The sequence below is a fragment of the Anguilla rostrata genome, chromosome 12, assembly GCF_018555375.3.
Source record: "Anguilla rostrata isolate EN2019 chromosome 12, ASM1855537v3, whole genome shotgun sequence".
NCBI lineage: Eukaryota > Metazoa > Chordata > Actinopteri > Anguilliformes > Anguillidae > Anguilla > Anguilla rostrata.
Window position 1 is genome coordinate 30,666,020 of NC_057944.1, and position 68,818 is coordinate 30,734,837.

The 68,818-nt window shown below is 44.8% G+C and overlaps 3 protein-coding genes and 1 long non-coding RNA gene across 5 annotated transcripts; 2 read left to right on the forward strand and 2 right to left on the reverse strand.

Moving 5' to 3' along the window:
• The first annotated feature begins 1,872 nt into the window (after positions 1-1,872).
• On the forward strand, positions 1,873-35,543 carry ptgir (prostaglandin I2 receptor). Its single transcript, XM_064301315.1, has 2 exons — positions 1,873-3,649; positions 31,937-35,543. Exons 1-2 carry the CDS (start codon positions 2,825-2,827, stop codon positions 32,207-32,209), a joined length of 1,098 nt encoding a protein of 365 aa, XP_064157385.1. The 5' UTR covers positions 1,873-2,824; the 3' UTR covers positions 32,210-35,543.
• A 5,658-nt stretch (positions 35,544-41,201) lies between these two features.
• On the forward strand, positions 41,202-45,502 carry LOC135235633 (uncharacterized). Of its 2 annotated transcripts, none has more exons than XR_010324420.1 (2): positions 41,202-41,846; positions 44,637-45,502. It is a non-coding gene; the product is annotated as an uncharacterized LOC135235633 (long non-coding RNA). The 2 variants fall into 2 exon arrangements; XR_010324421.1 differs by lacking the exon at positions 41,202-41,846 and adding an exon at positions 41,855-42,043.
• calm3a (calmodulin 3a (phosphorylase kinase, delta)) lies at positions 44,893-56,440 on the reverse strand. Its single transcript, XM_064301316.1, has 6 exons — positions 56,069-56,440; positions 53,411-53,441; positions 51,525-51,668; positions 50,260-50,366; positions 49,224-49,359; positions 44,893-46,680 (listed from the first exon to the last, which is right to left on the reverse strand). Exons 1-6 carry the CDS (start codon positions 56,069-56,071, stop codon positions 46,652-46,654), a joined length of 450 nt encoding a protein of 149 aa, XP_064157386.1. The 5' UTR covers positions 56,072-56,440; the 3' UTR covers positions 44,893-46,651.
• A 3,714-nt stretch (positions 56,441-60,154) lies between these two features.
• On the reverse strand, positions 60,155-68,618 carry LOC135235713 (potassium channel subfamily K member 13-like). The gene is made up of 3 exons (XM_064301499.1): positions 68,261-68,618; positions 63,069-63,921; positions 60,155-61,604 (listed from the first exon to the last, which is right to left on the reverse strand). The coding sequence occupies exons 1-3, from the start codon at positions 68,616-68,618 to the stop codon at positions 61,547-61,549; spliced, it is 1,269 nt and encodes a 422-aa protein (XP_064157569.1). The 3' UTR covers positions 60,155-61,546.
• Positions 68,619-68,818: the final 200 nt, after the last annotated feature.

A 68,818-nucleotide genomic window follows, 5' to 3' on the forward strand; every position in this document is an offset into this window, starting at 1 on the left:
CAAAAGCATGACCTTTTTGGAATGTCAACCATTTGAAGGATGATGAAAAAATTATTTGAAACATTAACCTGCATGAAGAGGTGACAGTAAATTAGCACAGGGCTTGTGAAGCTTTGTGACTGTGTACCAGCTTTATAAATGAATTGACCAATATCCAGCTTTATAAATGGATTGTATGAGGAAAAAATAAAGCTGTGTTATTCACTCTGGAAAAAATGTAAAATGAGTGTATCGGGTTTCAAGAATATTTTGACGAATGGTTGACTAAAGACTAACTAACCAGCGCAAATTGTCTCTGGGGCAATATCTCAGTCTCCAAGCTTTTCACAGTAAAACGTTTCCAGTTCTATTAAATACAACGAATAGTTGCAATACAAAGAATTAATTGTTCTACATAAATAAAGAGTAAAAAAGAGTTAAATACCGTTTGAGTAAACTGCTGTTCTTATCATCTGTTACAGTGTAGATAACATGCGTGTGCCATTCACAGCAAACACACATAGTTTGATGGGAGTGACCGTTTCAACGTTCTTCTTTTCAACGCCCATCACAACTGTCAGGGAGTTGCCTTTTAGCGCAGACAGTTTCCTCGCATTGCGGATGGACCTGGCGCAGCATTATTACGTGGATGAAACAAGTGAAGTGACTGCTTGTATTATGAATGTATGGACTCTTTAAATTGAATAAACAATTATTTGAAGTTGACATCAGCGGTAAAATATGGTTTAGAAATCTAACGTGTTCATATACACAACAAATATGGACGTTATGACGAAGTTGCTCCATTGGATTAAACGTTATTCGGGCCATCATATTTGTAACAGGCACGGTACCAAATATACGTGCAAGCAAATACACACCAAACCCCCCAAAGACTGAGATCGAATTTTAGTACGGTTGGAAGCTACTGAAAATATTAACATCATTCAGTGACAGTTTACTTCTATAAATTCATATAACAACGTTCTCAGAAAGTAAATCCCAACCCCGGTCCCCCAAAGACACTAGATTATTCTTACGTATACATTTGAATGTTATATATTACACGGAACCAATATTCTTACATAAATTTGAATGTTATATATTACATGGAACCAATTAACTGTTTGACTATAACAAATTGCTACCCTACTGCATTCTCGATCAAAAAGAATCTTAAAGAAATTCCCACAATCGCTATAATAAATAATCTCTTAACTACAGATAGGCCTGTTGTAGAAGATGAAATCAGTGAACAGGCTAACAGAACCCAGATAGCATAACATATCTTACAGAATGAATATAAATCCATAAAATGTTTATCTATTTTTAAGATAAGATTTTTCATTAATTCTGTTTTGTATACGAGCAATAATAGGTTGGATATATTTACATGCAACTCGGACTGTCTGTTTTAATGCACTATTGTGGTCGTAAAAGTAGGCTACATTCGAATAAAAAGAACAATTCTACGACTATAATAAATATACGTATATATACTGCAGGGACAAGACTTTTCAACGAAAATATAGCCAACAACAATTCCGAATTGTTACAACAACGTCATAATTCAAAATTAAATCACAAAAATCATCAAGCTGATGTAAATCATAAATAATAGCTTAATTTATATTCTTCTGACGGACAGCTGGGCAGCGTCAAACGAATAATTAAAGTACACTGACAATTAAATGGAAATTCAATTACAAATAGAGGTGTCAAAATTTATATTATAATGAAAAGAATGGAATTCGTGTCTTAATTATTTGTCTACATAACCAAATACAACTTAATTAATCGGTTAACAGAGAGACAAGTGAACAGCATGTTTACACTGCTACAAAGCAACTTTCAGTTCTTGAAATAAGGATATTACTTGTGACGACTGAAACTGTCCTTTAAACGCTCTCTCACGTTCCGCAAATGCACGCCCACGGACGTAACCAGAACTAACTTAAACGAGGCGCATGCCTTATCGTGAACAGACGTTGTATAGCCGGGCAAGAACCAGGTAGGCTGACTGAACAAGCTTTCTAAGCGACAGTGAGGCAGACAGAAAGAGAGTGAGAGAAAGAGAGACACACGAAGAGAGGCAGAGACAACGGAAACGATAAAAGAGGGAGAAAGAGTGATAACCGTCATTACGCGCCGCGGACTTTGTTAGTTTGTCCTGACTTGAGGACAGTTGAATGCAAGGAGGACGGCACATGCTTGTATTACAGAATTCGAGAATTTACAAGACTAAAAAGTTTCTTACCTTTATTTGAAGAACTGTCAGGACCCATAAATATCGTTGTATGTTTCGACTGAGGAGAAAGAAAACCGAGAGCAAGCAATCAGTTATGTTTTTCCAGCTGAAGAGGGGAATGGCAGTGATAAGCTTATTTGAGCATTACAGGCTTTTTGGCTCGAATGATATCGTGTTAAGAGCTGCTTAAATTGTTGTTTTTTCCTGACCTGGAGGAAGGTAAGGAGTCCGTTAAGTGCATGTGCGCAATATTTAAACAATAAAGCCAAGAGGATGCGAGAGAAAATGTTATTTTAACTTTTGACGTCAGAGAAGAAAAATAGAGACAAAACCAATTATACCAATTGTCAAACATTTCGTGCTGTTATGGCTTCGAATTACCTCTTCGCTCCCTGGACGTAAAGTAGTCTCAGACTCCGTTGAGGACCGCAGAACCGCTGGTTCACGGGCTCTGTGGGTTGTTGCCCACAGAGTTGCAGAGAGGGGGAGGGTGTTGCGGCAATTAAATGGAATAGACCGACGGTTTTCTGTTCCTGCTCCTTGCAAGCCTTCTTACACTCTCGCCGGCACGCGCAATAAGCGCCGTACTGTCGCGCCATGCTGCCCAACGAGACGTGCGAGAACACCACCGTGGTCCATGCGGATGGGAACCCCGTGGTGAGCACGCTGATGTTCCTGGCCGGGGTGTTGGGCAACCTAACGGCGCTGGCCATCCTGGGGGTGCACCAGAAGGAGCGGCGGGCCAAGTCGTCGGTCTTCTGCATCCTGGTGACGGGGCTGGCCGTGACGGACCTGCTGGGAACCTGCTTCCTCAGCCCGCTGGTGTTCGTGTGCTACGCCCGCCGCGCCTCCCTCCTGGGCCTGACGGGCGACCAGCGGCTCTGCAGCCTTTTCGCCTTCGCCATGACCTTCTTCGGCCTGGCGTCCATGCTCATCCTGTGCGCCATGGCGGTGGAGCGCTGCCTGGCGATCAGCCATCCCTATTTCTACGCCAAGTACGTGCGCCGCAGCTTCGCCAAGGCTGCCCTCCTGCTCATCTACCTGTTCACCTGCGCCTTCTGCTCCATGCCCTTCCTGGGGCTCGGCCGGCACAAGCAGTACTGCCCGGGCACCTGGTGCTTCATCAAGATGGTGGCCAGTGACGAGGAGCCGGAGGAGGAGCGGCGCGTGCTGGCCTTCTCGCTGGCGTACGCCTCCCTCATGGCCCTGCTGATCGCCGCCGTCTTCCTCTGCAACGGCTCGGTCATCGTCAGCCTGTGCCGGATGCACCGGAGCCAGATCTCCCGCCGCAATTCGATGCTCTCCACCGGCCGCAAGCGCAAGATGAGCCTCTGGATCGGCCAGGGGGAGGAAGAGGTGGACCACCTGGTGCTGCTGGCCTCCATGACCATCATCTTCGTCATCTGCTCGCTGCCCCTGACCGTAAGTACCCGATCTGCCCCCTCACCCCTCTCCCGCTGTTCAGGAGGGGTATCTGGCTACAGCGCGGAGCCAGAGCTCTCAGAATAGACCTAAAATCACAGGTTGCTCCCCTGTGGGGGTGGGGGGATGTGGCAATCAGATTTTGTGAAAAGATGTCACTGCGTTGCAACCGCATTAGAGATACCCGACCTTTAGTCTAAGCCGACTTGCTTGTGATGTTTATGATCGATGTGACATTTAAGCAAACGGTGTGCACGACAGCCTGTGGGCTTGAGATGTCTACAACTACCCTCGACCCTGTCTGTGCTTCACCTCTGACCATCTTCCATTAATCTCGTTAATCTTTTTGCTCTCATTATCTGCCCACAACCGCCCATCAGTCTAAGCTCTCAACGGTTGAATGTGGACGACTATCAACATGGATGAGGTGCATGAGTAGTGCTTTACTTTTAGACCAAGGGTGTTCGATCTTATCTGATTAGGGTGGTATGGGCACACATTTGTCTTTTAGCCCAGCTTATCAAGGTCTCGATTGAAGACGATGATTGGTTAGTTGAATCAGGTGCTGCAGTGCTGGGCTAAAACAGTGACCTGTGCCCACACCCGCCCTTGTCGGATAAGATTGAAATCCCCTGTTTTAAATAAAATGCCTGTTGAAAAAGTGGCATCTCTTCTGATATAACTCTTTAGTTCAGTGTTATCTCTCAACTACATTTTACTCTGGACAGAGTACATGTGATCTCGTTTGGACTTAACTGTTTGCGTTTAGTTGACCCAGAATATCTGTCTGTGTGGTGACTTAGTTTAGCAAAGTGTTATCTTGTGATCGCCAGCGCTTTATGTGCGAATGTGAATGGTCCGTTTGAAGAGGCAGTGATTCCCATGTGAAAAATGCTTTAGTATGAATACAACCAGCTCGCCCGGGTCCAGTCAACCCTTTGGGATACGAGTGTTCATTGGTGGCAGCACCGGCTACGTGTTTTCACACAGCGAACGCTGCACTTTTCCCAGAATTCCCTCCGCTTCGTATTCCCCGAAGTGTGGGTGGCAACTCCCAGTCTGTCTTCCCTGCTCGTGTAACTCAAGATGAGACCTGAACGTACAAAGATTGGGGCCTTTTCAGCGGGTGTTTATTTGGGTTTCGCTCGCATTGTCAGCACAATCGCGTGCTCTGACGTTTTTTTTACGTGCGTGCGTGATAGAGTTACTATGGAAACGAAATGGGTCTTTAAACTCGGAGCCGGTTTAAGAACAGGTATGTGTCGTTCTTTTCCTGGAGAGCCCCAGGGTTGGTTCTGATTTTTGGCTCTGATTTTCAGGGCTTCTTAGAGAGTTGCATAACCTGAGCCATAATTTTAATTAGATATCAAATCGTCTGTTGCGTTCTTGTATCTGTTTTTGAGGGCCTGCTGAAAGGTATGTCTCTTAAAAAAAAAAAAAAAAAAAACCTGCCCACCCTGGTGAACTGGAATAGGCTCCGCCCAAGGAGGCTGCTGATTGGTTGACAGTCGGGGATCGGGAGTTGCAGTCGGCCTGTCTGTCATTACCACAAAGCATTCTGCTTTTTGTGAAGAAAAACAAACAAGATGTTTTATGCAGTTTCAAAGTACAGTACAATGTGCCAAAGTTGTTGGCTGATGTAAATTATACTCTTACACAACCACTGTGCATAAATCACAAATTCGAATAAGATTTATGATTATTGTCACTGTTCTTTACAGCGCTTCACACCTATGATTTTTTAACTACTAGGGTGACGGAGAACATTGGTCCTGACCTTGGCATTATCTGGGGCTGAGAGAAAGCCACTAAATGTTTTATGCAGAGAAACTAGCAGTATCCAAACAGGTGAAGTTTTGATTCCCATATAGCTGTTAATCTCATTTATAATCTGGCCTGTAATTATAGCTTTACCGTCTCCCTGGTTTCCTCCGCCAAGCTGAGTCACGCACGTGGAACAGTGGCCTAGGGGCAGTGTGCGAACATCCACCCGTGCAGCTGCTTTTCCATTCAGAAGGGCTTACTGACCTCCAGGCAAATGGCTAGGAAATTAGGAAAAATGTTTAATTTTCCATGAAGGTGTTTCGTGACACGTGCGCAGGTGGTCTCGAACAAAGGCTCAGGGCACACAATCGTGGTCCCGCACAATGATGTGGCCTTTACGGGGCTGTCATAGGCACCCCCGCACAGACCCGGGGGGGGGGAGCGAGGGGCCGCGCGTTCGCGAGTGCTCCCCCGTCTCGGGCCCCGTAAACAAAGGTAGACGAAGCGGCTTCTGTTACCTGTCCCGTGGCCGTGCCGGGCCCTCTAGCCGCGGAGCGCGAGGGCCCCCGGACCCGGCGACGGAACGTCACTCCGCGCGCCGCGGGAGAACAAAAGCCACCTTTTGTCCAACGTTTCCTGTCTTGGCGGCGGCCGTTTCCTGTTTACTGTGTGTTTTACAAATTAAATCTGCTGTCACAGAGCATTGATGTGCAGAGAGAGGGGGAGAGAGAGAGAGAGAGAGAGAGAGAGAGAGAGATGAAAGGATAATGAGCACGATGCTGTGGCGGGCAGCGCGGTCGCTGTCGTGCGTCTGCGTGAGGTACTTTTGTTCCACTCCTCCCACCATGCGGGTTAGGTTCAGTGGAGAGTCTAAATTGTGAGCAAATGGTGTTTGTGCCCTGCAATGGATTGGTGATCAGTGAAGGGAGTGTTCCTACCTTTCACCCACTGTATTCAGGGATAGGCTGTTCAGGGTCCCCCGCCCTCCAATCCTGACCAGGAGTAAACTGTTTCAAAAATGGATGGATGGATGGAGGATGATGTGGAGCTCTCCAGGAAATGAACCTAAATTGTGGTTGATGGAGAGTATGAAGGGTAGAGGGATGAGGGAGAGGTGACTTAGGCAGTGGGCCCAGAGTGATTGGTAAAGACTGAAGGGGCCACTCGCTTATTTTTACCTCCTTGATTCCTTTCCTGGCTGCCTTTCCTTGTTTAATTGCCTAGCTCCTAGCTCCACCCATCAGAGGATACCAGGAAATGGAAGCGAGGAAAGGATGGAGGAGTCAAGGAAACATGTATTAGGCAAATGAAACATCCTTGTTCAGTCAAGTGTCGGTTCGAAGTCCCACGTCACGCGTTGCGAAAAAAAGTACTTGCCCTCGTTTCCTTGCTCAAGCATCCTCCGGAAGCCTTCTGGCTCCTCGCTTCCAGCTCCTTCGAAAGGAGCATTTTGACGGGTTGGAATGTCCTTTGAGTCGGCCGACCTCGATCGATTTCCAAGTCTGGCAAGGGGCCGAGGGGATGAGGATGAATGAAATGAGCGATCGTAATGAGCCCAGGCGGTGTGTTACAGGCTAGTGATATCAGTCACTGAGCATTGACCTCGCCCTCATATGACCTGCAGAGAGAAAGTGACACCAGTTATTTAGTTAATGATAATAATAATAATAATAATAATAATAGGTTAGAAGAAGAAGGAGAAGAAGAATTATTGTATTTATATATTCCAGATTTTTCCAAAATAGAATTACGGTATGTTTAAAGCACGATGCTTTGAATATGACTTGAATAGGACTTGCGGCTGTCCTTTTACATTACTGTATCTTCAGTTTACATTGCAATTATCCTTTCATTATCCTTATGAAATCGGAACTTGAAATTGTGTTGATGTTTTCTGGGAAAAGTCAATACGTTTTTGAAAACGAACCTCCGGCACTGCTTGGACATGCTCTCCCAGGCATGCAGCCAATTAATTGCCCTCACAAGGTTTATTTGTAAATACGAGGCATGTCCAACCAAGTCCTTTACTTGGGTTTTAGTTTTCTCCCAGTGTATTCGCCAAAAAAAAAAACATTCACAGGGTATCACGCAGTGAAGGACTGTATTCGTTTCATGGTTGTTAGTCTGTCATTGCCCAAGCAACATTGTCCATATTAACTCCCTCTCTATTCCCCAGTTGTGTTTTGCGCTTACAGGCACGCAGTTCCAGGCGATGACATTTTCACTCCTTGGGGAAATATTGGTGTGTGGACACCAAAAGCCAAGCAGATGTCTTTGATTGACTAATTGATGGGCTTATTGTTGGTTTATTTTCTAGACAGGCTTTGGGATGCGTGCCGAAGCGTTGGAAAACTCTCACGTACGGACTTTTTCCCCCACAGCACAGGATGAGAGGTCTTGCATCACGGATGCATTTGAAATCACTATTGCGTATCTGTCCCAAGCTTTCAACACTTTTATATATTCAATTGGGTTCAATTCAATTTTATTTGTTTAGCGCTTTTTACAGACTCACAAAGGCGCTTTAAATAGGAAAAGAACAGAAAATTGGGCAAAACCAGGCCGAACCCCCAGAAAGCAAGCACTCGGGGTAAAAAAAAAAAAAAAAAAAAAAACCTAGTGAGGAAAAACGACACTCAAATAGTGCCAAACAAAAAACTCCCCGATGGAAGGAAATTTTGGGAGAAACCCAGCTATAGCAGGGAAGCCTATCCTCCATGGGCCACCCCGATGTAGCAATATCATTAGGAATAATTAACAGGATTCAGTAATTGTTTACAATCCATCTTCTATAACAACTACAACATTCGTTTTTTTCCCACCTCTCATCGGTCAGTTATTCCACAGATGTTAAGGCATTCATGTGAATCACATGTGCAGAAGTGGTTTACCAGTGACTAAGGTGGCCATGCAGTCCGGATGTTTACAAGCGTGCTTCAGAACTGTAGTCTCTGTTCCCTGTGGTCTTTCTGCATTTCTGTGTGCAGCATTTCTCTCACTGTGGTCGAAATAGACGTAGATAGAGATCATCATTTCAGCATCTTCTTTACACAAAAGACTTAACTCTGCTGAGACAGAGCTGCTGATAACATCAAGTGTCTAAATCCTGTGTGTTAAGGATCTTCAGCCTAATGGGGTTTTTCCCTTGGCCAGAAGGCATTGTTAGCTTTGCTTTACAGGCTGTATGGTAAGGTGTCTTAAAAGCAGTGGGAGTAATGGGTTGACCCCCCCCCCCCCCTCCACCAGCAGATTACTAAATATGTTTCCAAAACTGGGGAGGGTAGGGGACGGATATACGGGGGGCCCTTGACCAGGAGGGAAAGGGCAGGGGACCGCTGAGTTCAGCGTGATGCACTGCAGCAGCTGTGTTCAGCTGTCAGGCCACGCACTCATTAACATGGGACGGTGCTGTTGCCACGGCAGCGAACAGGGTCCGCTGTGACCCCGGGGCTCTCTGTCCCAGAGCTCGATGCAGGAGGGGCCCATGGAGCGAGTTCGAAAAGCATGCGTTCTGTCACACCTGCCATCCCTGGAAACGAAGGTTGCAATGATGGGGGTCCCTTCATTACATTATATTTATTACATCACATTTATTTGGCTGATGCCTTCATCCAAAGCGACGTACAAAAGTGCATATCATGGTCATTGGAACAACTACATTATTGAACAAAAAGAGCGCACACCTGGATTGCAGAGGTGCTGGCTGGCGAAACATGTACCGAAAAAAAAGCGGAGACTACCGCTCTCTCAAGGCGTTCCTTCATTGAACAGGAATTGGTCAATGGTTTGCTTGAGGCTGTGTTGAAAATTGCAAAAATTCTCACTAGATGAAGAGCAACTTTAGTCTTTGCAGCCAGTGGCATAAGATGACAATCTAACCACCTTGGATCAGTAATCAATGCATAAATCAATGGAAGAAAAGATTGCAGGCTTAATGCGCTGCACTATGGCCGGAAGCAGGAACTCACTGTGATAAAATGCACTAATAACCTGTGTGCTCCTGTCTACAGCAGTGCTGCTAGCTAGCAGGACGCCCCTGGCTTTAATGACTCCTCTTTGGGGTCACATTAGTGGCCTAATGAACATACTTATGGGACGTTTCTGAGCACAAGGCCAAGGCGGGGGCAAGACTGCAGGGACTTGGTTCTGAAGGGGGGAGAGACTGAGGGATGGGTGGAATTAAGGCTGGAGGGACTTGGTTTGTGGCTCCTCTCTTTGTCTTTTTGAGTGGTAGTGATGATTAGACACCACCCCCCCCTCCCCCCCACATTTTTTTTTGACTCACGTTGCCCTACATGCAGAATTAGGTTTTGGGGACAGTCACCACGTATTTTGCTGTGCTGAAAAAAAAGTAGATGGAGCAAGATTGTGTTTTGTCTAACGGATGCGGAAGTGGTAACATTAGAACCTCTTCCATCCACTCATGGTGTATTCTTTCACTCACAGCACAGATAGCAAGGTAAATTCTGCTGGAAAGATGTCCATTATCGAAGTTGGCATCAGCGGGGGGGGGGGGGGGGGGGGGGGGTGGACCGTGAAACCACAGACCGGGCTGGATCACCGACACTCAAAGGGATGGCATCCTAACTGCATGCCCAGCCAGCCAGCCTCCGATAACAGCCTCCGAGTGGTGCAACCTCTCGCAGTTCTGAGGGCTTTTGGCGCTGGAGGGCACCTTTCCATTTTCAAAATGGAAAGAGGTTCAAGGTCTTGGTTTCCCATGCCACCGGGGGAGCAGGCCGCATTACGGGGGGAACCAGGCTGCGCTGTCAGTGGTGTAATTACGGCCTAATTGCTGCGCGTCTGCAGATGCAAACCAGCTGTTCTGCAGAAACTCCTGCCCTCGCCACCGTCCGGTGTACTCCAGGGCTCAAAAAGATACACAACTGCTACTCGCTTGGGTTCAGTCACAGATTTCGGACAGCGCTGAAATCCACTGCATGGGTGGGCTGGTGAGCGTGCCCCATTTGGGGCTTAGAATTTCAGCGTGAGAAACTCCCGTGGCGACTGGATTCTTTTTTGTTGACTGAGGGGTTGGAAAATGGTTCCGGAAAGTGGGCGGCCCTTCTCTTGGTCTTATCCCGGCGTCTCACTCCTGTTGTGCTCACAAACGCATACGGCGGCATTCTTACTCTGTGGGATCAGCACAGGGTGAGAGGTATGTGTAATCATTCCCGGGGGGCGGGGGGGGTAGGTACATCCAAACACAGACGAACACCAGAACCTCGCTCTTACAGCGGCTCCAGATAAATCATCTGGACCAGACAATAACCTGTCAGAGAGATAATGGGCCATTTTGCAGGAGGGCAGGGTCTGTGGTGGTGATTCTCGCGAGCCATTATCGTCCTCGCGCAGATGGCCCAGATGGAGCATAACCGCGTCGCTGCTCAGACCGGTACAGCGATGAAGCACGAGCGCGGTGCACGCGGTGCAAGAAAGCTTCTCAAACGCTTGCTTTTAATCTGAAGACCTAACCCTAAGCCCCCCCCCCGCCCACCTTTCCACTCCCCACACGGTCCGACCAATCCTTCAGCATCTCTGTATCCCTTGGAATTTAATTAATTGTGTCTGGTTTTTTTGATATCCCCCCGTGCTCTTAAGATAATCGACGAGTCAAATATCTATAGAGTCAGGTTATTGTCGTGGCCTTCAATCCACCATCTTATAGACGTAGCCCCTTGTTTTTTCGTCGTTACTTTGCCCTTCACTCTCTACTTCTCTATCTTGACCTCCCACCCGTGAGACACAGTCCTCCTTTTTCTCAGCCTTTGCTCATATTTATTCCGCTTTTCTCTTTTTTTTTTTTGTTGTTGCTTGAATTTAGTGCTTACAGTTCATGGTCTAACTGTTTTTACATGAGCAGACATTTAAAAAAAAAAAAGAAGCCTCCTCACATTCTGGCCGCCTAGTAATGCATCTTGCAGCTGATTGGCTGCACCGTGGCCAGGCCTGAGGGGATGCTGTTTCCTGGAGGCTTCAACAAAGACATTCTAAAGTAAGTGCTGAGCAAGAAGCCATGTGCTGGGATGGGTCTCCACGACCCCTGACCAGAATACACTTTGAAAGTAGTGATAGTAGGGAGTGAAGGTGGTTGGAGCTCCACATTCCTGGACAGCTCACAGTTAATATATTTTGAAACCTATTGAAGGGTCCGATCTGGGTGCCACTCTAGCAATACAGCTAACACTGACAACCTTCTCAGACACCCCTGGCTACCACTGAAAAAAAAGATAAATTGATGAAAGAGGAGGATCGTTGATCTTCCTGGGCAAATTAAGGCAAAATGAATAAATGAAATCCACACACAATCCCAGTCAAACCACACAATGCGCACACACACACTATATCTCACACACACAGATTCTCACTCATTTCCTACCACAATTTTGTCAAGTCAGAGCAAAATACACACATGTAAACATTCCAAACACAAAATCAAACAAACTGAAATTATAAGCAATAGGTTTTGAAGCAATTGCAGTTTGGTTATGTTCATTTTTTTTTCATTGTTTATGACCGAGTCAGTCTACAAAAACCGTGATTCTCATCACAAGCCACAATTACCTGGAGTGTTATTCTCCAGAGGTCAGCTGAAATGGTGATAGCTTCTTTATGTAATTGTCAGTCACAAACAGATCTTTGCCTGCACCTCACCACCGCAGCAGGGCTTTGGCGCAGTTTGTGTGTTTAATTCAGTGGTGTTCTCCGTCCCGGGCCTTTCGATGCAAACGTGAATGTAGCAGTTTTCCTTTGCATAACTACACATTTCGACCACCACAAAGCCTTTGTCATTGGCCACAATTTGAATGTGTGGAAGACAGACAGCTAAAATATAGGTTCGATAATTTTTGCGTTATGTGGGTGGACGGGGGGGGGGGGGGGGCTAGTGTGACTAGTGTGCCTTCAGTGTCAGGGAGTGACCTGGTTCACATGTACAAAGATAAGGGCCCTTGGGCGGCTTCACTTAGTTGCTGTTTTTCAGTGCTGGGACACGTCCCAAGGTCTAGTATTGCATCTCGATTGTGCCAGTGTTGACAGTGGCCAACAGAATCGGGAACCTCTGGCTCTTTGCAGCAAATGTATTATGTCATCTCCAAATTTATCCATCTTTGATAAAAAGGAGCAAAAAAGGGTGCATTAAAGTTTATGAGCTATATTTTGTGCTAAAAATATGACCACTGTTGTCTTTCACTCTTGTAAAAAAATTTTTTTTTGTTTTAACAAATAGTCCCCCCAAAATATCAGTGTTGAAAATGATTGATTCCCCTGTATTGAGTACTTTGAGAAACATCCCTTTGCAAGGATAACACTGAGTTGTCTTTTACAGTGTTTTAAGAGATGACCATTTAATTCTTGACCATTCCTCCTTACTGAATCTTTCAAGATCATTCAGATCCTATATAGGACTGTTGAAAAGGTTTCAAAGACATATTCACATTATTCTGGGCATGAATAAAACCCAGGGATATCATTCGGTTGGACATAGCTTATGAGACCTTTTTCAAATTCTGCATATCACAAGCAGTATAAAGTATGTCCAAAAGAATGCTTTCCTAGGTTTTTACTGATGCACAAGACACTTTTTTTAATACCCTCCCAGTGGTATTTAACAATGTCATTTAGTTGATTTTCAAATACTTAGAGGTGTTCTCCAGAAGAATTTGCATGACTTTCTGGCTCCGTTTGATAGGTATGTTTATGGATTTTTCTGTTTTTACACTAGCTGCTGTTTCACAATGACACAAGTTCCCTGTTTTCACAGGGAATTTTTTGGGCCGTGTTCAAGATACGAGACATAAAAACTACAACGTCAACGTCTGCGACGTTTCGCAACAGTGTTAAATAGTGCATGTTTGCTCCCTTTTTGTCACCATGATCTATAACCAGAAAGAGTAATGTCAAACTGTACACAATTAGCCATAGTGAAGGCCACTGCCGACCCTAGCCTTTAAGAGGCCCTAAGCAGGATTGGATTTGCCACCCCCCCCCACCCCACCCCCCAACCCAACATTATAAATAATATATGTTCTATAATAATTTGAGGGCACCGTGGTGGTCACAGGGCCCTAAGCCACTGCCTATGTCTCTTATTGGGTTTCTGGCTCTGGTAACAGCTCTCTGTGACAGGGTGTCCAACCCACCACCTTTCAGGTTTAAAAAAAAAAACAAAAAACAGACCGTGTCTTTCCTTTTCTGTCCTTTATCTTTTTCACAACGCAGCCATAATGTCACAGCTTATTAGGACCCTGATCCTTATCCAATTACATTAGCAGCTGAAGACGCAGGGTCTAAATAATGGCAGGTGTCAGGGGAAAAGGCATCATTGCTTGAAGGACCTCTTCGCAGGCAAACTTTACCCGTACGTTCACTATAAACTATTTTTTATCGGCGCGTCTTGCATGTTGTAAATAGCTCTTTATTGCCATTCCTGTCACTGCTTGAATAATCAGTGCAATATTTGCCCGTTTGCATAGGAGACATGAGTTTGACTAATGGGGCTGTTTCGTTCCTTCGTCGATAGATTGGTTGGCTGGGTCATCGAGCAGCTGGGTCACATGGGTTCACAGACGGGGTGGAGTTCTCAGTGACGGGAGCCCCTGTTCGTCAGGAAAGGGGAGGGATGGAGAACAAAGGAGTTGTAGCTATGGCTATAGAGCACAAATTTTGGCTCTCTGTCTAAACAATCGAGACCAAATCAAAGGCAGACATTTTTCAGATATTTTTCCAAATTTTTCCCAGCTAAAATCCTGTCCTTGGATACCGTTAGACCAAAAAAAAAAACGTCTTATATTGTATTTTGTTTCTCACAGAAAAAAAAAAAAATTTAAGCTTCAACAATTTAAAACCATGAAGACCTTGGCTAACCTTGTAGCCATATATCGTTTTTATTTGTTATTGTTCTCAATCTAAAACACTCTGGTCCCATGTTTCTCATTAGTTTTGAACTTGGTTTTTGTTTACTTTCAGATCCAGATATCCAGGGTGTTTTATCATCCAGTTGATTTGTTGTACTCAATGAATAGCTATAAAATTTGTTTTACAGCTATGTCACTATGTCATTTTCATGGTTCCTCTTTCAGAAAAAAGAAAGCAGAAGAAGAATAAATTGCCTAAATTATAGTTGATTATCTGGGTATTTTATCAGCCTATTTATCAACAGTATATAACCATCCTGGCAGCACCTTATTTGACCAACATTCTGGTTAAAATGCCTTTTTAGGAAAGGTAAATATGTTGTTTGTAGTTCAACAAGAACATACTTGGATTGGGGTAATGTTCTTGTTCTGAAATAAATATAGTTTTTATTTTTAAATGTTCTTTTTAACTCTGACAGTGGCACTGTCTGTAATGAAATAGTAGTTTCCTTTTTCAGTAAAATTGAAAATAAAATAATTGTAGACTGGGTGGCTTTCTTTCATTTCGTTTTCAGATGTGCAAATGTGTCAAGCCACAGGCACACTGGACCAAACTTCTCTCTCGTATCTCCGTGGTAGCCAACCGTTTACAGATGAGCCAATGAAGAATAAAGCTGCAGCGTCCTGGCTGAAAACTCTAAACCAGCAGTCAATAAGGAGACGTATCTCTCCTGAACATCTGAGAATGTTTGAGAGGTGTTTGGATTGCGAGCAGCTTGTGGGACGATTCAAGCTAAAGGACTCGGTAGTGTTCAGAATCTACTAAGTGGAAGTTAGATGGCAATCTGAGGGCCCACTTGCAAACTATGCGTCCAGTAGAGGTTGTTGACATAACCGAGGCACACGTGCCTGAGCAGCCACGCATGACCGCGTTCATGTGTACCAAGAGGCCATAACAATCCTGGTAATGCTTCGCATCCTGGTTGACGATTTTGGCATTCAATCGTTTGTAAATTTAATATTGTATGTTCAAATATATTCAAATGACCTTGTTCAAATTAAATTATTTTTCAAAGGAAAGGCTATTCCAAAGGCAGTTTTTGGCAAGGACTGAGTTCCTTAATGCATCCAGAAACTAATGCAGTTTTAAAAGAAGCCTCTGGGTTTGGCCAGACAGTGTTATCCTAGTATTGGAAACAAGGCATAGCAAACTGTAATGAGACATCATTGAAAATTCCCCATCTTCTAGGGATTGCGGGTACACATCGCAGAGGGTAATCCCCACCCCCGATACATAAAAAACATGATGATGGGTGGTATGTCTAAGAATCAGTTTCAAATTGAAATTGCATTGAAAAAGCATCGATGGGGTCAATGGGTCAATACTACTGAAATTTGTGGATGTAATATCTTTAATGAAATGCATGCCTGTGCAGATGATCTTTACCCTCACCCCCCCCCCCCCTCCCTTTCCCAGACGCCCCCAGATATGCGCACTTCTAAAAACAATTAAACATTTGTTGAGATAACTGAAGGTGTGTTCCTTCCCTGCTGTTTGCTTCTGGAACTAGTCTATCTGGGAATTCCCTTTAGTGTGCTTGCAGAGTACACACACACACACACACATACATGTCCAAATAATTACTGTTCCCAAACTGAAAGTACACTTCGTTATTTTCAGCTTGTGACCTTTTATTTTCAGGTCATTAAGGAATCACTTACCTGGAACATATTCAAAAACAACTCACCATTAACAGCACTAATCCAAGATATGATAGTAAGAGCTTACCTCCAACTAAAAAACCAGCTGAAGATAAGGGTGAGTTTATTACAGACAGTAGCCTTCAACCACTGACAGAACAACAAAGATCATGTTCTCCAAATCGTATGAGCTACCGTCAAAAACAGATTCCACTGACTCTCGGCCAACTGCGGAATGGGGAATATACCCAATTATCAGTGCCCATATCAATTTCTAGAAACAAATATGCAGTAATATCTTTGCTCTGACAATGCCAAATAGAAATAATCTAATACAAGATTATCCACCAAGCACACAATGTGCAGAACAGGATTTATCGACATAAGACACATCTATGCACTTCAGTTTCAAAACTGCAGATGACTATTCAGGTTGCCAGGTTCTGCCCACCAATCCAGCTATTCTGGAAAGACGTCATCCAGAATCCACTTCTGTCCACCATTACGGCTCACAGTACTGCACCCTGCACCTGGTATGTTCTCAACTATTGCCAAACAAAAGCACAATTACTCTGCTGGAAAAGCAACAACAATCTCATTATATCTCAATGGCTAATGATAATGGCCACATTTCAGTTGAAAAAAAAAAAAAAATAACAGCATTTTTGAAAAATCTAATAAAATAATTCTATGAAATTTTGACACCCTGCAGTGATTCCCTGCATCTGACGGTGTGCTAACACCACGGCTCCACACTTCAACTGTAGAAAAAATACCTTATGCAAAAAAACTCTCCCAAAATGAGCCTAAATGCACCTAACCATGTATGCATGCCTCCTAAGAGACAATTGCCATCTGACAAATATTAAATAAATAAATAAAGAAAGAAATAAATAAATAGTACAGCAATATTAAGATATGCACTGCCTAAAAGCTTTCTTCTTACACCAACAGCACTATTTAATGGATGCTCGTGTTGGTCTTATCAGATTCTGTCTGTTATTTTTATTCTTGTTTCTTATTTGTCTGATAATTTTAATCTGGTTTTTCTTTTATTTTCTCTCACTGTTTGGGGTGAGAAGCGGGGAAAGATTGACATGTCAGTGGGTGACGGATGGGAAGAGGGGGGGTTGATGTGTTTATGAGTGGCGAGTGGTTATGGGGGTGTCGATTTGACGTATGTTAGCGTACGCTGGTGGCGGTCGGCTGAGAATATTTGAAAATGAAAGCACGCTCCTGTCAGCAAGGCAAGGTCCTCAAACACTGTGCACAGGGCAGCACTGTACTGCAGCGTCGTGGTTAGGAAGCTGGGCTTGCAGCTCCAGGGTCGTAAGCTCGATTCACAAACGAGGTGCTGATGTTGTGCCCTTGAGCGATGCATTTAACCTGAATTACTTAATTACGCGTCCAGCTAAATAAATGCATCGTATATAAACCAGAGTGTAAACTGTATGAGTTGCTCGGGATAAGAGCATCTGCTAAACGCCTGAACTGTAAATGCATGCGGTGCATTTGACCTCTCTGACGCATGTGCGCACCGTATCTTTTGCTGCTTCACAAGCCGTGACGACCTAGCTCATGGACCACAAAGCGCAGCACCCCGCATGACTAACATTTTGTGGATCATCGGCAGTTCAGTGGTTTCTGGGGTCTGTGAGATTTCAGAGAAATGGGCCTGATGCATGAGCTCTGATCAGACCCATGAGCAAACGGTCATAAGGCTTCCAATAAATGAGCGGTTAATTCTTGGTGTATATTTGAATGCCTTTGGGGACCATACAGGAAAAAAAAAACAGTCGTCAGACCTGAAGTCCCACTGTAGGTGTTGAGCAGGTGCTGTGGCTATGGAACGGCAGGTGCCAGGGTGTGCAGAGCATCGCTGCTTCTGAAGTGAAACAGCGCAACTGCAACCGCGCAAGGCGGACATTTCAGACTCAGGAGTGTAGAAGCTGGCAGATATACGGTTGTGTCAACAGCTACAGTTCACAGGAAGACCTATGTGAGGAATCCTAAGGGGGACTTTACGGGGGACGGGACAGCATATCACACGCATATCTCCCCCTCTGTAGCTGGATTCCTCGAGATTTCTTTTCCACCGGGGAGTTTTTGCTCGCCTCCGTTTGAGGGTTTTTCTCCCCACTGGGAGTTTTCTTCCTTGTGTGCTTGCTATTCGGCCATTATTATGCTATAATTAGGCCATTATTATGCCACATTATCATGCTCAGAAGTGGTCCATTTTCTGGAGAGCTGTAGTTTGAGATATCTCTTGGCGTAGAGATTGGCACTATGTCATACGCACAGTGTAGCACTCTGATCAATTCTCCCCTGTGGAAGGTCACAGTCCAGACAGTGTATGTTCCACCTGAATAAGTTAGTGCTTGTGGAAGCACTTGGTTTGACTAATTGCTGCCTGCCTTGGTTACACAAATGTAATGACTTCTCTGGGTTTCAAACCTACTGGCCTTTTAACCCTCAGTCTCCACAGACCAAGCTGCTCTTCTAAGGCCAGTTGTGGTTCACCCAGGTTCTGTAAAAATTCAGTCTTTCTGGTTTTAATTCTGGCTCACGTCCTGGTTCACTCTGCTACAGCTATTTATTAGACAGCAATTAGACTCAACTGTCAGTTAAGGAATATACCTTCCTCCCTGAAAGATATACTCTAGCCAGTCAGATGTAGAGGATGATTAAGTAGCCAGATGTAGAGAGAGTTTTAGTGGAAATTTGGCCAGGATGCCAGGGTTAACACCCGTGTTATTGTGAAAAGTTCCATGGACTCTTTCGTGACCACACAGAGTGAGGACTCTAGCTTAATGTCTCATCTAAAGGATGGCATGTTCTAGAGTAAAGTGTCCCCAACACTGAGCTGGGGCCTGAGATTAATACTAGATCCAGAGGGAAGAGGGCCCCCTACTGGTCCACCACCACCACTTCCAGCAGCAACATAGTTTTCCCAGGAGGTCTCCTATCCAGGTACTAAGCTAGCTCACCCCTACTTATCACCAGCAGTTTGCAAGGAGAATGTTGCAAAGTGGTATAGCTGCTAGCAGAAGGACTATGCCTCTCATATCCTGTCACCTATTCTGGTCACAGCCGCAGGGCTTCAGAGATGCCTTTAAACCAGCAGATGATTGACACCTCAAACAATGGGCGATGGAAACCGCCACCCAACCTATGGCTCCAAATGAGTAATTAAGACCTTGGCTGGGTCAATGAGGCCCGTGTTGCTTTTGTGGTAGTTTCTGAGAAAGGCTAACTAAACTGAAATGGGTTAGCGTAATTCACTGAGCTGTTTGCGTGCTGTTTGTTTTCCTTTTGCCCTTTCCCATTACCCTTCATTTAAGAGAGGCTGAGGAACCCTATTAAGGCCCAGAGGCATTTGGCCTATGAGAGAATTAAAAATCCAACAGATGTGCATTGGTTAGTGTTCTGTCTTCAGTGGCATTCTATGAAAAATCCCACAAGGAAGCACGGTGGGACACTAAAACCCATTTATGGATGGAGAACACAACATATTTGTGAGGAACATGCAGACCATCTCTGTGGTGTTTCTCATGATCCAATCAAATGCAGATGTGCAAATGACATCATTAACTAAAGTTATTGTGGTCAATGTCACTTTTTCCACTTTGCTCATGGTTTTAATCCACAGGAATGAGGTTTGTTGGTTTCTTAAGTGCTAGCGGACCCTGCATAATTGACAGAAAGGAAAGTGAGATTTCTGAGAGGGAGGAAATGTTTGCGGTCGCAGATGAACACAGTTGGAAGGCTGTGGAAGTCTGTTTGGTGTGTGCATGTGAGCGTTTGTGTGCACATGTGTGTGTGCGCATATGTGTGTGAGTGTCGGGGGGGGGGGCACAAACTAATCATAAATTTCATAAATGAACAGCCTCTGTGATGCAGCGGGTTTTCAGTGCCTTTTTTATGATAGTTTGTATGGATGCTGAGGGAAGAAGGATCGATTTTATAAAGTGCCAGCAGATCAAAGCTTGTCTTCACTCCTGTTTTTGTCCTGTGGCTCAGTAGATGCTGAGGTTTCAGCTCCCCCAACCTCTTGGCTCTTACCCCCAAGCCTTTGGTTTACACTTTGCTGCTTGCTGCAGTTCACCACCATCAATACAAAAAAAGTTTATGTCTATTTCGCTCTCTTTTTAAACAATGTTTTATTTTTTTTTATTTTTGGCTTCTTTCTATGCCAGTGCCCCATGAGAGGAAGTTGCTATCAGACCCCCCCCCCCCACCCCTTTGAACCCCGGCCCCCGCACAGAGTCCATTTTAATCAGCCTTATTTCCCTCTCCAGTGTCCAGCACTTAGTGAGTTTCACAACAATTGATTTTGCTCCCTTTAATCTCAGAAGTGGACAAAAGGCTGATGGCGTGGTCTGTGAGATGCGTCTGTCGGCCAGCACCCGCTTTTATACCTCCGTGTCCGGAATGTTCTCGCTAACGCACGGACGGGCGCGCGGAGGTTCGGACGTTAGTCCCGCCCCCGAGCGTCTGGCCGAGCCGCGTGTCGTCTCGCGCTCGCCGTTAGCGCGACTCTTTTGCCGCTTGCGTTTCCCTCCGCCTTTAGCCGTTTTTTTCTTCACGCGCGTTTCTGCAATAGCAGCTAACGGAGCATGTCTTCAGCTCGCTGGCTTATGAGAGAGAGAGAAAGAGAGAGAGAGAGAGAGAGAGGATGAAAAGGAAAGTGCGGGGGAAAGTGGGCAGGATGGAAAGAGCAGTGGACTCTTCCCAGGAAAGTGAATCGGAGAGATTCTAAAAACGGAAAACCTGAGCAAGACAATAGATGGCCCGTTTCTGCCAAAAAATATTTTAAATGTTTACCCGAGAATACACAAATGTGAACTGCTGCAACTGTCGCGTCTGTTTTCCACTTACTCGTCATTTAAAATGAGTATCCTTTTTCCTGACGTTGGACAGCCGAGGCCTAGCAGAGCCACATGAGCCTTCTTTTTCAGCAGGTTGACGGCTGGCGTTGACTTTGATTTCAGGTAGTGGGCTAAAAACTGTTTTTCATTTCCAGTTTGAGAGACTCTGATTCTCTGTAGAATATACAGTAAGAAAACTGTCCCTTGATCAAGAAAACTTATGGTACCTGAAATAACCATTGGGAGCAATAAGATGCGTTCAAGGTAAAAGATAAATGGAAAATGCCATCACAAATTAGAACCCTTGTAACAATGGATTGTTTTGTATCAGATCCCTCACCTAAAATGCCCAGTGCAGGATAGATTTAAAGCTACATGCACTTGGATAAATTCATATCAACAGTACATATCTCACTGTGACAAAAATGAGGAAGTGAATGTGCTATCTGGGTGTCTGTTGTGTTATACTGTTCCGTAAAACTGAGCTATGCTGATCGAGGAAACCACAGTAAAATCTAAAATTGGCACAGACTATGGAGGTTACTTTCTCCTCATTTTGCTGTAAACATTCTCATTTTCTGTTTTTAAAGAGTTAATAGATATTTTTTTATTTTATTTTTATGAATATGCCTCTGCAGTCTGGAACGTGCGAATAAAGTAATAAGTTGTGTCCGTAATGTCCTCTCAAGCCCTGACAGGCTCTCTGTGAAATGCAGAGTTGACCTTGTTAGGGCAATAAGATAATGAGAAGAAGACACAAAATGGAGTCTTACAGCCGCTCCTGTGACCCGTCAGGCTGCAGTCAGTTTAGAGCCTTTAGGAGCAGGCCTTTTAAAGGTCCCACTGCAGCTACTGGCGGCAGCCATGTCTTTGGCAACTTGGGAAAAAAATAAAAATAAAAAAAAGCCACTGAAATCTATACTCTCTGGAAATTGCCTGGTTTAGAATGTTATTTATTTATATACTGTATAACAGTTTAAAAAAAAAAAAACTTGTACACAGTCATTTGACTGTTATTTGTTATTTGATATGTTAAACTGGGTGATGAAATGTGTTTGTAGGCCTGGAAACTGAACCCCGGAGGTGTTGTTTTGATGGATGAGTTAAGAGCAGACCAAGTTAATGGCCTGGATTCGGTCGATATTTCTCCTTCACTTAATTTTATAGATACTTCTGCTTTTTGCCAATGCAAAGTACATCTTTTCTTACACCGAGGACTGATTGGTGACAAAATCTACAGCCTGTATGTCCCAAGAGCGGATTTCCCCTGGCACATTTCCTCATAGCGACGTGCTGGAGAGTCATTACCCCGTCATGTGTGCCTCCGGGCGGGCGAGCCCGTTGTTTGTCACTCTCCTCCAGTGGGTAGGGGGGTGTGAACCTCTGACCCCTAAGTGTGACCTCTGACTTTGTCCTACACACACCTGTGATGGTGCTGGTCCCTGGCACTGGTTTGTGCTAGCGTGCATGGAGCCCAGAGCTCCCGGATGCCTGAGGGTTTTTGGGCCCCTGTGGACCCATATGGCCCATGCCCTAGCCAGAGGCTCCAGGCCTGTGTATTTAGGAAGGGTCATCTGGGACCTTCCTGTCAACCAATCAAGAGCTAGCTCTATAAGTATATCTGTAAGTGACCTGGTCATCTCTCCTCCTAATCATCTCCACAGAACCAGAACATACAGAATGAATGCAAGAATGCTTGGATGGTGAGAGAAAGCCATTTAACCCATCTAGCCTTATCATTTTGCTTAATGCTTAGGGAGTATCCAGCATAAATATAAGGTGTAAAGCTGATGTTTAAAGCTGGACCTCAAGGGAGATCTTTGTTTCTGCAGTGAATTCTTTTTTAATGCAAAAGTCATCTGACCAAAGTGTGGTACAAACAGAACACCCCTGGTAGCCTGGCCTAAAGTTTGCCTGTGGTGCTGGCTGTATCTTGGCACTCACCGATATTTTCCTTGATATGGTAACACCAAGGACCTGTCTACTCCGACAGAGCAGGACCAGTTGCAGCAACTTTATTTTTATTGAATTATTCGTCCCAAAGTTAGCAACAAATATCCTCTCTCAGTCTCTTATTGTCTGTCTCTCTCCCCCTCCCTTTTTCCACTGAGGTTGTTCGTTTACCTTTTTTGAAACCACATTTCCATCAATTAAGTCCAACACCGGCGGTGATGTAAAAACCGCATGAGTGTTTACCCAACAATCAACACTCTTTAAAAGGCCGCGCTTTCATCATTACTTCTGTAGCGCTGCCAAGACAAAGAGCGTCAAGGCACACATTTCGAAAATCAAGACTATCGCAGATGTTGCTCTGGCTGGATTTGCTGGTGAAGTAAAGGGAGGAACTGAATAAAGTTTAAAAATGTATTTAATCTCTGACAGTGTAGTGTATAATTGTCTATATATAAACACTGTGTATACTTTCTGCTCACTTGGTAAGGTCTCTCTCATAAAAAATAGGTTGTATATCTCAATGTGATGACCTTGTAACATGAATGTTAAGTAAAATACATTTAAATGAACACTGGTTGTTTAGACTTTTGAATTATATTTAGTATTTTAAGCTTTTTGTGTGATTGTGTTGTGCGTCTGACACAACACAGGAAGTTACTAAATGGAAAAATACAGTCTAGACTTGCAAGGACCGACTACACTGTTCTTGGTTATAGCAGTGGTCGTGGGATTGTTTATTTGGTGGGTGAAGCTGCATTGTATTTGTCCGGTTCAGCCGTGAATGGAAAGCCCTTCTCTCTACAGTATAATTCAATATCTTTCTTTGTGATGCTGAGCTTTGTACTGTGGTATGGACACGAATATGCTGGGCAAACCCACTTGTCCATGCGATAATGATCTCTGAGTATCGTCACAATAGCTGACGTTCGGAAGCGTGACGGAACACCACGGTGTTTTCTCCGGGAACGTCGGCTTTCCGGGGTTTTGACCCGGTTTGCATTGTTCCCAAAACGGCAGCGTTGTGCTTCTCGTTCTCTGTGAATTGTCCGCATTCCCCTCTTCTCTCTCTCCCGGAGCCCGTTTTCTGCTCTGGCTGTCTCGGCTCCAGATGTGAGACGGAGACGCGGAGGCAGAGGCCCGTCCAGGGCCGCTGCTCTGCGTGCACATAGAGCAAAAACCGTCCTGAACTCACAGGGAAAAAATTCCCTCTGTCCACACCCTGCCTCTGCAACATTAATGCTTCATTACATGACTGCAGCTGCTTAATAATAAATGGCTGCTCTTGAAGATTAATTAGTCACAATTAATATTTTATTTGTGCAAGGCCTGCTCAGAAGCAATGGTGCTGCCCACCGTTCGTCAGCTTTTATTGATATTCTGACCCAAATAGCTTTCTTTTTTTTTTCTGGAGCTCATAAATATTGAACACTGTTGTCAAATGGAATGATGGCTACTGGTTTCCATGCGGCCGATTGTACAATGAGACATTATGTTTAGAATCTATGGAAAAGGCTGCTCAAAAATAAGGATAGGAAGGAACCCACCATGCAGTGCTTCATTTGGGGAAAACACAGTGTGAAATGTTGGGTGGGCCACCATTGCAACACGTACTATGGTTTCAGTTCTGTTTTTTGTGTTTGTCAGCATTTTATAGTTCCTGATAATGGAAAAACTGTCTTATTTCAAGCTATGGGTCAGCCAGTCCTTTTGAGTTCAATGCCGTCTGCCTGCTTTTCTACAAGTGTGAGTGGTAACCACAACCAAGCTTTCCACCTTCCAGTCAAACTTGACTTTAGATTCAGCCGAAGTTATCACTGGAGAAACATTTTTCCAATCGCGTGAAGCATGTAGCCTGGGCTGTGCGTCATCACTCAACATCAACAAAGCAACAAAGCCTCTTAAGGTACGCGGGCTTGCCAAAAATAAACACGCTGTACGCCCGCCTTTCATCAGACTGTGGCCAGCTTTCAAACTTAGGAATAATCCGACTCGTGCATAAACAACAATATGTAACGACAGGACATTTTTGCAGAATGCTTTCGCCCGTGGATCTTGACAGGTCGAAAATTTGCATCTGGTCTGAGTTTATTCACAGTTATTGTGTTTTATATGCATCAGGGCCTGATTTCAAGTCCATCCCATGTTCTGTTAGCATTGATTCTTCCCGTATTGTCTTGCGTTCATTAACCTCCACTAGGAATCCACTCCACTGGGTTGTATTTGTCCTAATATTGTAGCTTGTTCTTCTCCCTAGTTTGGCTTGGCATAAGTTAGGTCAGAATAGTGTTCACTGCGTGAACTGAACTGCGTTCTTGGCTAGAAATAGCTGTACGAACTGAGTATTGTACCTTATTTAACCTGTGTTTAGTAGTTGTCCAATGACCATATGCACTTTTGTACATCACTTTGGATAAAAGCGTCTGCTAAATAAATGTAATGTAATGTAATTTGATGGAATCAGAGAAGGAAACCAACGGCAGCCTTTCTTCGCCAGGATCCATTTTTGGCAGGGGAACAGATTTGGGTGGCAGTGTGTACAGATATTAATGGAGCACTGCTGCTGCATTAGCACTTTGCCCGTGCCCTTACACAGGTTGAGCAACATGCTTTGTGTTTTACACGCTGGCTCATTTACACAGCCAGATATTTCCTGGCACAATGCAGATAAAAAGTATCGTCATTGGGAGGTAAAAATGCAAACAGTCACACCCTGTATTGCACCTGCGTGTTTTATTTCTGCGAAGTGTTTTTTTTTTCTTTCTTTTTTTTTTTCCTGCTGTGCCAGTTCTCCACCGTCTCCATTATTAGGCCTACTCTCCATTGATCCTGCACAAAGGGAGCTCAATTATGCATTAGAGGTAGAATGAGAATTTCAGGGGTGTAATGCACACACAGAGTGTGTAGTAGTGGATATGGGGGAGGTAGAGCCGCCTGACTGATATCTGAGAGGTTGACTTGGAGGCTGTGTTGAACAGTAATGGCTCCGCTCTAATGACTGCGGTTTCCAGAGGATATTGATCGCTGCGTTTGCAGAGTGAGTCCAGCCGCCTGTGGCTCCAGCAGGTTTGGACGACCCCGTGAATTCAATACCACTTTCCTTCTGCCGAAAAAGAAAACTGACTGCAGGGGTGGGAAAGGTCCCACCCCGACAGCCCTTCTTCCTCCACCAATCTCCGCGGTCAAGGCCGGTCTCTGTACCACGGTCGCGGTTGCAGTCGCTGTCGCGGTCGCTCGCACCGCCTTAAAATTTTGGCCTCCGGTCCCACCGTTTTGGAACGATGAGCCCCGGTCTCGCTTCTACAAGGGTCTGTGGTTCCCCAGGTGACAAAGGCGCTCTGCAAGTGTGCATGTTGTACTTGGCATCCACACAGAGGTGCTATTTATACTGCGATAAGGCGGGCACACCCTTCTAACAGACAAGCACCGCGGTCAGAGGAGGAACCTCAGCTAGCGGCAGACCAAGTAATGGATGGAGGGAGGAAAGGGTGGATGTGGGCGGTGAGAGGCAGATATATGGAGAGATTACAGGGGTGGGAAATGGCGTGGGTACGGAACGGCCCACCAAGGAACCGAGTGATGTGAAAGATGGAGGGAGGACGCAGATGGTCAGATGACACAAGATGTGAGATGGTAAAACAGCAGATGGTGCGCGGCCAAGTGTGCACGCACACACCCACGTGCGCACACATACAAGCCCACACACACACACACACACCCATGTGTGCGCACACACACACACGCACACACACTCATCGCTGGAAAAGCACCTTGACCGCAAGGTCAGCCTTCTAGGAAACAAGATTCATGGAAACTCTAAGGTTGTGAAGCCAACCTGGTCAGAATGGTGGGAAATTTGTGTCTTGCCTCATTGGCTATTCTGCCCTACAAAGCCTAACTGCAGTAACTACGCAAAGGGTAAAACTGAGAAAAATGGCTTTAAAGTGTTTTAACTGGCCAGTCAAATGGGTTATAGGTATATAAGTGATATTGCACTAATTATACATGTATTCATGAGGTAATTTTTATGCCCAAAAACCATGACGGCTGGCCAGTTAAAAGACTTTAAAGCCATTGTTCTCAGTTTTACCCTCTGCGTAGTTACTGCAGTTAGGCTTTGTAGGCCAGTATTCACTCACTGCACGACCACAGAAATAACCCGGAGGATAGCCAATAGGATCGCAGGACACGTGGAGGTGATGTAGGGAGACTCACAGCGGATGCTGTTGGGGGACATACTGTATGAGGTGGGCCGGTTGGGTTACGTAGGGCTTGGGGCTTCAGACATGCCGCCATGTGCTGGTGAGCCCCTCACGGGCCACCCCTCTGTCTGTGGAGGCAGCGTGACTCCGCCTGCGGCCCCGACTCCCCAACAGCACGTGGTCTGCTGAGCCTGACCACTCCACTCCACTGTTCAAGTGCTTAAAGTCACTGGCCCTCTGTGAAGTGCAGTGTATATGAGGCAGTGTTTATGATGCAGTATGAGTGCAGTGTATATGAGGCAGTGTTTATGATGCAGTATGAGTGCAGTGTATATGAGGCAGTGTATATGATGCAGTATGAGTGCAGTGTTTATGATGCAGTGTTTATGATGCAGTATGAGTGCAGTGTATATGATGCAGTGTTTATGATGCAGTATGAGTGCAGTGTATATGAGGCAGTGTGATGATGTGTATATGGGTGCAGTGTTTATGATGCAGTATGAGTGCAGTGTATATGAGGCAGTGTTTATGATGCTGTATGAGTGCAGTGTTTATGATGCAGTATGAGTGCAGTGTATATGATGCAGTGTTTATGATGCAGTATGAGTGCAGTGTATATGAGGCAGTGTGATGATGTGTATATGAGTGCAGTGTTTATGATGCAGTATGAGTGCAGTGTATATGAGGCAGTGTTTATGATGCAGTATGAGTGCAGTGTGTATGATGCAGTGTATATGATGCAGTGTGTATGAGTGCAGTGTTTATGATGCAGTATGAGTGCAGTGTATATGAGGCAGTGTGATGATGTGTATATGAGTGCAGTGTTTATGATGCAGTATGAGTGCAGTGTATATGAGGCAGTGTTTATGATGCAGTGTGTATGATGCAGGGTATATGATGCAGTGTTTATGATGCAGTGTGTATGATGCAGGGTATATGACGCAGTGTGAGAGTGTGAGTTCTACGTGGCCACACCTGTGTGGTTTCCTTCTGCACCAGGGACTCCAGTGATTACTCACGCCTCCAGGGCAGAGAGCCACACAAGGTTAAGCTGCAAGATTAAACACCAGGAGATCCATCAATAAGTGATTATTTAAGGAGCGGTGTGGCTTTTTATCAAGCGCGCCCTGAGCTCCTGACTGGGGAGGTGATTTGCACCCTGAGCTCCTGACTGGGGAGGTGATTTGCACCCTGAGATCCTGACTGGGGAGGTGATTTACACCCTGAGCTCCTGACTGGGGCAGTAATTTGCACCCTGAGCTCCTGACTGGGGCAGTGATTTTCACCCAGAGCTCCTGACTGGGGCAGTGATTTTCACCCAGAGCTCCTGACTGGGGAGGTGATTTTCACCCTGAGCTCCTGACTGGGGCGCTGATTTGTAGCCGGCCTCCCGGTGGAAGGCCGTATGTGGCTGGGTGGCGTGAGGCTGGCATGCCGTGCCAGGCCTGCGTGAATGTGTTTACCGCGGCTGTTTTGACAACGCGTCGGGGGAGGTGAACGCCTCTGCTCGACCAGCCCTGGCAGCCTGGCAGACATTAGGGCACCTGCTGACTGGCAGTGGTTCTGGCCGTCAGACAGCGTAATGGCGGACAACTGCAGCCAATGGGAGCGGTGGAGTCTGCCGCAGTAGTTGGTCCTACCAATCAGAGGAGTCCTCGCCAGAGCCCTCGTGACGTCCAACTGTCATTTGACGCGGCTGAGTTGTGAAAGGCAGCCGCCGTAGGATGACGCTTTCATACAAAAGTCATGACGAGGGTTCAGTTGGATGGTGAAAAAAATGCATGTGAGGGTCAGTTATCAGGTACGTCAAATCAAATGCTGTCCCCGAGGTTCACTATTGAGTACTCATTTACTCTATGCAGAAAACATCATAGCAAAACTTTCCAGCTTCAGAAAGTTCCATGTAAAATTATATGTGAAAAAACAGCTGGAAGAATGACAGCTAATCATCTATCCTGAACTGCCTCAGGACAAAAAAAGGATTACCTATGTGTAAAATTCACACTGTGTGAATCATCCGGATAAGAGTGTCTGCTTAATGCTAAATGAAATGCTGCCTCCCTTAAAACGGCTTGGCAGTAAAAGCTGTTCTTTGCTACACACTGCTATGCATCCTTCATTGTGTCCTTGTTTGGTTTTGCATCCAAGACAAAGCCTGGAACAAGGATTTACACCTGCAGAACTCCTCCTTTATATTCCCCTAAACCTTAAACAATGACCAAACCTTTATTCAACAATCCAGAACAGGCAATCCAATGTGGATTTCTGGCAGCCATCCCAACACTACAGACAAGCACAGTAATATATCAACAGCTGCGTATTGGACATGTACAAATAAGCACCACTTACAAAACGTTTTTATTGTTCCCATGTCCAGCTTGCCAACTAAATACATTTTCCAAAGCACGTTTCTTGCATGTGTTGCTTCATTCTGTGGAGCTGACTTGGCTGAATTAGCTTCTGTCAGTCAGAGGAACTGACACTACAGCCAGCCAAAAAAAAACTCTGAATCACTCAGCTTTAACACTCCGAATAACCCGAATCACGATGTTTCAACTTCCTCTCAACTGTCCAAACCCCAAACACTGGAATCTCGGCAGGCTTCATAATTCAGTTGCAGCTTTGAATAAACGGTGGAGGTACATGCCCTATAGATGAAGACTTGATGAACAATACCCAAAAGTGATCCAGTGACGATGGGGCTGCAGTGAGGCGCTTTGACTACAGTGCGCTGGACTGTGCCATGAGAGACCCCTCAATAAACACCCCGAATACCGGCTGCGTCCCTGGTGCTTCACCCGTCCTGCCCGCCTGTTGGCACTGGGCCGTGGTGCCAGGCCCTCTCGCCTGGGAAAACATGTGCAGCTCTTTACCCTTCACACAAACTGAAATCGAAGGGTCAGAGGGACAGCTGCGAAAGCTCCCCCAGAAGGCACTCCCTTTTCGTTCCGTCAGTACGGGATTATGGGCCGATCGTTTGCATCGTTTATTATTTTTCGTTCCGTTGCACTGCGTCCAGGTCACTCTTCTCCTGTGCTGTCACTGCGTGACGAATGTGTGCTGGTGAGTCCCAGCTCCTTAAAAGACCGTGCGAGTTGCGCGATGGTGAAACCCCTTTACATCAAACGAGAGAGCATTTGCCCTCCGGGGGCCTCTCGTTTCCCAGAAAACTTAGCTGTAACAAGGCCACCCCCCCCCCCCGACCCCCCCCCTAAAACAAAAACGGTGCCTCCCTCAATAACCACATGTGGCAACAAGAGCTTTTCTCCCAGTATGCCGTGCTTAAATAAACAATGCATTTCAACATTTCTACGGAGTGTCTTCCCATTTCATCGAGGACACACCTGCCTTTTGACAGTCGTATGGATGAAATGAACCCTGGCCTTTAGCTATAGCCGCGTTTCCACCGCAGGAACTTTACCCCGGAACTAGGAACCTTTTGAGGAAGGTTTTGACGGTTTCGACCGCAGGAACTAGGGTCTAAATTACTTTTGGTGGAAACGCGGCTTATGTTGTCTCCCAACCACAGTCACAACAGACTCAAACAAGGGAACAGGTCCTAATTTTATTAAACTTGATTCTTATTACAATTTGAAATTATCACATTTTTTTTGCTGTGAAATAATAATCTGATGAGTGTTTAAAACGACACGTTAAGAAGTTAATGCAGATTTATTTTAGAGGAAATTAACAGCACAAAGGGGGCTAAAATGAATGTAATTGAAATGAGTGCCTGTAGGTTATATGTGAAAACAAACATTTACAACCAGTTATTTATTACCAGTGAGTTTGCACAGATGCAGGCTTCAGGCAGTTCGGAAGAGCGGTCATACGTCGGGACACAACAAACGATTTTATTTCTGCTCTGCCTGAAGGACGCTGAAAAAATGAAAGTGGATACTGCAGTACTGCTTCAGCGACAGGGACTGTGGCACAGTTCTCACAGTGTGAAGACACAGTCAGACCCGACGCAGTTGTGCCAGCTTTACCACAGAACAGGTCTTGTCCTGTGGTGCGATACGCTCGATGTAGGTTAGAGTGTTGAGACGATGCGGCGGGTCCCGTGAGGAGGAAGTGAAACTGAGCCGCGCGGTAACGTCTCGCGATTTCCAAAAACCAAGCGCGTGGGTTACTTCCCGTTCACAGTCTGCAAATTGCCCTCGTAACTGCATTGAGCGTGCAACGCGAGATACGCTTCCCCGCCTAATTGCTTGGGCTTAATGCTGTTTTGGGTTAATCTGAGTTTTTCCGCTCGGTAATGGAACCCGATGCCGCTTGACAGCAGCAAGACGTAAATAGGGCGCAGGAAGCCCACGCAGTTCGCATGGGGACGCGCTGTTAGAACCTGGCACATCAGCGCCGGGCTACTGGACGCATCTGTCCGGTATTAAGGGTCATTAATTTTACGTTGCAGGGCCGTAGCAACGCGGAAACATTTACACGAGTCGCGCAAACATCCAGCCGGCTCCCATTGTTCATTAAGGGGCCGTCTATTATCATACGCGTCACGGCGGGATTAGGGGTGAGGACGAGCGTGTGCGCAGGCCGCGGCGGAGACGCCGTCCCGCGGCGGCTGCTCGCAGCGCTTCGGAGAGCGCGTCGGGAAAGCGGTTCCTCGCCGGCGGGCGGGCTCTGCTGTTGTAACGGGAACGCAGCCAGACGCAGTCGTGCGAGGACACGACCGAGAGGTGCTCTCAATTTGTCTGTTCTTTCATCGTCTGAAATTTGAGCTTTTGGTTGGAATACAGGTTCTTTACCTGGTCTCTCTTGCTCTCTGTCATTCTCTCTCTTGCTCTGATGACAAGGTCTAAATAAAAAGTCATATGAAGTCAAACTCTGTTCCTCAAATTACTTAAAATTATATCTCACGCTTTTTCTCATTCCAGCTCCTCCCCCCTCTTATATCTGTGCCTGACACCTCTCTCCTTCTCTCTCTCTCTCTCTCAGATCTGTGGGTTTGTCAGCGCAGTGTCCCCGGTGGAGAACGACCAGGAGAACCTGCTGGCCTTCCGCTTCTCCGCCTCCAACCCCATCGTGGACCCCTGGATCTTCATCATCTTCCGCAAGGCGGTCTTCCGCTACCTGCGCTCCCTGTTCTGCTGCCGCTTCCCCCGGGGGGCGCTCAACAAGAGCAGCACCCTCAACTCCCACCCTGGGACCGAGGAGCCCATGGCCTCCATCACCCTCCAGACCAAGACCAACTCCAACCTCCTCCTGTGAGCTGCCCGGCCCTGGCACCTCTGCGGGCCACAAACGGAAGGCATTGCGATCTGGATGGTCTTGGGGATCAGCTGTCTAACACTGCAAAAGATTAAACACTGGACTTCCTGTGTTTCCTGTCCTGGGGGGTTGGGACAGGAAGGAACATGACTGAGAGAGGCTCCACCCACTGTGCCCCAAAGACTGGCATTGGCTATGGTAAACAGGATCATGTTGTGCCCTTGCCATATTCTTACCTTGGCCATTCTGAGGTAAAAGGCTAAACTGATCTGAGATCAGCACTCATACCCTGAGACACTGTATGAATATAGGCCCAGTGCATTAAAAATACCTGCCAACATTTGAGTTTCAGTTGCAACACAGTTCATAAATTTGAAGAGAAAATCCAAAGTGGAAAAAGCAATTTTGCCCCAAAGACAACCAACATACTCTGCAGTATGTTTGTGGTGTGTACATAGCCATCAGTGAAAACAAAATGGCTTATGGGAAAACACTCAAGCTTTGCCATCCGGGCTGTACTGCCAACCCTGTCTCTGTCATCAATTCATATGCGCATGAACTGCCATGATTCCAACAGCGAATCACTGAAAAATATCTTGCCTCTCAACATTGCATATGATGGTGTCTCTGATGGTGTGAGCTTGTGATGGTGTCTTTGATGGTGCCACCATCACGTCTGCTAAATGTTAATGTAAAAAAAATGTAAGGTCTTGTGACGACCCATCCCATCGCACATCCTGGAGCCATGAAACGGGACGATTCGGAACCGCATGGCGTCAGGAAATAACCTGAATTTCAAAAGCAGGCAATGGTGACCGAGAAAGCACAAACAACCTCCTTTTCTCGGTCCAAGGCAAAGGGAGCAACTGGGAGGACTTAGTGTCCACCTGACTACCAAATGCAGACTCCATCCCTTACGGTCACATAATCCAGTCCTCTTTCCATCCACCCATTTTCTTCTTCTTTTTTTTTACAAGCAAACAGTGAGGGCTGTACTTCCACCTCAGACTCTTCAGACCAAGACAAAAAGCATACAGGGGCACCTCTTCCATGTAGAGAAATTGAGTGGATCCCATCTGAAAAATGTTCCCATAATGGAAAATAAAACAAAAACAAAAGGGTTACATAATTGTTACATGTACAGCTCCAGAATATGTCGGTTGGCCCTGTTCATAGATGCACTTAGAAACTTCACCAGTTCAACGTGGCAGCATTGCCACTGGACCAAGCTAAAGGTATGACAGCAATGAGGAAACTGAGTGGGAACCAAGGAAGCTCCAGCACAGCCCTGTGGCTTCAATAGTGAGGGGCAGGATTTCACAGGCCTTGCCTTTGCACAGCTTTTATTAATGGAGAATGACTCAACGGAAATCTTTGCGTAAAACCTTGTTTTGGTATTTATTTTTCAAAAATTGCTGTGCTTATCTAGGCTCACAGATTCTTTGCTCAGCCAAAAAGACAACAGCCGTAACTATAAATGAAATGGAATGTATTTATATTATAATGTGAAATTGATGTGGTTGAGAAATCACAGACTACAAGATAACCATACGATTGAACGTGTTGTTCTCATAAAAATGACAAAGATTACTTCTTAAATTGCGGTTCTGGTTTCAGAGCAAAAAAACCAAAGCAACGATTTTAGTCGTAAAAGGCAAATCCCCAAATATCTCATGTAAATAGATTTAACATTTGGTGTTAAATGTAAATAATAAATGTGCTGTAGATGTAAACATGGGAAGGGATGTTACATTCTCTCCCTCTTGTTACAGTACACTGGGTAGTGTAACATTACACTCTCTTTTACAGTGTGGTACTCTAGCTAAGTTTTAGGGGAGACAGCCTGGTATGGTTTGATTTACAGTATTGTATGCTAGTCTTCAGTTCTAGAGGAGAGAATATGCTGCAGTTTGTTTTATGGTATGATATTCTAGATTAGTTCTAGAGGTGAGAGACTGCAGTGGTGTGTGTTCCATGGCAAGGCACCATGGATTGTTTCCAGAGGTGTGAGTCTGGTGTTGTTTGTCTTATGGTCCCCAAGATTCCAGAAAGGTTCCAGAACTCACAGACTGCTGTGTTATGTCAGATGACAAGTTAAGAGATTGCCATTGTTTTCTGCCAGAGCAGAAAGTTCAAATACAGCAGAATCTCTGGATCATTAATGTGATCAGTGATGCTAATTCCTTTGATGTTAATTCCATGATGTGAGGTTAGTCATTGACAATTTCACTGTCTCCGCATTTCTAATTGTGTTCACCTGTGCATACCTGTAACTGTAAGCTGCCAGTATGTATTTTTCACTCCAAATAATGGAGCTAAGAGCCATTCCATTTTCTCTTTCATTCTAAGCTGCTTCCCTTGTGCTCCATTCTAGTCTGACACCTGTTTTTCCGTTGTTTTACTCACAGACCTGAATCTGTGCAGGTGAATTGCTCATCGCTCATGACAATGGATCCACAATACTTTTGGGGTTAGAGCAAATACTTCTTGGTGCACTCATAAGTCTGGATTTTTATTTGATTTGGCAATAAAAATATACATCTGTAAACACATTTACCAATGGTAACTACATTGCAAGCATTTAGCAGATACTCTTGTCTTTTTAAAAATACATAAATTCCATTTATACAGCTGAATATATACTGAATAATAATACAATACATTTTCCACACCTTTCTCAACTGAACCTAGAGGGTCTAACATTCATAACTTTTGGATTCAGATTTTTCTGCACCAATACCAGATTTTATTTTATGATGTAAGCCGCTCTACTGAGACTTGAAGCAGGGATATGTGAAACTGCATTTAAGGTCTCAGTAAGGGGTGCGTCAATACAAGATCTCCCATGAGGCTGTAGGGGCAGAGCTGACCAATCACAACTCACCCTCGAGAGTGCATCGGCTATGGGGCACAATGTGGAATGCTGCAACTCTAAGTGTGCGTGCGTGTGTGTGTGTGTGTGTGTGTGTGTGTGCGTGTGTGTGCTTGCACGCCTATCAAATGCATGTACAAGAAGTACAATGTCAAAGTGTCCCTGACACGTCCCTTAATATGTATTTCCTGTGGTATAATGTGTGTCGCATGCTGTTTGTATTTTCATTAACTCAATGTTGTTTTTGTAAGGTATCTGTGAGCAGCCAGTGAAAATTGTGCATGAAAATAAATAGGCCGGTTTTGATGTAGGTGAGCACTTTAAGCAGAATTGTCAACATTTAATAAATCTTGGCAGCATTGACACCCATCATTATTAGGAAAGAAGTGAAAAACTGTGCTGTGTTTGTGCTCGTAAAGATGTTGAAGAATAACTAGAATAAAATTTATTTAAAAACCCGGGTCACTGTATTCCACCCCTTCCCTTCCACTCAACACTCAAACACACACTTTCTGTTTGATGCAATCTGATCTTCTGAATGCAGACGAGGAAAACAGATGGGGTTTTTTTTTTTTTTTTGTAAAATTGTGGGTGAGCAGTTTTTGGCTGCTACAGCAGTCTGCCTCTGAGCACGAGAAAAGATAAGAAAGATAAAATACGGTCTTGGCAACTTGGGTGACACAGAAACATTGCCTAGTGATCGCAGTAAGGAATGGGACATGCAATAATCTCCTTTTACAATAACGCTGATAACGGGACGGCTTTTGTTTATTACACATATGGACACAATTACACTTATTGTAATTAACCCCAGAGTTAATTTGACTAACCCAAAGTTCGATTTTTTTTCCCCTGAACAAACTCAACCCAATTAACTCTTATTGACTGAGACCCGGGGTGAGTCGGTTTGGAAGGTATTAAGTGTATATAAATCTCCTCTCTGCCCTACATACGTCATATGTGAAATTAAATCACGTGATTCTGAAGCAGGAAGTTCCAAATTCCACAGAGTGTTGCATTCTGCTGTCCTGTCAAATTGCACTGTTGTGGTAACATTGCAGAATCTGTATTGTATTGTAAAAGTGAATATGAAACACAAATAAAAAATAAAAACAATAATAGAGTTTGTATAAACAAAAATATTTCACCACAATTTAGTATATCACCAGAGCAGTCCCATAAGCCCGCTGTCTCCAGACACCAGTTTGGGACCCACTATACTAAAGCACAATTATGTAAACAGGAATAGTATAGGCCTATGAACCCAAACTGGCAGCCAGCAGGACTTTTTTCTTTATTTTTACCAGAAGCATCCTGGCTGCTGGGAATCAAAGGAAATGACAGAGAAGTCAAAGGCCTCAACATGACCAGGCAATAGACATCTGACCAGCATGAGGCAGGGTCACGCTTGTGCCAGGGGTCCGGTAATCAATGTGCTGTCTGTTTGCCCGGTCTTAATTGCAAACAACTCATGAGTTCTGAGATGACCCCATTTGCTTGTCAGTGTCCGGTTCCTGGCAGAAATGTTCTGATGAGCATGCACTGAGTCAAGATTTTTATTTTATTCGTTACTTTATGTTTCTGGAAGGTTATGTCTTTTAACATAGCTTATACTTATATGGTGAGACCGTGGTGCTCCCAATTCTACAGACGTATCTACGGGTCTAATGATGAAGAGAGAGATTTCACTGTTTAGTTTAGTTTCACAAAATCCCCTCTTTTTTTCGGTTATTCGCTTGGTCTGGGTAAATCTCGCCACCAAGTGCTGATCTGGCAACTGTTTTTTTTCAGTCCTAGTATTAACGTCAATGATAAAACAGAGAAGAAGATGAATATGAACCAGGTAGAGCACTTAGGGTAAGGAATCCAACTATGATACACTGACTCTATGGCAGACACTGCACTATGATATGTTTCTCACCCACAAACAGAAAACCGAAAATGATGACACAAGGATAATTTAAGCCATAAGTAGAAACATTTCTTTCCACTCTGTATGCACAAGAATGCCTTTTTTAAATTGCGCACCTCAAACAAAATAATCTTTACCATCTCTGTAAAGGTCATCTCTCTATATGTCAATATGTTTATTTTGTATGGAACACTGCAGTGTTGATTAAAAAGAAAAAAAGAAAGAAAGAAAAATAACTGTGTATAGTCTTTATGTGTATAGTGCCATTTTATTTTAAGTAGTCTTTGCTCCAAAATGATTAATATTAGGAAAAGGCGCAAAATACCCAGTGCAGACTTAATAAAATGTGAAATAAACATATTTCAAAATCCTTTGTCCTGCATACAATTTAATTTCTCAGTTGGTAAAGGAATTCCAAGATATTTCAGGAATTAATACTGCATAAATATGGCAATGTCTGAGGTCACACGGTGGTCTTAGTCTAGCTCCTTACTTGCTTGAAGAGATCTCAACACAATTAAAAAACATTTTAATGGATAAAATAAGGCTGCATTCCATTGTACTTTGTCTTCAATGCGTCATTCACACTGTGACTCAGCAAGACTGGGTTTATTTCTGGGGGTACATTCTGTGGTTTGTTTCTGCCTATCGCACATTCTGATATGACCTTATTTGTAATTGTTTTCCAGACTGAGTGTGATGTCTTCACTAAAGTTCTACCAACTTAGGGAATAAATCCATCTATAGTCATGGAGCGTCATTTATAGAACGGACTTGTGATCAATTTTGATCTGAAGTATGACTTACGCAGAAAACCACATATAAGTAGTTATTTATAAAACCTTACTTTGACGTGGAAATGATCTTATCTCTACGCAAAGTCTAGACTTGACACAAGTGATCTTCCTGCTGGTTATGTAGAGGTATTGCAGTTTGGGACGCATATGCGTCCAAGCCTGTGGTGAATTTTGCATTAGCTTTATGAACAATTTGATAGGAATTATCAATTAAAGGTGTGAGGAATTAATTGCCAGACGCAAGGTGTTTTGAATTAAAAACAGGATGCGATGTTCTATAAATAGTGTGTCAAATTAGAAAAACGTAACCATGGCTGTTCTTGTGTTATTGGAAGACATTGAAAACCATGCTTTTAGAAGGAAGAGAGTTTTCAGAGACCGGAATGACTTTTTTGCACATAATGATCTTCCAAAAAGTTTGCTTTTCTCTTTTGGTCCATGGTTATTCCTGACTAAACCCTCATTTGTGCTAGCATTATATAAGGGGAAATCACTTATTGTAAGGCACGTTCAGGTGTTGTCAATTTTAAGTTAATTTGAGATTTATAGATCACAGGTGCGTAAGTGACGAATGGGCTTCTTAGAACCTACGTAGCAAGCAAGGTTTTTTATGCTCAGTATCTTTTATGAATCGAACGTAAGCACACCGACGGAAATGACTTTAAGATTAAGTTCAAGTATAAATCTAAGAACATTTTTATAAATGAGGCCCCTGGTTCCTGCCGACAAGCTGAAATTACTTGCACAGTTCCAGCACTAGGGATTTCTGTCCAAAACTCCAATCAGCTGTACAAAATAAGCTTGGTACAGTATGTTCTTGTTATGCATTTCAACTTTTTAAACATGTTCTTCAAAAATAAATGGAAGAACGGGGCATAATGTTATTTATTTTTTTATCCATTTCTTTTCAACATTTAATGTAAGACAGGCTCTGACAGGTCAGTTAGTTCTGTGCTTGATGCTTCAATTCGGGAGACCATAATTGCCTTAATTGTCTTAATCTGAAAGCATTTGTGCCACACCTGGAACAGAAAACCTTGAACTGGGCCCATCTTATGCGGACGTTGATCACAGTAAGCCTCCTAAATCACCACATTTTAACGGAAAATAACCACCAACAGACAACCAGGAAATAGGCTGGAAGAGAGCAGCAGCTCAGTAAACCGCTAACAAGAGGAACGTGTGAGTTGCTTCCCAAACGGTCACGAGCCCTTAAGATCTTGCCAAATCTACAGCAACATGCTGTACACAGCACCAACAGCAAAGTGCTGTTCATACTACGGTAATATTATTATTAAAACAAGTACAATTCCCAACAGTGTGTTTCAGGGGAGCATTTGAGGAACTTGTGGGGCTTCTCCCTATAAGCACAGGGGAAATAAAAACCCAGAATCTCACAGATATTTAAGCACAACATCCCCTCTCCATATTCTTGGATAACAGCTGCTGAGATTAGCGTAATTTACAGTACATTGAAATAATATTTATTGTATACATACACCCTCAGCAGCCCTAGGTGAAAGGCCCATTGTAATCTGTTGATGTAGTCTTCATATAACACGCCCTTCCCCCCTCCTTCCTTAACATCCCAAATTGAATCTGGCCAGGTTCCCACTCACAGATGACCCGGCTGAAATTAGGTCAGTTAGTTGGTCTATGGGGCATTGATAAGGTAGCCTGCAGGTGCTACTCCCACACCACACTGCACCACCCACAACCGCATTCAAGACCAGTTACCGAACGGTCGGCCAATATCTCGGGCCAGAGATGGAGTATGGTGATGGAACAGGCCTCAGGGGGTTCCAGAGCCGTCCAACTGTTTGCTTGTGTTTGGTTGGCCGAGATATGGGCTGACGTACACAGCTCTCATAAATCCACCCAGTGAAAGCCACTTGCATGACGTGACCATAGTGCATCCACCAAAACAAACCTCTCAAACACAACATTGATTTAAAACAGTGGTGTCAAACTCGTTGCCATGGAGGGCCGTGTGTATGCAGGTTTTCATTCCAGCCTCAGATCTTGATTATATAATTAGTTAAATTATTTGCTGAATTAGGGATGCAGGTTTGTGCACAATGGTGACCCGGCGTCTATGGTGACCCGCATTGTCTAAATAAAAATTTTCTTATATTCTGTGCTTCAATGCAGTTAAACGCATATGGCTGAATGAGTAATTGGACTCAATTAAGGCAGCATTAATTGGTTGGAATGAAAACCTGCATACACACGGCCCTCCATGGCAACGAGTTTGACACCACTGATTTAAAACATTTCTACTTTTAGAATGTGATTGATAATCTCCTTCACAACCATGTAACTATGTTTCAGCAGCCAATTCTTGCCTAATAAGTTTGCCAGTAAATGCATACGAATAGATCTTTCTTGATATTTTGTCAAGTCACTTTCATGTACATGTCATGTGAAAAATGAAACTGGGAGTCATTAAATTTAGTAATGACTAGACAGTAATTCAGTATAAAATGCTGGAGAAAATCTAGAATAGTGAAGATATGGAGCCAAATTATTTACATCTCTTTTCACAAGCAACCAACTGCCTGCAGTGTCATTAAACTCTTAATTTCATTTCACCTCTCAATGTATTTGAGTGGAAGTCAGATTTAGGGGAAAAGAACCTCGGCAGCATGCACAAATAAACACTAGGCACAACTCAATTTTTAACCCCATGAGCTCAAAATGGAACATATTTTAGCATTTAGTGTGAAAATAGTAACGCTAATTTAGTGCAATCTAAAAATAAATAAATAAAGCGGTCAATTTGTGTAAACCAGTGGTCTCCAACCCTGGTCCTGGAGAGCTACAGGGTCTACTGGTTTTCGTAGTGACTCCGCACTTCATGAATCAATTAGAGCAGTTGATTACACTAACTCGACTCACCTGGTGTCTTGTCTCAACTGGGTGCTGATTTTAAGGTGAAAACAAAAACCAGCAGACCCTGTAGCTCTCCAGGACCAGGGTTGGAGACCACTGGTGTAAACCATTTGCATCTGGCAAATCTTAATTATTAGCCTACAGCCTGTGCAGCAGTAGCAAAACTGACATGCAAACATCCGCACACGCACACCAATAACAATTTATTCAATGCTAACCAAGGCAGAACAGGTTTTGCCTGTGGTCTGTAAAAGGGTGACAGAATTTCGTGCATTTTGCCCTTGCGCCAGATCGTTTCTGGGAACCACGACTCAGCTGTGGAAGGGGTCCATTTAATCGTAATTTATCAACAAATGTTTGAAGATCTCAAGTAGGCTACTATAGCCAGAACCAGCTTTCAATGGCAGACAGTTAGCAGTCAGCGGATACAGACAGTAAAAAGTCTGTTCGCTCGTCATTAAATTCCAACGCAGCACATCATACCACATTACTGACCGGTAATTCTAAATTACCAGAATGCCTTCCTGTTCACCATATACTGTTGTTACAGAGGCACTAACGCCGTTCCCCTTAATGTTTGGACACTGTAGACTAAACTTTATAGTTGAGTTCAGGACTGTCTGTGAAATAGCTGACTAACAAACTTTACTTATTCCGTCACTGTTAGCTGGATATCAAAGCCATATAACGTTCAGCTGAAGCAGCTTGTTTATAAAATACCATTTACTAAAATAGTTAACAAGCTCGTTTGCATACTATGTTGATTAGCTAATTAATCCCAAACCTGATTTCTATTTGGTGAAATTGCCTTCTTCATATTCCCTACACACGGAATATCAATTTCTACAGTCACTATGTATCTAGCACCTGCAGACATATTCAGCGCGTTCTGTCACACTGCACTATAATCTAATTTGTTTGACAAAACTGTTCCAACGTCATTTCTGAAGTTGGTCACGTCTCCGTTGACAAGGCCGACAGCTTCATCAGGTGTGACGGGTCTGGAAAAAAAAGTGAAAACACCTGTGTGACGCGCGAGCCTCGTCGATCAGATGGCTGCGCCTTTCGCTATAATAACACAAGCAAAGTTCTGACAGAAGCTCTCAGAAAGTGTCTGGGCTGCTGAAGGATGGCAAGTATTGTAATAGTTCCAATGTGATTCGAGTAAGCAACCAGCGTATTTTTTCTCCTCTTTTTAAAATTGAGATGATTTTCTCTGGTTACAGTTTGGGTAGAATCGGCTCCTGAGTGAAAAATCAAGGAATCTAGCATTTAATTTCCCTTTTGACAAGGGCTTCGTATTGTTTCTTAGAAGCGCGTGTGCTTGGTCCTCTGTTGAAAAAGAATACTACATCTTAAATGTAAAGTGTTCAAGGTGTTCGCAGCATGTGTACAACAATGAACTGTGAGATGACGAGTAGGCTACAATACCAGTATTTTCCAAAACTTAAACATGCCTTTAAAGCCTTTAATTTTTGGCATTTACCACATGCATAAAATATGCAGTCATTATGCAACCAAAATCAAGCTCACCACAGCCTGCTGTGGTTAATACCTAATGAAATCCAGGAAATTACAAGCAGTAACCCTAACAGCCATTCAATTATGAAGAGCAAGCCTAATATCAATGGAAATTAAAACATTAGTTCTGCTTTCCCGTTCATTTTCTGTGCAGTGCAGACATGTCGGTGGTTTGTGTTTCATTGCTTCATGATGCCTCGAAGCACCACATCTGGGAACTGTTTGGGTTCCCAGACGGAGCCAGGTTTGGGGAAACGGGGGCGCGGGGAGTCCGTGGTTGGGTAATGGACTGTGATCGGTGTCTGGCTCGGCACACGCGTGACCTGCCGTCCTCTGCCGGGAGGCACCAGTGGCCGGGCGCGCGGATCCATTTCCCCACGCAGCGCTGCCCATCTAGGCCCGAGTCGTCCTCCTCCGGGGCCGGCGCTCGTTTGTCTCGGCGCAAGACCACATATCCATCAGCGCATCTTTGCGTTTCCGTGCCGCGGCAACGTTTCATTCCTGCACGGAATTTTGGGAAAACATCCAGATCTGAGTTTCCTCTCTCCTTTTCCCACGGTCTCTTTCTTCTTCCATCTCATTTTGTCCTTGTTGGTGCGTGCCGCTAAAGATGAGAGCTTGTGTCAAATTAGGGCGCGGAACGTCCTCCCTACCATCGGTTCCATCAGTTCTTCACTATGGGGATTCAGCACATAAATGGCAACCATGCTGTACAGTCTTTCTCATGGACTAGCGGCATCTTTGGTTTTCATTCCACAGAGCATGCAGGTCCCTCAGGGACGCACGTACTATGCTTTCGTTTGTCCAGTTCTCAGAGAGTGTGTGGTGGTAAACAGCGAAAGGGAGAATGTTCCATAGACGCTGGCGAGGGCCCTGTTGTAAAGACGGTAAGTGTGTGGAGGCGACTGGCGCGGTAATTGGGCCGGTAAATCTGGTGAATGGCAGTGGCTGATGGGATATTACGTGCCAGCTCTGCCAGCTGCTCACCGAATCGTGAGTTCCAGACCCATTTATCACACCATGAACACTGCGCAAAATCATGTTGAATTTGATGACCTTGTGGCACCGGGACCACTTTCCTCCTCCATTTGTAGCTGAGTTAAGATAAACACAGGAGGTCAGTAAAGACTCGGGACGCAATGGTGCATTTTGCTCCGTTGCGTCATCAGGTCGCAATCTGCGGATTAGGTACATGGAGCGAGATTTGCGCGCGGGAGGATGTGGACGTGGTTACAGCTTTGAGTCAGACTTGTCCGTTAATTTTCCTTTGAGTTTTGGGTGAGAGCAATGTTGTGTCTCTTTATAGTGCGGTGAGCGACAGTGGATAGGTGTACATAGGTTATGAGTTAGGAGTTGAGTTAAGTCTGACTGGAGTTTGTCTACTTGTTACTTTGGTTTGTGTATTCTCCATTTACATGTCTGCATAGTGTGTGTTAGCAGGCACAATTCTACATATTAGTTGTGAAATTCAGGACCAAGTAGTCCTCAACTCTACCTGCACACAGATTGTAGATATAGGATAATATGTCATATTATTATAACATTCCGTTTTAACATCAAGCAGAGAAGCGTAAAGTACGCTGCTCATTTGAGTTTTGTGGTACGGCACCACCCAGTGGTGGCATCTAGAACGGCACCCATTACGTCATCAGGCGGTATGGGGTGCCATAAGCACGCTAAAATTTGAGGGGTTGAATATAAAGCTAAATATGGATCCCATTTTACAATTTTTAAGTTACAGTACATGCATAATTGCTGTGTGAATCAACTGTATGGCAAAATCGTCAAAAGACGGTGGTCACCATTCATAAGGATTCATCAAGTCGATGCCTTGTGAGAAGCTCTGGTAAAGAATGGGAGAACATATGAAAAATGTTTCTGAACTGTACGAATGACCATTACCACAATCTAGGATTCTCATGCTTCTTTCTAAAAACATTAAAGGCTGCAATTGGTGAATCTAAAGCAGAGGATAAAGGGATCGGGTAATTGTTTAAAAAGTATTTTTACATTGCAGCTTTTTGAAGTGAGAAAGTAGTGACAAGGCTACATTCAGTTTTCATTAAGAAGAGCTGATAAATCTTAGTCATTAATGCAAATAATGTTGAGAATTGTTATACTGCAGTTTGGGAGGAGGTGCTGTCAAGTAGAACTTTGGTTTCACTGTCATTATGCTTGGGTGAACTCCCTTTGCTTACCCAGCAGCCCTTTCAGCAGTACACATGTTCAGTTGACTCTTGGCCAGGGTAACAGGTTTGACTCCCAGGTAGGACACCGTTATTGTAGCCTTGAGCAAGGTACTTAACCTAAATATGCTTCAGCGTATATGTCCAGCTGTATAAAGATGCTACGTATATATACATAAAATATTTGCTCTGGATAAGTGTCTGTGAAAATGCCCGTATTGCAATGGAACGGGTTGCTTGTATTCAGGTCTAACCATATGACCCAAACAACGCCAACGCCAGCGGTCACACTGACACTCTCCAGCTCTGCCTCTGGCCGTCGCCGAATACAGTCGCAGTGACCAGGGTCAGCCGTGTAGCGAGGCGGCCCGGGGCGACCATGGCGACCATCAACTGCCACACGAGCCGCACGCCGATGCGTGTGGAAACTGGCGCCGGTGGCGCTCCCATTTTTGAACGCACCCCAGGTGGAGAAACGTTAAATAAGACCGCCAAAGCCAACATCAAGGTAGTAAACTTTATTTATTTTATTGGAAAACATTGATATTTCACAGCTTGTAGTAGTTTGGACGCAAACTTCCATATACTTGAAGAGCTACGGTCAGGCCCTTAGTTCCCCCAACCCCCTCACTGCAGAAACCAGACTGGGCAAAGCCCCTCAAGAACGCAGGGACCAGAGAAACTCCCTTCAACACGGTTTAGAGGCTGCAGTTCGACAGACTCGTTTCCCCATCTTCGCAGTTAACAGACGTGTGAAAACCTCAAAATTACAATCTAACGAGGGAAAACCACTTCAGGAAAGCTTTACATTTTTTAAGCCCCACCCCCCTTCCCATCCACCCCAAAATATCCCTCCACAGTGGAAGCATTCAGTCTGAGGAAGAGGAGCGTGGAGAAGTGCGCCTGACACCAGGACCTGACAAACCACAACTAGAGCAAGAGACGGGAGCAGCAGCGACAGCAAAATTTGGTTTCACTTTTTGATCAGAACAGTTTTGAACAGTTTCTTGTACATAAAAGTGCAAATATATGTATGTATAATATATATATATATTTATAGTATTGTCTAATTTACTAAAAGTCATCTTGCCAAAAAAAAATAAATAAATAAAAGTGAGGCTCAATTATGGCACATTTCAATAACAAAGGGAAAAGGTAAATTAAAGTCACAGGCCATACTATAATATATTAATATTAGGCGATGCAAAGTTTACAACACATTTAATATATAATGCACATTTTAAAAGCATAACATTTACATTTGTATTATAATTGTTTGTGGATTAGATATTTACAACTATGCTCTTGTCCACTGAATGCAATGTTATCGTTATTAAATGCTCTGCATCTGTACATCCACACGAACACACACTGCGCTACCAAAGCGTGACGTTGCAGTTATGTTAAGAGGTACATTACAGGAGGAGGAGGAGGAGGAGGAGGGGGGGGAAAGTAGCCATAAAAAAACCAAAGGGTAAAACAAGCCCACTATAAGCGTTTTTATCTGTTCGTTCCGCACTGCTCGTGAACGCTGGGGGCCGAACCCCAGGCGCACGCCCCCGGGCACCCGCGCGTGTGCCAACGCTTTTCGCCACACACTGTACACGCGCACTCGTATAAACCTGTCTGTACACAGAGCGTCGTCTCCGCTCAACCGAAAAACCGGGACCCCCGCGGCGGCAGGGGAAACCGCCAGAAAAGGTGCATGCAAGGTTCTCGTGTGCACGCTCGCACGAGTGTCCGTCCGTCCGTCCGTCCGTCCGTCATTGGGATACAGCACTGTGCTTCTGGCAAAGATTGTTACGAAACAGAAAAATGCTCAGATGAAAAGATGCTTTTCTTTTTTAGGTGAAGGCGTCTGTCAGTCGATTTTCAGTCGGGAGCATTATTTATTTTTCATTTAGTTTTTTTTGTTAAACCCCTCCCCTTTTTTTAAACCCCTCCCTCCCTCCAACCCCCCTCCCCCCTGCTCTGAGTGTCATTCTTTTCTGGGGTTTCTCGCCAAAAAAATTGGTGGGCGTCTGGGAGACCCGGTAGGTTTATTCAGGAAGAGAGAGCTCATGCAGATCAGACTTTATCTGGCGCCTCCTAGTGGGGTTATTCTGCAGCTGTCAGATGCCTCAGAAGTAGGTTGAATTCGAACCACATTTACAGAATTTTAACATTTAAGATTTTTTTGTAGCTTTTTTTGTTTGTTTGATTTGTTTTTTTTATAGAGTGATTGTAGGAGGACAGGCAATGTAAGATAAAGAAAACTGCTCCTCACTTTGCAGTCATCATTTGCACAAACTCTGCAAGAAAAAAAAGACAGAATTAGATGTGTGGTACATGCAATCATCTCAAATATACACATTTACACACACACACAATATTACAAATCTCCTTGAGAGAAAGTTCAAGCCTCTAGGTCTCATTTCAAAAGGATAGTAAAGGACACAGGTCACAACTGACCAAATCAGCCAATGCAAATTTTAGGCACAGAGCCCACTCGGAAAGCTTTCCACCGTTGGAAATCCTCAGGTAGCATTTAAGGACTAACCTCGTTTCAGACTGTAGCAATGCAAATGCACTCTAGAGAAACCCACCTTAAAAAAGCATGAGCATCTCAGAGTTTTAGCTTAGATTACATGCTTGTGAGGCATGAGGAAAACTTGACAAACAATTCTGAAAGATTGTGAAGCCCTAACCCGACCAGAGCGCTTTTATTGCTGAGCATATTTCCGGTCAGCCGATTCGTCACGTGGGCGGGCGTGACGGTGACTGCCTGCCTCTCCAGCAGCGCACCTGTACGGGCCAGGTACAGCCCTGTGACTCATACGGATGGTGGGGGCGGAAAGTGAAGTTCCCTCCCCCCCCCGGTTCAGACTGCCTGCGTGTCCGTCCCTCTCCCCTGCCACGAGGCACCGGGGTCCGGCCGGCTCACGAAATGGCCGCAGAACCGTCCGCGAGGCTGAGCGCTCTTCCTCTACTGAAGCTAGCCCAGCTCAGCTCCCTGCTACAGCCGAGCGCTCTTCCTCTACTGAAGCTAGCCCAGCTCAGCTCCCTGCTACAGCCGAGCGCTCTTCCTCTACTGAAGCTCCCAGCCAGTACTCCCTGCTAACAAAGCCCCATTTCCCTTTGAACTACCCCAGCAGCTAATAGATATACAGGAGCCATCTTCTACTGGAAGACTAACGCTGATCAGCTTCCTGCTAACAGCCGGTAACGCTCTTGCTCTATGCAACTAACCCAGTCAGCTCCATGATTAGTCATAACGGCGCTCTTCCTCTACTGACAGCACTGAGCCCAGCTCACGTCCCTGCTACGCGAGCGCTCTTCCCTACTGAACCTGCCTACAGCTCAGCTCCTGCTAACCACGTCTTCTCCTGCTGGTGAAGGGTATCCCAGCTTTTTTAACTCCGCATGGTGGAAATGCCGGCCTTTCAGACGCTACTGAAGTACCCAGCTCAGCTCCCTGCTACAGCCGAGCGCTCTTCCTCTACTGAAGCTAGCCCAGCTCAGCTCCCTGCTACAGCCGAGCGCTCGGCTCCGCCGGCTATGAAAAGCCCGCGTCTCCCCAGAGCCAGTACTCCTCATAAAAATAGCCATACATCAAAAGCAACCCCATTTAAAAAAACCCTTTCACTTAACCAAAGCAAGGGCTAATTAAAGGAGATAAATATATCTAGGACCAACTTCATATGGAGAGGGGGGGGGGGGACATAAAAACGACTTGATTTAGACTTTTTGTGCTTGAGAATAATGAAGCAGAAGGAAATTTAAACTCAGTGGAGCTTGCTGGCTATGCAACTCAACCCGTAGTACTGATCTGGGATTAGTCTTTTATAACGGCGTAAACTGGTCCAGTGCATCCGCAGCGGGACAGCACTGATCCAACAAAATGCACGTACCCAAAAGCTGTGCGCACCCCTTCCCTTTAAACTGTCTCTTGTGTATATACACTGTCCTACAGGCCCTCCAGCAGGCCGCTGCTAATACCACAGTTTATAAACAAGATGCCATGTTGATGTGTAATGGGCTATTCCTTCTAAAAATATTATTGCTTTTACTTATTACTCCGTCATGAGTGGAAAATATGCCGGCACTTTGCAGACGCAGACTAGAATTCTATTTCTTGATGAAGCTGAATCATGTTTTCCCCTTCTCAGGGAGCAGAAGGCCAGACGTAAGGGTATAATTTGGCCCTGCTCGTTGCGTCAGGAACAGTAGCTGCTCTCCCCGTTAATCACAGCGTTTGGCGAGCATCTCCTGCTCCTGAGCCTGTTTATTGTAAGGCTGTATTGGGTTTACGCTGACGAAGAGCAGTCACACTTGTTTACGGCTCATGACAAATCACAAGACCGCTTCCTAACCACATTCTGCAGCTTGTGAAAGGAGAGCTGAGCTTAAGGCTGACATGAGGTACGCTTCCACCCCTTTGTGATCAGACACGCACGTCTTGCTCTTCACAACCGACACACTCACTGTACGAGACCTCAGAAGTCCATAAAAAGGTGTAGTCATCACAGGCTATTAAGGTATCCACACATCAGACCTGCATAGATGATGCAGTTTAAATTCTTACTTAACAGTCTTACTGGTGCAATTTTTAAAAACCAGCAGATACCCAAGAATTTCCTGAGTAGTTTTAAACGGAGTATTTGAAATAAGAATAAAAAAAATTGTCCTGTCTGTGAGTGTACTGTAAATAAACTTTCACCTGCAGGATATTTACTGGTCTCTAATGGGATAAAATGTTTCCAGTAGTTACTCAGGTCAGACCCAGGTCTGAAGCACAGAGAGACAGACAGACAGACAGACAGACGGAAGCGGACGCAGGTACTGGGACTCTCACCCTCGTAGTTGACCTGTCCGTCTCCATCGATATCGGCCTCGCGGATCATCTCGTCCACCTCCTCGTCCGTCAGCTTCTCGCCGAGGTTGGTCATCACGTGGCGCAGCTCGGCTGCGCTGATGTAGCCGTTCCCGTCCTGCGGGGGGCACACACAGGCTTTCATTCCGCACCTCCCTGCCTGGGTGTGGCAGGACGCCGTCGCTAGGTTACGCAGCTCTTTCGTCTCGCTCCCCCCCCCATAATCAGACGCTGAAGGGTTTCTCCCGGATTCATACTTAACTTTTCGACAGGGTCGACGTTAAAGAATCTGCCGCAGTAAGAAAAACATTCCCACAAAATGCAGCCCAATGAAAACAGATGTCTTCCATCTAGTTTTTGATGGACAGATTTACAAAGCAAAAGTCACCACCATGGGTTCTGTCAAATTCGAGTTAAATGAAGGCATTGTGGGTACATTAAAGGTCATTTTGAAGTCATGAATGGTAAGAAGGCATGAAAATACAAGCTTGTGAAAAAAAATGTATGGTTTGGGCTTTACAGCACTGAGGGATCTGTGCAGGCTCAGAGTAAGACTGCACACACACACGCGCGCGCGCGCACAGGGAGAAGGTCTTGCCACTTGGCCTGAAGACATGGCCGGGGGTGTCACAGACCGTAAAAATCTGTGTCTAAGTGCCCTTTAGCTGCCAACTGATAAACACTTCACAATGATGAATATCTCTACAATACACATAAGTATCTAGCGCCTCACCAGCCCTCTGCGGGGCCTCGTTATGGACCCCGGTATGGGAGCCTCTCTTAACCTACAGCACCACCCACACAAGTTAAACGGGGTGACACTCCTCTTGTCCTGGTCCAACTATACTGGCAGGCAACTGGAACAGGCACACTTAAAACCGGCCCTTAAAACGGAGAGAGGACAGATTTACATATGCACACACTGGGGTTAGAAAGCGACCTACCCATTTAAACAAACTGACGTGGTCCGGGGCCGATGTGCCAACGCGCCAGTCAGAACCCGCCCCCGCCCCCTCACCTTGTCAAAGACCCGGAAGGCCTCTCTGATCTCTTCCTCGCTGTCTGTGTCCTTCATCTTCCTCGCCATCATAGTCAGGAACTCTGGGAAGTCTATGGTCCCATTGCCTGGGAGCAGAACAGGGAGGGAGCGGGTGGTTAATGTGCGGTAACATTTTAGGTGGGCTAGGAGATGAAAGATAATACCATAAACATTTACCTATTCCTTCAACCACATTAATAAACCAATAAAACTGCACTTTATTTTTCATTTGAATCACTGCTGAGCATGCACTTTACTTTTTTGTGATATTCAGATGCACTTTAACACTTCTTTAAAATATCAGATCCTCAATCTTGTTAGGTTGCACACAGGATAAAAGGAAACTGGTATGATGACAGAATGGGAATAATGCAAATATGCAAATAGCTGAACTTCACCTAGAACATACTGGGCAATAGTTATATGAAATGAAGGAGCTAAATGGCAGCAATACTGACGCTCAGTGGGTATGAGAGTTTCTGAATGAAAAACAGACACTGCTTTGGCCAATGCACACCATTTTACTACATGGAATAATGGTGTGATGAGTGTTGCCTGTAGTGTATGTGCTCTTAGGAAACATACCGGTCCCTGGCCTGAGGGCCCAGCCAGTGTGGGAACCCTCAGACCAAACACAAAGCCAGAGACATCGGCTTGAAACACAGCAGAGATACTTTGCCTCCATTGCCCAGTATACATCTAGCTCTCTTCGAACCTCTCCCTCCTCTTCGAACCTCTCCCTCACTACCCATCTTCCGCCGTGGTCTGAAGACGCATCTCTTCAGACTATACCTGGACTAACTGCCACCACTCTGTATCATTTCACTTTAAATCCCCCCTTTCATGACACTCATGTTACATGTACCCCCATTCCAGCGCTTTTTGTAATTTATATTTGTCCTAATATTGTAGTTTGTTCTTCTCCCTAGTTTGGCTTGGCATAAGTTAGGTCAGAATAGTGTTCACTGTGTGAACTGAACTGTGTTCTTGGCTAGAAATAAGTATCGTACCTTATTGAACCTGTGCTTTGTAGTTGTCCAATGGCCATGATATGCACTTTTGTACGCCGCTTTGGATAAAAGTGTCTGCTAAATAAATGTAATGTAATGCAATCTAGCTGTACAATGGACAGAATGTGAAAAAGTGCTAAAAAGCTGTGTGTGTGTGTCTGCTCAATGCCCGTGATGTAATGACCCGAACCTCAGCGTGATACACCCCTGTGCTGCGAGCAGATATTGGCTCACCGTCGGCATCCACCTCGTTGATCATGTCCTGCAGCTCGGCCTCGGTGGGGTTCTGACCCAGCGAGCGCATCACCGTGCCCAGCTCCTTGGTGGTGATGGTGCCGTCGCCGTCCTTGTCGAACAGGGAGAACGCCTCCTTGAACTCTGCGGAGGAGGAGACGGGCGGGATCAGCGGACTGCTAACGGCCGATACCGCTGGTCGGTCAGTCGCTGGGTCTCGGGTGTTCTGAGCATCCCGCCGGGCATGCGTTGGTTTTACCGGTTGAGTTTTTCGATTACATCCCGAAAGACCGTAAACTGGAACTTTACCGATACGGCTCAGTCTGACTTCTGATCGTGGGTTACAGAATGCCTGGAAGACTGACCTCCTGAAGCCAAATTCGATGTCACTGTACTCGACTCAGACTTCCCTATATGTGCTTCATTCTTAGTGACATCTGTTGGAAGCACATACCAGGGCCAGTCCGAAGAACGTTTCACCGGCAAACTGATTTTAAATGATAGTTCTTGTCATGGTCTATTTCATGTTCCACTGAGCATAGGTAAATAAACAAGCACGTACCATGTCCTTTGAGCGCATGGTAAATGGGTCAAGTTCAAACTCTGACCCAAACTAAGTGAATAAAGAGCAAAGGGAATGTTTCGCAAAAAGGAGGCGTTTTAAGATTAAACAAAGCGGATAAGGACGTGCAAGCAGATTTGCCCTCTATGCTGCCGACCCAGCCTTGCGACACAGACTTTCAGGAACAGAAGGACAAAACAAACAAAAATAAACCTTAACAAACACCCAGCTAGATATGAAGGCATGCAAGGAGATAAATTAACGTTTTCCCATGGATTATACGTGCATGACAGCTATAGTTCTTGGCAGCAGGTGCATCATAACGATCATGACCAACATCTCCGGAAGCCCAATAATTCACACTTTTTCATCAATGCCAGGTGTTCAGGGCACCAGACAGTATGGTGCTACATGTATTCCAACCCGTGTGACAATATAGCCCATGCATATTAACAAGAAACCAAGCTAACCTTGAGTCTGGTCAGGTGAGGGCCCAGCCCCACAATACAGCCATACCACAGCACCTCTTCAAAATATACTGCAGTATATGTACCATGGGAATTTACATGATTTCCAGAGGAGGGAGAATTCAATTTTCAGCAAAGGTGTCGAAGGTGTTAAAGACCTTGCAGAAGGGCCACAGTGTCTGTAGGCTTTTTTTGGCTTTACTTTCAATCAGAAATCAATTAAGGTGTGTGGAAATGACTGGACTCTTTAGCTCCCTGTTACTGAAATCACGGTCCTCAAGGGCCCAGAACTACAGGTTTCCAACCCTCCCTTTAAATGGGAGGCTGGTGTGACGACAAAGTGGCCAATCAGTAGCACTAACTGTTCAGTTAATTACCTGGGAGAAAAGAAAACCTGGGCTGGATTCAGATTTGAGGGCCAGATCTGGGTAACCATACTTTAGCTCAGTGATCCCCAATCATGTGCCATGGAGGCTGAGAGTATGCAGGTGTTCTTTCCAACCAATCACTACACCTGCAGATTGACTCCCCTCCTCTCTGATTGAAGGTGTGCCAAATTGTAAAATCAGCAGGTATACTGATTGGCCGAGAAGAAAACCTGCGAACTCTCGGACCTCCATGGAACATGATTGGGAATCACTGCTTTGGCTGATGAAAAGTTTAACTTAATCCCTTGTGCGCCCAAACACATTGAAAACCATCAGACATTGTGTCCACACAGGACTGATGTATGGTACGCCCCACCGCACGGAAATTCAAACTGCGAGGAAGGTGTGCAAACGTGTACCAAGTCGTTTGCGCCATCGACCACGCCCCCTCCCCCTCCCCCCTCCCCCTCCCAGACGTGCGCAACTTACCGGCGATCTGCTCCTCGGTCAGCTGGTCGGCCTGCGGGGGAAAGCGGTGACAGAGAGGTGAGATGGGTAAGGGGACAGACCCAGAGGCAGTCAGCGCGACGGGACGGGACAGCTCCCTCCGCCGGTGCGCCAGTCGCACCCACTTCAGCCTCAGAAAGTGTGCTGAAGGACGAGTATAAATACTCTGTGGCCTGGAATACACGCACCGCAGTATAATTAGAATGGTATTAACGGGGTCATAAACGTGGCACACTTAAAACGATCGTCCTTCCACGTTCTGATGCTTTTTTTTTTTTTTTTTTGCCAATGCTGCTCGGCTACAAGAAATTGTTGGGTTACTATGAAGAGGGCAAGGGAATGCTTGAAGCTTTTACCTGCAATTCACAGTCTCCAGAGCAATCACTTTATTCAGCATTTCATGCCAGATGGAGCAGCCAACCCACACAAACTCAAGGATGGTTATTTTCTCAAAACCACTTTAATCAGAAGTGACTTCTGTAATTATGTGTGTGTATTATATTATATTATATTTATTATATTATATCACTTTAAATCAATAGGCAGTAACCAAACATGGTAATATCGTGCCACCCCAGGAAGCACGTGACGAAACACTGGTTGTACTTATACATAAGGTTGGTCGTTGCCATGTGAGTTCACGTCGCCCCATTAAAGAAGATAAAGTACTGAAACGGAGCACTAATATGCGCTTAGCAGATGGTGAATACTTCAGCACAATCTGCAGAAATCGTAGCAAAATCATTTTCATTCAACATCTTGATCAGCTGTCGGGGTGTTTGGGAGGCCAAATCTTGATAAAAAAAACAAATTATTATTGAAAATGACAGCTACTCGCTACAGGGTGAAACACGTGATGACAAAGGCATAACGTCAATCGCTTAACGCTGCATGAGGCAGGGCCTCTTAATTCGCATTCATATTTTGTAAGGGTGCACTGCAGACCGAGTGTCAGCCTACTGCAGCAAACGTGGTTTGGTTCAATGCGGGAGGGGGGAGGGGGTGGTGTTGGGCTGCGGAACGTAGGGGGGAACCGAAGCTGCAGCAAGTTACAGCCATGGTGCAGTCTGCAACATCGTCGATGGGTTTTATCTACATCTATTGGAATTAAAGTATCCATTGTAGATAAACCACACATCTAATCTGCATCTGCTAATGAACATCAGGGAGCTGTACAAGAGACAGAAAATGCGTATTACATGTGACAGAAAAACAGCTTGTTGCACGCCACATTTTCTCAATAGCTCGCTAGCTTATCAGATGGCTCATACAGTATGACCTGCTGGTTCAACCTAGCGACATAAAATAAAGCAACATTACAGCTATAGCTGAAATGTTTTCAAATAAGCCCAAAGTTTGTCCGGTAACATCTTTGACCAAAGCAACCTAGACCTAGCTAAACTTCTAATATGTGGGTTCCCCCCTGAGCTATTAAAAGATGGTAACAGCAAACAGACGAGCTATAGAGAACTAGCCGCCTAGCTAATACTACCATTAATTCATCTTCTTCACCGCAGATGGACTGGGCCAACGGCGCACTGACGCATGGCTAACTAACGTTAGCTTGCTAGATGCATGGGAGACATGGATCTGTCTATTTTTACACCACTTACTAAGAGAGGTTAGCTACGCCCCCTCCCATACTAGCCCCAGCCATCTACCAAACTACCCTCCACATAATGGCAAGCGCAGCGCAGTACAATACACTGCCGCTCCTGTTCACAATTAAGCGGGGACCAGGCGCTAACTACAGATAGCCAAAAGTGGTGAACAGCAGAATCCCAACGATAAACGGGGTATTTAACGGACACGGTTCTCCCGACAGCTGCTAGCTGGTTAGCTAATTGAGGGGAATGCAACGGTACACTAGAGTCCCTACAGAGGCAACGCATACTATGCAAAGATGTCATTTTTAATAAGCCAAACGGCTAGCTAAACAACTAAAATACGTAATCTGGCTCGCCAGTGAACCACCCAAACAGAATAACCGCTTACAGTGTGGTTCGACTATACCTAGTCAAAACCAGAAAGGCAGCAACTGAATCGCCGCGCAACCGTCCTGACATATGCCCGAGCCCATCCCCACTTCAAAGGACAGTCTATCTGATCTACGTGTTGTCAGCCGGGTACCGTTAGCCAGCTGTACAGTGCTATACAGCGCGAGTAACCACAGAAAAATGCGAGCAAGCCAGCAAACCGACAACCGGAGCGAACGTTCGGGCTAGCGGCACGCAAGAGGATAAATAAAAAAAAACGTTACCGCGTAGACCCGAGTTATTGGCTTGCTGCATAACGCTCTACACTGGCAGAACATGCATGGCAATGGTATCAAGACATTCGCCAGTGACACCCAATAGTACCAACATATTTTCGTTATACGTTCTTAAATTTATATTTCAGAAGAGACTGTGCCTAACGCTAGCAACTTCAAGCAATCCCCAGTTATGCTTCTGCATAGCTGGCTCGTTCAAAAATACAGACAACTATTCAGAAGCTTCATTTACACCGCCGCATATGGCCGGAAGCCCTCGCCAACGTCTTGTGCAAATCGCAGACACGGATAAATTAGATTAACCGTCAACAAAACATGGTGTTATCTCTTGCTACAACGCTTTTAACGGCTGCAAATATTATACTTACCATTTTCTTTCTGTTCGGTCCTCAAAAATCGGTGAAGGAAATAGGAGAACAGAGCAGCCTTTAGTTGTATTTGGCTACACCTTCTACGTACACCGCAGGATTCAGCTTACTGTAACGTTGTGCTGAAGGTTTCACTGCAGGCAAAGTTTCATCAGAAGTCGGGTGCTCCTCACTGCTCCTTTAGCCATTTGTACCACCGTATATCCCTCCGCTCGATGACATCATTTACCCCACACGAACCTGTTTGCTCAGAAACTGCAACTAGAGAGAGTGCGCCAGATAATGCCAATATATTTAAGGTCTATTGACTTCGAGAAGCCTTTTACTGAAACGACCCTACCGTGACTTACAGTGCTCAGCAATAATCAGTCGACCCGTTGCACTAGTTGCAGGGTACGCGTAGAGATACTGCAAGTGCGCAAAAGGCAGTTTTTATGGTTGCTCCACCACTCCTTGCCCCCCTACCCTGCTAGCGCAACAATATTATTTATGTGTGCAATGCCTTTCTTTACTGATGTACTGCGGAACATGAAATCAGTTCCACTTTTAGCTTTATGAAAGATGTGCTTGTTAAACACATAAATCATTTCAGTTTTACCTGTAAATTAAAATTACATCCACGGTGTCATAAACTAACTGTGCCAAAAATAAGGCGCAGGTTAAAAAAAGTAAGACTAAACTCCGGAAATACAACACAGATTCCTATTGGCTGAGAGACGCTGTACAAAAAGAAAGGGCTTTGGCAATTGGTTAACTGTTACCTGCAATGCGTCAAATTGGGTAGCACCGTTCTGGAGTCCAGCGCAGTCTACTTTTAATCCGCGATTTCTAAAAGTGTAATTAATACGAATTTCAGAGTTTTAAGCATGGTGTCCAATAAAATATTACTGAAATAAGCAGTCTTAGCATATGTGATGAAAGCGAGAATTTACTGTGATTAACAATAATTATGAACTAACGGTGGTTGCCTACCATTTGTATAAATGATAATAGTAGGAGTGGTTGTATTAGTCGTTTTAAAAACTCTATTGGTAATGCGGTTTATATATACAAATACTATTTGCAGTTTCAGCATAATAATAATAATAATACATTGCATGAAAAAAATATGTTAGTGCAAATTTACAGTTCCACAGGCGTGTTACAATTTCACGGCATTTTCATGCATTTTGAGTGAAAGCTAGTTACCTTTAGATATAATTCGATATAACATATTGGAACAATTATAATAATTATTTTTTACGTTGTTATATTTCATGCCTGCTGCAAAGGGTTTAAAGTGCGGACGTATGTATCCTGGTTTTTCTTGACACTTTTTTTCCTTTTTTGTTTATGTTTAATTGTTTTTATCCACATGAAGGACACTTCTCATGTCAGTTTTAATAGTACTTAAAAAAAAAAAAAAAAGTAAACAAAGGTACCCGGCAACTTTCATTGGCTATGCAAGTAGCGTCCAAACTTTACCGTTCTGATTCTGTGCGTTGTGCTGTTTGTCTTTAATAAAGGAAGAGGTGCAAAGTCAGCTAGCAACCAGTGCTTTCACAGCGTGATGGAAAATTATGTGGAACTATGAGGGACATCACCTGAATATCATGACCGTAAGTGCAATAATAGACTCTGCTGACACTGCCTTGAATTATTTGATTTTTGCCACGAATGAAGGAGAGCGTTCCTGAACTTCCGGGAAGTGCTAGCATTAAATCACACGTCAGTGAACAAGATCAGGCAAGGAAAAAAGTTTCAAGAAGTCTGAGTAAATAAAGACTATTCATGTTAGAAAGATAATGACTACTGTTAATTCTGCATGGAAACATGTTTTATTCAAGATGCACCAAAAAAGTATTGACTTGAGTTTTCCTTGCAGCATTTAATTGTAGCAATACATTATTCAATTTTACGGATATAGCAAAAAAAAAAAAAACCTATTCTCTTATTATAAAGATGGTATTGGATTATTACGTATAATATTTATGTTCAACCTCCAGTGAGAGAGACTTTGACAGATGCCTCTTAGCTAAACTGTTGCGATTTGTTTTGTAACAGATGTTTTTTTTTTGGGGGGGGAAAGGGGGGATTTTATCCCGGCAGGCAAAATGTGTTACATCAGCGAGGCTTTGTGCTTTTCATTGAACAATTCAAAATGATTTAACTAGCTGGCTTTTTGTCTGAAGTCTTCAAAGGACATTTCTATTGCATTTTGGCACATTGAACAAAAGTTCGTTTAAGGAACTGTCGTTAGTCACGTCTTGATCTCACTGCAGCTTCAGTGGTCTGTTAAAAACAATGTGTCAGTGATTGTTAAAGCACTGTGTGGATGGTCATTTGCAGAGTTAAATTTTGTTTAAGGTATGTGTTAGTAGTCACAAGGTTGACCTATGCTTCAACCATGGAATGTTCCTCAGTTAAAACAAAATATGTAATTAAAACAAGCTAGCGATGGCTTGTCAGGGTTTTGTGTGTGCACATTTCGTTTTCCTTCTGCGCCTTGCTCATATTAAGCCATGGAATCTTCTCAGTTAACGCAATTATTGATTGAATTAACAGGCAATTGACCTTGTACTGTTTGGCTGATGCAATTTCTTTACCCTGAGCGCCGATGTTTCTTCAGTTATTAGATGTTTTAGCACCGGTATTCTGTCAAGTTAAGGATTGAGGTTTAAGTAAACGTGCAAATGTAATTGAGTGTTTTAAAGGAGGAAAGCTGTTCAGGCAATGTTAAGAGGTATCAAGGGTAAAGGTAAAGGTAAAGGTAAAGGTAAAGGTAAAGGTAAAGGTAAAGGTAAAGGTAAAGGTAAAGGTAAAGGTAAAGGTAAAGGTAAAGGTAAAGGTAAAGGTAAAGGTAAAGGTAATTGAGCTGCGATATTGGATTGTTGTGGCTATAAAATTAGCACAACAGTCTTTAGCTTTTTTAGATTGTTGGCAACAAGTTAGTGCCACAATCTAAGCTCAGTATTCTTTCTTTAGGGTTTTACTTTTTCAGCCTCGGTTCGAGGTCTGTTTTCTTTGAGTTGCCCCGTTTTCTGCTCCGGCAGTTTTGTTTTATTTTCATACTCCTTAAGCCTTAGTTCTTTTTTACCCAGTACGTGGGTTGTGTAGAGCTTTTCTTTGGGATACTCTCCCTAAGGAGTATTGTTTTCCTTTCCCTTGTCTCTTGAGACTTTGTGGCTATTTTACCTCTGGTTAATAGCTTAAAGAACCCCCTGTTCAGTCGCGGTTGGTCTCCCAAAACTCCAACTCCCTCACAGACCTAAGGATATGGCATTTTTAACAATAGAAAATAAGCATTCAGGCATAAGTACCCCATCTTGAGATACTAAAAACAAGGGAATAATTTTCGTCCCTTATTCACGTTAAAATGGCAAATCACAGCACCTGGTTGAGGGGTCAAAAACGCAGATTAATATATCATCATACATTATGGTATAATGTTGGAAAACATCTTATTATAGAGTAGAACAGATAACTAGTGTGTGAATAAAGAATGTTACAGAAAAGATTACTTGTCTTCAGCAACAAAAATGTCCAATATGGAATGTGGAATGTGAAAGTAGAGCCATGTAAAATGATCAAGATTATCAACATTGTGAAATTAATCCTGTTGAACAAAATTCAGTTAACCACATTTTCCAGTAGATGGCGATATCCCACCATAAATTGATCGACAGTCATGCATTCCACTTTCCTCTGTTGCCTCCTTAATCCGCCCTAATTAGAATTTCTCAGAAGCAAATGTGGCATAAAAGTTAATCAAATTATTCACAAATGTTATTAACTTTTATCAACTTGAATCCATTGAAAGTCTAGGGTTTGAATTTTCAGGGTGGGTGTTACAAGATGTACTTAAACTTCAACATCAATCCTCATACACAAAATAAGCTTTGCTTTCCAAAATCTGCTTTTAACCCATGGTCTAAAAATTCTATCTTCATGGTGTCAAACAGCTAACAATGACCACTTGGAAAGTATGTTCGTTTGCCTAGGTCCAATAATATGAAAAATGCACATAGAAAAATTTGCTAATCTTGCAGTCCCAAAAACCATTTTACAGATAAAATATATATATTTAAAAATCTCTAGAGGCATAAGCATAACAGTCTTCGGTTTATTTTACTGTTCATAATGCTTGAAAACAGAAACGTATGAGAAATAAAATAAGCAGCATTAAACTTAGTGTTGGCCAGGTCCTCCTCCTCCCTTATAAATCTGTCACTGTACATTAGTCTGTGCGTTGGTCCTGCCTGTCCAGTAATATTTCATCCAGGGCTTTTTAAGGCCATTTCTCCAGACTTGATGGCCATTATTACTGCATCCATCCACCCATCCATCCATTATCTATACTCGCTTATCCTGGGCAGGTTCGCGGGGGGTGCTGGAGCCTATCCCAGCATGTATTGGGTGAGAGGCAGGAATACACCCTGGACAGGCCGCCAATATATCACAGGGCGCCGTTACTGCAGCACAAGCCAATCAGTTCAGCAGCTCCTCTGTCCCCCAGGTGGGCTCAAACAATGCCACCTTTCTCTGTAAGCATACCTCTAAATTTATTCATTTATTTTAAATCTCAGATGTCCCAAGTTTAGGAAAGGCTTAGACTCAGGCAATGTAAATCTCAGGCTCCATGGGTTTCCGCCTTAGAAGTCTCTGATGTGGCTCCATGCAGCAGTAAGTCCATACAGATGTGAAGAGAGGCCTGTTCACGTTTCAGAGGGATTGAGTAACATTGGTTTGTAACTGTGCAACAGGAACCATGAATGGAGGCAATGAATCACACCGTAATTCATTCAACAGGAAAACCTTTACATGACTCCTCTACCATTTACTTTCAAAACCACAGGCATTGTTCGCATGTCAGAAGCATTAAAACATTTTCCGTATAAACAGGAAAGAAAAATTAACTCTGGTTTCCAAAGGGATAAAAGGCTAATTTATTGCATGTTTCTCCGTTATTGCCTGAGTTACAGTCTCTCATTGTCCCTCATGCTGTAGCAAATGGCACGTGCAGCCAATCTTCCAAAATGAAATTGTGGGAAAATGTGTGTTCATTTAGGGCAGGGGTGTGCAATTCTGGTCCTGGAAGCTGGTGTGTTTTTGTTTCCACCAATTACCCTGGTTAAATTTAGCTAATTGGCTGTATACATCAACACTGATTAACTTGTAGGCCACAGTGAATCATTTCACATGGCGACACAAGAACAGCTTTTGGCTGTCACTCATGTGCTTATTTAGAAAAGTCACTAAAATGCCAGATTGGGGTAAATGTTAGGACTAATTAAATAATGAAGGCCAGAAGTTGGCACGACGTCCAGGAACGGATATGGCCCTCCCTGGGAACATTAAATGCATTGCAGCCCTGCACTGCCCTCTGAGAAACCAGGTTTGTCTGTGACCACCCACCTGTGGTGTGCTGAGAGTGAGCATTTTGTGGCGTTGGGTCATCTTTTCTTGATGGAACAGAGTAGGGTTCAGGTAAGGCAGTAACTACCTGTTAGTGCTGGTCTCCATGCAGCAGTAAGTCCATACAGATGTGAAGAGAGGCCTGTTCACGTTTCAGAGGGATTGAGTAACATTGGTTTGTAACTGTGCAACAGGGACCATGAATGGGGGCAACGAATCACGCCATAATTTATTCAACAGGAAAAGCAGATTAAGATCATATTTAGTCTTCAGCGCTGATGTAGCAATTGTTTTGTCCCCTGGGTCAGGTTTCACAGTAAAATACAGTGAGGTAATTGTAAAAGGGAGACTGCTGAGGGTGGACGTGCAGTTTGAGGAGAGTCTGTTTAGTCTTTTTAACATACATGCTTCCCATTGTGGGAACGAACATATTGAGTTTTCTGAAGTGGTTTTTGAAGCACTTAGGAAATGCAACATGAATGATCTCGTGGTTATGTCTGGGTATTTCAATTGCACTACTGGTTTCCTTTTTTTCTGAGCTCTATCAAGCGGAGAGCTGTGAGGAGTGCGCAATCGCTGAGCTGCACCGGGGCCTACCCAGGCTGTCTGAACCACAGCGTTTGGCTCTGGGAACTCCTTTGTCCAAGTGGAGCAGCTAGCCGTCGCAGCGAGTCAGCAGAACTGTGGGAACCATGAATGGGTCAAAAGATCATATTTTTACGTGACTCCTCTACCAGTTTACTTTCAAAACCACAGGCATTATCCGCACATCAAAAACATTAAAACATTTTCTGTATAAGCAGGAAAGAAAAAATAACTCCGGTTTCCAAGGGATAAAAGGCTAATTTATTGCATGTTTCTCCCTTATTGCCGGAGTTACAGTCTCTCATTGTCCCTCATGCTGTAGCAGATGGCACATGCAGCCAATCTTCCAAAATTAAATTGTGGGAAAATGTGTGTTCATTTAGGGCAGGGGTGTGCAATTCTGGTCCTGGAAAGCTGGTGTGTTTGTAGATTTTTGTTTCCACCAATTACCCTGGTTAAATTAGCTAATTGGCTGTGTACATCAACACTGATTAACTTGTAGATCACAGTGAAACATTTCACATGGGGACACAAGAACAGCTTTTGGCTGTCACTCATGTGCTTATCTAGAAAGGTCACTAAAATGGCAGATTGGGGTAAATGTTAGAGCTAACTAAATAATGAAGACCAGAAGTTGGCACGACGTCCAGGAACGGATATGGCCCTCCCTGGGAACATTAAATGCATCGCAGCCCTGCACTGCCCTCTGAGAAACCAGGTTTGTCTGTGACCACCCACCTGTGGTGTGCTGAGAGTGAGCATTTTGTAAGCAGCAGTAAGTCCATACAGATGTGAAGAGAGGCCTGTTCACGTTTCAGAGGGATTGAGTGAAATTGGTTTGTAACTGTGCAACAGGAACCATGAATGGGGGCAATGAATCACACCGTAATTTATTCAACAGGAAAACCTTTACATGACTCCTCTACCAGTTCACTTTCAAAAGCACAGGCTTTGTTCGCACATCGAAAGCAATAAAACATTTTCTGTATAAGCAGGAAGGTTCAGGTAAGGCAGCAACTACCTGTTAGCGCTGGTCTCTTGCAGTCGGTTGCTCATGACAGCGAGGGCTCCCACATCCTCCATGAAGCCTGTCTGACGGGCGTGGCTCTGCTGGGGGGCTTTCTGAATAACGGCGGCCAGGAAGTGCCTCGCCGAGATCATCTCCCCCGAGAGCCGACGTCCACCGACATCCGTTCTGCTGTTGCACACGGTATCCACGGAGACGTCCGCATGCAGGCCCCTGCCCTGGGCCACAGGCGAGGGGGCGGGGTGTACGGCCCTGTCTCCGCAGCAGGGCCAGATGGGTGAGGGGTTGCCGCATAGAAAGGGTGGGCAACCACAGAGCCCGAAAGGGAGCGGGCCAGGGGCGGGGCACAGGTGACTCAGGATCCAGTCGAGCGATTGCTTGATGAGGATGGAGATGATGTTGAGGAGTGAGCAGAGGCAGCAGATGCCCGCGAGGATGAGGAGGCAGTTCCCCAGCCGGTAGACCCCGTAGGCCCAGCTCCCTTCCCTCTGGCCACTCACCAGGTCCCCAAAGCCAACGGTGCTGAAGGCCACAAAGCAGAAGTAGAGGGACTCCAGGTAGCCCCACCCCTCCAGAGCGGAGAAAAGCATGGAGGCCCCACCCACCATCAGCAGGACCACCACCCCCAGGATCAGGGCCACGGAGCACACAGAGGGCTTCCAACCCTCCGGAAGTCCGTCTCCGCTCCCTGATCGCTGGCGGCACCACCGCGTGGCCTCCACCAACACGCCGATGACACGCTCCAGGAACAGGTTGAAGAAGAGGATGGTGGCCGCACAGCCAAACAGCCCGTAGAAGATGAGGAAGATCTTGCCCCCCGATGTGGCTGGCCTCGTCATCCCGAACCCTGTCCGAGAGCGAGGAACGATAATCAGCAAAGGTAGCAGGGGAGGCTTAAAGAGAGGTTTACACTTTGTACCACTTCTATGCTGATCCTTTAAGGAAGGAAACTCGAATCTGCCAGTAGTCTGCTGATTTTCATTGTTCCCGTCCAATCAGGATCTGATTTAGACCTGGATCATTACGTCAGTAGTGCAGTTATCTCTGGCCAATCAATGACATAATCAAACAATTAACAGGTAGAAAATGAGCCACTACTGGACTCCCTGCTGAATTTTATTTCTTTTTTTCATTTAGCTCTTGCTCTTTCTAGGTTGCAGAATTGGCGCATTTGCCTGGTGTGTTACCAGGACTCTCAGTAATGCCTTTAGTCCTCCTCAGTGGCGCTGATGAGTGAAACTGTGTTTCAGTTAAACGTAATGTGAGCAAATGTCATCAGTCTTCAGCGCTGGTGTAGCAATTCTTTTGTCCCCTGGGTCAGGTTTCGCAATAAAATACAGTGAGGAAATTGTAAAAGGGAGACTGCTGAGGGTGGAAGTGCAGTTTGAGGAGAGTCTGTTTAGTCTTTTTAACATACATGCTTCCAATTGCGGGAACGAACATATTGAGTTTTCTGAAGTGGTTTTTGAAGCACTTAGGAAATGCAACATGAATGATCTCGTGGTTATGGCTGGGTATTTCAATTGCACTACTGGTTTCCTTTTTTTCTGAGCTGAGCTTTTCAAGCGCAGAGCTGTGAGGAGTGCGCAATCGCTGAGCTGCACCGGGGCCTACCCAGGCTGTCTGAATCACAGCGTTTGGCTCTGGAAACTCCTTTGTCCAAGTGGAGCAGCTGGCCGTCGCAGCGAGTCAGCAGAACTGTGGGAAATCCCCAGGATTTGATTGACTCACAGCTGAATTGTGTAAGGGTTTTTGGAACATTATCAGTGAGAATTTCCAGGAGGTCATTCTGGAGGCCTGTGAGAAGGGGGTGTTCCCCTCTAGCTGCAGAAGGGCAGTTCTGTCACTACTGCCTAAAAAGGGGGACCTTTGCCTGCTTAAAAACGTGCGTCCAGTTGCTCTTATGTGTGGACTACATATGTCGATATTGGCAAAGGCAATCACTAACAGAATCAAGGACGCAGTGGGCTTGCTTATTCACAAGGACCAAACTGACTGTATTACAGACCGGTCTATTTTTGATAATTTATTTCATATATCAAGCTCTTGTACACAGATGCACAGAGCATGAGTAAGATAAACAATGTGCTCACTGCTCCTTTCCCTGTGTCCTGAGGGATCAGACAGTGGCGTCCCCTCTCTGACCCGCTGTACTCACTGGCAGGAGAACCCATGCTTTGCGCCCTGAGGAGCCGGCTGAGCGGAGTAGAGGCCCCTGGAATTCTGGGAGCACCACTTGTTAAGCTGACAGCATACCCTGTTGACATGACTGTGGTGCTAAAAAATGAAACAGTGGTAAAGGGTCTGCTTGATGTGCTGGGACTCTATGAGAGGGCAACTGTAGCCCGGGTAAACTGGGATGAATGTGACAGTTTTTTGGTGGGACACTGGCGGGAGGCAGAATGCCAGCTTTCAGGCTACAAACATCACACAAACTGATGTTTGATAAGAACTCCATGCCCTGGGTGAATTTTGCATGCTCACTTCTCAGAACAGTAGAAGGGATGGGTCTTGATCAACATCTTTTCCTTTCAGATGGTGTAAAACTAGGCCAGTTAAGCTGGCCTCCCTTTTACTCCACAGTTTTAAAGGCTTGGTCAATGTTCAACAGCGCCGGAGTAGAATGGGGTGGGAGTAGCTTTGTTCTGGAGGAGCCCCTTTTCTTTAATCCTTTGTTCCCGCAACAGTTTTCCCCATCAAACAGTGTGATGATGAGCTTCATTAAAGCTGGCATTACCCAGATCCACCATTTGTTGGATTATAAAGATTTTGGGTGGAAGAAGGAGGAGGAACTGGCTGTGCTTGCTGGATATCATTCAGCCTGGACAGTCGGGTCCTTTTTGAGGAGTCTTAAGGAGTCTTTATCCTCTGATTACGCACGGTTCATCAGGGATGGGTTTAAATCCAAGGATCTTTCAAGGTATTGCAGTGATTTCCCTGTTTTAACTATAGGCCCTATTGACCCTGAAGTTGCAGGACAGGGGCCCTTGTTAAACTGGGGGGGATTAAGGACTTTGAATTTTAAGGATTAAAAAAAAAAAGCAGCTTTACATGATCTGTGTTAAAGTATCTTTCAGAGAGCAGCTAAGGCGGCCGGATACAAGATGGAGGGCTCACTTAGCAGTGACGAATGGGTGTCTTCCATCTTGGAAGCTGATCTATAAAAATTCACTTCCAAAAAAGATGGGGGACCTCCAGTGGAAAGTCCTGCATGACATAGTCACATAGCACAGTAATTCTGTTTAATTCTGCGGTTGCCAAAAGGTGTCCTTTTTGTTTTTGCAGAAAATTGTTTTCACCTTTTTGTAGAATGTCCCAGGCCGTTTACACTTTTCCTGCTTTTGGACCGTTGGACTGCCTGCTTGGGTTTTCGTTTTTTCAAAAATGGTGTTTCCGTTTGGAGTAAAGTACTCAAAGGAAAATAGACATGTTTGGTCCCTGTTAAATTTTATTTTTGGTCAGGCAAAACTTGCCATTTTTAGGACCCATAAGGCATATACGTGTGCCAATAAATAAATGATGTAACAAATGGTGGTAGGTTTTCCACAAAAGTAACAGATACTGTGTAAGTGGTTCTTAAGTTTTTCCTTGATTTTAAGGAATGGACAAAGGAATGGATGACAGTCTCCACAGTGTCAAGCTCCTGGGTGGCCATTTTGGCAGGAGGAGTGAGCCCATTGAAGAACCTGGGAGTGCACAGCCCGGGGGATAAATAGGCGGTTTAGTAGGCCCTCCCCTGGGGTTGGGCTCTCAGTGCTGAGCCTCCCTCACCAGGGTCTCGATACCCCATGTGACTGGGGCAAGGAGGAGGGAGCTCGGGACGATGGGCTCTGGGTGCCTTTCCCGCTCGGAAGGATCAGACTATCGGGAAAGGGCATCTGACTTCCGGTTCTTGGCACCTGGCCTGGCAGGAGTCGAGCCTCTTCGGGTCTTGAACATAGGCATTTTTGTGATTCGTCCAAACCACGAGTGGATGTTCAGCCCCCTCCGCCCAGTGTCTCCACTCTCCGAGGGCTCTCTGACGCAATTTCACGGTTTCAAATGCCATAATTCCGCTGTGCAGAAGTCAGATGCCGGGTGAAGCCTTGAATTCCTTGGTGGAGCGCTAGGAGTTTCCCAGGACAAAGGCGTTTACCTCAGCTGCAGAGAGCAGAGCAGAGAAAGTTCCAGATGGGTGGAAACCGAGGCAGACACCTTTTTGTAGAATGTCCCAGGCTGTTTGCACTTTTTCTGCTTTTGGACAGTTGGACTGCCTGCTTGGGTTTTCATTTTTCAAAAATGGTGTTTCTGTTTGGATTGAAGTACTCAAAGGAAAATAGATGTGTTTGCTCCCTATTAAATTTTATTTTTGGTCAGGCAAAACTTGCTGTTTTTAGGACCCATAAGGCAGCAATGGGGCAAGGAGGCACTCAGGTCAGTGTTGCAGTACTTCGAACAATGATAATCTGTCAGGATGCGTGGGGGGTTTGGACCCAAACGCAGAGGGGGGGAAAATACAAAACTCCAAATGATAAGAACAAAAGACTTTACTTAAAAAAAGGGAACAAAAGGGAACAAAAAGCCTCGCAGGGCAACTTTCCACAACCGAAGGAAAACTTACAACAACACAGGAACAAAGAAAATCCAGAAAATCCAAACACTAGGAAACCAGAACATGGGCAGGAACACATGGAGCAGGTACTTGAGTAGGGGCTTACGCACAAACAACCAGACATAACCAAGGATCCAGCACCTGAGTCAAGGAAGAGGGAAACTTAAATAGAACAGACACTGACGAGACACAGGAGGGCACCATGAACAATCAGGCCACAGAGAGGGCAGGGAAAATGAGACAACCAAAAACCAATAATAGGACAATTGAAAACAATCATACAATTACACAGGGGGAGCAGGAACACAAAACAGAAGCTGAGGAAATGATGTTTTTTTTATTTCTTTGCTTAGGTTATGTTGAATTTTGAAGTGTTTTTTATTTTTTTTTATTATCTGTTTCAGTTAGGTTTTTCTGTTTTGAGGGTTTTGTTCTTTGGTTGACTGGAAAAAATGACTGGGTATGGCTATAGTTTTGTTTTTACACTATGCCTTTGTTTGAATTTTCATCAATTAAAGGGTTTTTTAAAAGTCAAGTCTCTCACCCTCCCTGCCCCCCCCCCCCCCCTTCCACAGGGTTAGCTGGTCCTGCTCACCAATGGTAGAAATCGTAGTGGCAGCAAAGTAGAAGGCCCCAGCGAAGTCCCAGCGGGGGGAGACGGGGTCGATGCGAGCCCCGGCCCAGTAGGTGTCCTCGTAGAGCTTGAGCAAGCCGCGCAGAGCCCCGGGGCCCACGCCGTGCCGCCGGCCAAAGTTGGCCAGGCGCTCGTCCCAACGGCGCCGCGCCTGCAGCTCAGCGCGGTACTCCAGGGCAGAGAAGATGGCCGCGCCACAGAGCAGGTACAGCAGGATGAGCGCCCCCAGCAGGCCCAAGCGGGCGCCGTCCCTGCTCGGCCAGAACGAGGGCCGGCGGCGGCGGCGGCGGCGGCGGCGGCATCCAGCATCTGGCACCATCGCCTCTGAGCTTGTAGAATGCCTCCCAGTGTGGCTGCAGGCCAACAAAAATCATATTCCACGCACACAATTGATGCCACCTCTATCAGGGAACATTCTCAGACATGAGCTTCTTATGAATCATGTCCCGTGTGTGGTCAATGCACTGGCCCACCCTCTTTTTCTCTAGTATCTGAGCTGATGGTGGTAGGTTTTCCGCT

What these genes read in the sequence shown, in the direction of transcription:
- ptgir (XM_064301315.1), top strand. Translation starts at nt 2,825, where the DNA reads ATGCTGCCCAACGAGACGTGCGAGAACACCACCGTGGTCCATGCGGAT. An exon ending in TCTGCTCGCTGCCCCTGACC is followed by an intron (nt 3,650 to 31,936) that starts GTAAGTACCCGA and finishes TCTCTCTCTCAG; the next exon opens with ATCTGTGGGTTTGTCAGCGC.
- calm3a (XM_064301316.1), bottom strand. An exon ending in CAACGAGGTGGATGCCGACG is followed by an intron (nt 50,367 to 51,524) that starts GTGAGCCAATAT and finishes TTCTGCTCCCAG; the next exon opens with GCAATGGGACCATAGACTTC. An exon ending in CCTTCCGGGTCTTTGACAAG is followed by an intron (nt 49,360 to 50,259) that starts GTGAGGGGGCGG and finishes TGCCCCCCGCAG; the next exon opens with GACGGGAACGGCTACATCAG.
- LOC135235713 (XM_064301499.1), bottom strand. Translation starts at nt 68,618, where the DNA reads ATGGTGCCAGATGCTGGATGCCGCCGCCGCCGCCGCCGCCGCCGCCGG. An exon ending in CACTACGATTTCTACCATTG is followed by an intron (nt 63,922 to 68,260) that starts GTGAGCAGGACC and finishes GCTCTCGGACAG; the next exon opens with GGTTCGGGATGACGAGGCCA. An exon ending in CAAGAGACCAGCGCTAACAG is followed by an intron (nt 61,605 to 63,068) that starts GTAGTTGCTGCC and finishes AAACGTGAACAG; the next exon opens with GCCTCTCTTCACATCTGTAT.